We start from the raw sequence: 58,939 nt of genomic DNA, 5'->3' as shown, positions 1-58,939 counted from the left end.
GCGGGAAACTTCGCCCTCGAGCCGCCGCGTGCCCGGCCCCGCCCCCGCCCCCGCCTCGGCCCCGCCGCCATTGGGGGGCGGCCGCGCCGGGCCGTGAGGGGCGGCGGGCGTGAGGGGGTGCGGCCTGCGCTCTGTCCTACTGTATGTGCTTTTATTTGGCTTTATGTGTCGTTTTCGCTATTTTATATATCTTTTTCTTCATTTTTATACATCTTTTTGTTTTTATACATCTTTATTTATATATTTTATACATATTTTTCATGGTTTTCTTTATATCTTTATTTTTACATATCTTTATCTTTTTATACATCTTTATATGTTTTTCTTCATATATCTTTATTTTTATGTATCTTTTTATTCCTTTACATATCTTCTTTAAATATCTTTCTTTACGTATCTCTTTCTTTCTTGTTAAATAACTTTTTTCTGTATCTGTTTCCTTTCCAGCCATCACTCCGCAGAAGGCCAGTGTGTTTCTGGGCAGCATCCAGCCCCGCTGTCCCGGAGCCCCCACTGGAAAAGGGCCCAGGCTGCTTTCTGACAGCTAGGACTCCGGACAAAGGCCCCTGGAGTTCCTCCCTCCTCCTCGCCAGGCATCAAGCCACCAGTTGGTAATACCCATGGAATCCTCGGACCAGTCCTAATTGCTGAGGAAATCTGATTTCCCCAAGTGGAATACCACGAGACACAGTTCAATGTCATAGAATCTCACCACTCTGATGTGAGACTACTTTGAATGACAGCGAGCCAAGAATAGCTAAATTCATCACCCGATGAATTCATCATCCAATGAATTTAAGAACCCTCATGGCAGGCAGCTCTGTTCAATAGTAGGTCACCAAGGCTTTCCTCCATGAAACTGCATCAAAAGCTCTAAATTCTTTCAAAATCTATTAAAGAGGTATTTTATTTTTTTAACCTGCAAAGTCTGTCTGGTATGGGAATAAGGTGGATCAGGGTGAAACTTTCAAACTGAGCCTGGTGCTGTCCTCCCACTGACAGCACATCCTCATTCCCCTGAGGCTGGTGCAGAGGCAACACTAAGGACAGAGATTGCTCTTCAGGCCCATAATTGATGCGGTGTCACCAAGTGCCAAGTCTGGGGAGGGACCCTTCAAAGATTAAGCATGCCATACCACTGCAGGCAAAAGCCAGAGCATCCTGAACACACATTTCTGTATGTGCAGTCATCTCCTGAGAAATTCGCTGAGAAGGAAGTGTTCCAGAGGTCTTCGGTTTGAGAAATGTATGGAGAATTTGAGATAGAACAGACGTTCCTCCTCAATTTACATGTCCCATGTAAACAGACAGATTTAGATCAGAACAGTCCCAAGAAGGTCAGGATTCAACCTGGTTACTGCCTCTAAACTAAGGTCCTACAGCACAAAGTGATATTCTATGGCCGTACGTTTTGTTTATGCAGTTGTGTCCCTCCAATAATCAGCACAGCATTTAAACTGAGTGCTGTGGTCTTCACTATTTTTAAAGCTGGTAATCACAAATACTTCAAAATGATTTATAGGTACCATATTTTACCCACCATTCTCACTTTCTTATTATTATTTTTACAAATTTTTGGCATTGGAAGATACATGTACGTTGTTTTTTTTTTATTCCTGACCTTACTAGATTTCATTAGTTGAAAATCTTCTCACAGGGCAAATGCCTAATAATACCGGATATTCTAAAATAAAGTTAGCAGCTGTCCTGTATCTTATTTGCAGATGAATAAAAGAATATTTCCACTTAGCCTGTTCATAAGCGCAATAAAAGCTTTTTAAAGTCAATTAAGAGAGTCCATAAAAATTGAAGAGGAAAGGCTTTAAAAGTCCACTGATAGGTTTTCTATTAGGCTAATACTTTAAAGCTTCCTTAGCACCTTCCATCAAATGATTTCATTTTGCTTTATGAACACCTCTGGAGCTAGGTATTACATCCTTTTAATGTTTGAGGAGATCAACAGTTTAAGTACCAGACCCTTGGAAAAGTCAAGCAACGTTGTTAGACAATGTTTATAAAAGCATTTAGCCCCAGAGGAGCAAAACCTACTTACAGCAGAGGTAAGTGGAGATTCCAGAATGTTTAGGTTTCTATTTAACTTTGAGATGACTGCTGTCTATAATACAAAAATATAAAGTTGGACATAACTGAGAATACCACCGGCGGATGCAAACACAGCAAGTGTAGTCACTTTGTAGACCTCAGTGGTTTGCGTTTTTTCGTTGTCTTCTCACAGTATTCTAGCTAAAATCAAGGTGACTTTGTTTTTTCTTCACCTTCACAGGGCAAGACAGCCCAGTGCCAAGCTACCTCAGAGACCCAGAGTTCCCAGAACAGCTTCCACACGTTGGAATCATCAACTTCAGCCACAGTGTGCGGATTTTCCAGTATTACCATAACAGATGAAGATTAATCAAAATAAAACTTTTCTGAAGTATTTCAGAATCATGCTCTCAAACTTCAATCACATGCCACCATTCAAAAAGTACAAGGTTCTGCCGAGAGTGACTGAAAGAAAATTGGATAGAGGAATGCCTTAAAATCAAATGCCATTGATTGAAATACAGCAAATGGCTGCTTTCCGTTCAGAGGTGCTGAGATTTATCAAGTGCTGCTATGTCCAAGATGCTTCTTAAGACTGCATACATCACTGTTATATCTGAACACTTTAAAGTAGTGCACTGAACTAGGTGACTAACATCTGCTCATTCTTCCTGTCATCAAAACACAGAATTGTGTTGGTGTTCTTGCTGTACATGACAAGAAGTGGTTGAAGAAACACTTACTGCAATTAAAACAGAAGGTAGTGAGATTCCAGACAATTATGACTGTTCCAGTTTGTTACACGGCCTTATACTTGCCCCTGAGCGCTTACCAAATGACCAAAACACCAAAGACACAAGCCCCTGCTTTCTCACGTTCATCCCCTCAAAGCCCAGTCCAGGCTGTTAAGTGCCTTGGAGGTACAGACTGAGACCTGCAATTTAACTCTTTTTTTTTTTTTTTTATAAGTTTGTGAGATGGTGAAGATTGCATACACACAAAAGAGAGAGAGATAACTGAAGCTAGATAACTGACCATGGAGATAGGATGGCATCTCCAAGAAAAAAAAAAAAAAAAAAAAAAAAACAAAAAGGACAGAAGAAAATACTTTTTCTAAATGCTGCTGCGTGGGACCATCGCAAATGAGTAACAAGGTTCTCTAAAGCCATCAAATGCAACGACCAATAGCAAATATACAACTTCAGAGAAACTATGTTTTTCAAAATGTTTTGATCTCACTATCAGCCTGTTATCTGCCCTGCCTGAGATTAGATTCAGTTGCTTGCTCTTCATCCATAAATTAATCCCATCTAAGCATTGGGTCATCTCGATAGCTGAAGTTACACGAAATAGGCAACTGACTAAAGTAAAGCTGATTATTCAAAAAGAAACAAAAAGGGTAATAATAATAAAAAATCTGCCAGTAGTTCAAAAGCTAGATTACATAAATTTTTGCTCATCTCAAAAATGCAGGAAATTATTTTCCTTGAATTCTGCAAGATCAAGTGTGCCACTGATTAAAACTTTGTCTGCTGAAGTGGAAGAGCAGAACACTGATGAGTTTGATTGTCCTGCAAGCAAGATATTTTCAATGAGACTGTTAACAAAATGAAGCCACTATGATAATTTAATTCCTAGTTCAGGCCTTCCAGCAGCTTTTCGACATGAGTAATCTTCATCAGCTCAATACCCCCAAAATTATAAATAACAACCAAGTGAATACGTGCCATTCAGATGGAGGCAGGCATGAACTTCTGAGGCAGGTCATAACTTGCGATAGTCTTTTACCATCAATTAATGATGTAAATATAGCCCTATCTGATCATAATTTCCCCCAAATAGCATTCCTGCAATTAGTTACTGTATGAAGTATCTAATGCTATGTAGTAACTGGATGAAGTAACTGATGAAAAGGGAAAAAAATCCTAGAATAATCCAGATTAGCAGGAATCAAGATGGTTGGTCTGTCACGAGTCCCTGCCTCTAATGTAAGTATCTTTACATCTCGGAAAAAGCCCATGGATATTCTTCCTGTTCCTGGATACGTTCCAGTCACTAGCAAAATATTGAGTGATATAAATAGAGTAGATTCACCACTATTCCACAGAACCATAGAATAACCTGAGTGGTACCGATGCCATCTAAGAATTAATGTATTGAAAGGAATGATGAGATGTCTTGTCTTCACTCAGATAATGAAGAAGATAAGAGGCTTCGTTGTCCTTTATTCAAAGCCTATTGATAAAGCAGGAGCACCCCAGCATCCCAAAGTGCATTACAGACATTGAGAACAACATTGGGCTGTTTGGCACTGTGCACGGTGTGGTGTGGGGAGGAATGTGGAGGAGGGAAGACGACAGGCTCCCAGTCGCACACTGTACAACGCAGGGAAATTTCATTTAACTGTCTTTTGCACAGTCCCAGGAAAAGCTTTGATCAATCCAGAATTCCATTTTTACACAAGAAATACCACAAAGAGGCAGCAAACCCTCAGAAATAATTGATAGATGTTTCAAAGGGATTTGACAGATCATTAACTTTGGATTTCATTGGTGACATCATTCTGCTTGACCCAATTAATAAAAACAAAGCTCACTAAGAGAAAACCTACCCTAAGCCAGGTAGGCATTTTGTTCCAGGCACTGTATTTCAGCTTGCTAGCACATCCTTTCTGTTGCACAGCACCCAAAATCAAGGGAAAGCGTCATTGTTTTTCCTTAGAGCAGACTAAAGAGAATGCAATGAAAGGCAATTAGAATTTTTCTGCAAATTTTTATTTTATCAAAGTTTAGGAAGCTGGAAGAACAAAGATTTGCTTCCTACTTTGTTGCTAATTTAGGAAGTCGTGTTCTGAGCTTAGACATCCCAGCATTGATAAAGTTGGTTTTTATTATCAGATTTTTTGTTGTTGTTGTTCGAGACTGATAACTATGTGATTGAGTTTACAAAACCTCACTGTACCTAATGAGAGATCTAAACATTCATTTCATATCAAGCCAGTAGGCTACAGACCGCTGGCTTCTTAAGCTTTACTTCCAAAAAACGTCTTCCTTGCAAGAAATTATTGTGTAAGGAACAATGTGATTATGAAGAGGATTATGAAGTAAGCTGTTACCATTTCATATAATTAAATAATTTCCTACTCTCTTTTCTTTCCATAATTCTCCTCCAGAAACAAACAGGATTTCTCTAGGCTGCAGAAAATCCCAGCTCTACCAGCATGTCACCATTTAACCTAGTGGGTGACCACGCCAGAGGACGCAGAGAGCTGACGTTTGAACGGAGCTCGTGGATTTACAAGCAGTGAGTCCAACAAGGAGCTTTAGAGAAAAACCATGTAATACCCTGTCCTGATCTAACATCTGTAATGAAATACATTTTCTAATGTTCTTGTTTTCATTCCTTTTATAGATTTTTCTTTAACAGTAGTTTGCTTATAAGAAGCTGTTTTTGTCCATAAACTTACTGAAAATGAAGATACTGTTTTCAACAACCAGGGTATATATTTTGAGCCATAAGGCTAGAATTTTAAATTCTTGCCAATTTTTATCTGCTCTTAAATGATTCCTAAAGCAGCAGTAATTTAAGTTTACTTCCATTATATTGCATAACCCAATAGTTCATTGGAACAAAGCTGTCAATATCCTTCTGGAGAGCTAGCTGCTCCGAGAAACATCTAGTGAATCTCACTGCTTTTAACCTTCTGCCACTGTACATGTAAGCCTTTCACAAAAGGTTCAGAGTGCATTAATATATATATATATTTTAAAGTACTATCCCTGTCACAATAAAGGGCTTATCAGTTACCTGCTATTCAACATGCAAAATGAAATAACCTCAGATATACCATTCTGACGTTTGAAAGGTTTAGTTTGTAAATCCTTAAAATCAGACATGAATTTTGATTGTAAAAAGTAGCATCTCTATGAAGCTGAGAAGGCTGATATTTTTGAGGATAAAATTGGTTTTTAATACAAGCAGAAGCAGTTTCACCACACGGCTGAATATTTAAAGAGACAAAGCAGTCAGGAAATAGGTCCACCAGCAGCCCTCCACTCCGTGAAGCCTGGCAAGTGCTCGATGCTTTAAGTGTTTATTGTTTATGCTGCTGGAAGCAATGAGGCTGGGAACATTAATGTGTTATGCTTACAAAATAAACACTGAAATCAAATAGAAGGCAAGAGCCTACTCGAGCTAAAAGAGTAAGACCAACCGCAAAATAAAAAAATTAAAAAAAAATGTTTAGAGCCACAGGAAATATTTATTATCAAGAAGAATTTGTGTTATGTTTTATGTTTCTGTACAACATAACTACTGCATAGCTTTCATAGCTGGAAAAAGCTTGAGGAGTCACTCAGAGACAAGATGCACACAAAGGAAAGTGACTTTATCATCTGTCCAACGCTGGTTTTGAGAAACTGCCATATCTTAGTTGAAACTGCAAAATTAGAACACCTCAAATCATCAGAAGTAAGCTCTCACTGCTGCTATAGGAATGTTATTTTACGTCTGTTAGCATACGTAGCTTAATCCCATGATACTGGAAGCTGGCATCTCCTTGATGCCAACCACTTACCTCAAATGCATCAGTGCAAATTAGAGGCCATCCAAACTTGTCATTTGTCAAAGGAAAACTGAAAAGGGGAAAATGCTCTCATATAATGGTTAATCCTGCTTTAAAGCTGCTCACCTCAGGATCAAAAATATCTGAAGTTTGAATTACAAGGGACTAACACCCAGCTTTGTATTAGAACAGTTCCAGGATGCATATCAAACAAGAATGCCACCAGTGTAAGATGTACGAGGAGAAAAATACAGCAGGTTGACCAAGTCGATCATTTTCCCTCTGTGCTTCACATAAATCTTGTCACATACATGGTCCCCAAATTAAACGATTTTAAAAGTTCAACAGAGTACTGATACAAGGTCATACTTCTAATAGTAAAAGATGCTTATTATTAAGCCTCTGGCGGTTTTAAAGCCAAAATAAATGGCTATTCCTAATAAATTACAGTAAGTGAATAAATGTGTGCAGTTAAGAATGTAACTCTCTGCTTCCTAATATCATGGTGTGGTGTGGCTTTTTATTGCTAAATTGTCAGAAAATGAGGGAAATTATAGCAATCTGATTACAAATCAGTAATTATAGCTTGGCTGGATGGTAGGAAAACTACTTGCCCTTTAACTCTTGTTAAAGTATCATCTTAAATGACATACTGAAAGCTAACTTCAGCATTTTTGCTTCAACCTGCAATTCGTATGACAAATATTGAGCAGTTTCCAACAGGCAGTTTTCAATACCTATTGTGTAGCTTGGCAGAGGGAAGACAACACACCACAAACCAAGGCAGCGTTGGTTTCACAAGCCTTCATCCAAAAAGGGAGAAAGCCATCAGAAATTGTGGTATTGCCCTGCCCCTCTCAGCTGACCGGACTGTAACAGCACCCTCCCACACAAATTGGCCGATGCCAGCAGCCTGTTAACTTTGGTAGATGGATCCACGTACAAGTGCATGCATTTGTACAACTGCAAATGGGACCTTTTTGCGTGTATTTTGTGTTTGTATGTGCCTATCTCTCAAAAGATCAGTTTGTTGTGTGGTTGTTTTTTAACATGAAGACATCGTGAAGCGTGAGCTTCCCATTTATTCCCATCTCTGACCAAAAAAAATATATCTAGAAAATCCCTATGAATATAGATGAAGTATAACTGGTCACTTCCATACATCTCTGTAACACTAAGAGACATACCTAAACACAGCGTTACGTACTGAGCCACCAGTAGCTACTTTTGTACCTAGCAAACCTAAACATACTACCTCACATCAGTATTAGCCCTTCACAGCTTTGAGGTATTGTATTAAGATGGAAGACTCTCCTCTTTTCAGAATATATACTTTCACTTAGTACTGTTTTCCTATCTAATCCATTACATCATTTCGGAAGTCCTGCAATATAGTTCAATTTATACAATCCATGCATTTCCAAAAAAAAAAAAAGAAAAAAAAAAGACCACAATTCCCCTGGCAAATCAAATAAAGTCAGTGTAAATAAAGTGTTGCTTTTCCTTTCAGATTGTTCCAAAGCGGATAACCTATTAATCCTAACGGAGCAATTCTTCAGTGCTGTGAAACATGCTGCCACCCTAGCTAGTGCTTTCAGTACTCTGAAGCAAATTACAAGGAATTCATAAGGCAAGAAACACAGCAGAACAGCAAGCAGCTGAAGTTGGTCAGGTGCATCTGGTATTAAAACAGATGTTATTCCGAATCCCTCACTCCATCAGGCAGCAGAAAGAGCCACATCACAGAGCATTTTCACTGTCATCCACCAACACTTCCTAGAACAGACCTGGCCCGTTCCAAGGAAAAGACGGTGAACAGTTTCTGAGTGCTACCGTTAGCTTAAAAGGGAAAAAAAATAGAATTATTTTAATCAACTCTTGGCATTTCACAAAAAATGCATGGAAGCCTTAATTTATATCTAACATTGGCAAACTCGTCTGTTTTGTTATTTCCAACTATTTTCCTGTTTACTGCAATCTGCAGTACAAGCAGACAAAATCAAAGCTATGATGAGTATGACTGTGGTCTCTTTTAATTGTTCAACAAAACACATGGTGACTCTCATATGCTCATAGATGAAGCAATCCCATTAATGGATATCCTTAGCCTCCTCTTGTGCCTCTGGGCAACTCTTTTGGACAGTTTTTCTATCAGAAAAATGGGCGTGAGATTTTTTTTTAAGCTTTCAAAATGCTTATGAAAAAACAGGAGTATGCTCAAAACCAAGTAATTCTGCATGCAGATGTTGCACCCCTAAGAGAACTGTACCTGAGAGTTCCTGATACTTCTTCCCTGGAGGATCTAGGAAGCGTCTGACAAGTCACGCCCTCCCTGCCATTGCTCCTTCACAGGAGGTGCATTACTTCAGTTGTTCCCTTCCCACACACTCTATGGCTCTAATACTAACTGGAGTGAAGTTTGCAGTAACTCAGCGGTGCCCACAGATTTAAGCAGGTCTCTCACTGCCCTAACCCCTTAAATACCCTCAGGTGTCAGGGATCATCTGTGTAGTAAAACCGGGTTGCACACCTGCACCAGGACACACTGAGCCCAGGGCCACGCCTCAGCAGGTGGTTGGAGCTGTCAGCGAAGGAGCAGCTCACCATGTCAGTCCTTCACTAAGAGAAGCGTTTTCCAGGGAATCGTGACAACATACACAAGTGTCATGCAAGCACCACATCCACTAGATTCCTGAGATGCTTCAGCTTCAGCATCTCCTCACACTGCCAGCCCCCAGCAGTCCCCCAAGAGCCAAGCTGCTGCCCATAGCGCGCATTCCCACCACCACGAGGACAGAGAGGACTCAGCCTCTCCTGTCCCTGCTGACAGCTGCACAACCCAACCCAAGAGCCTTCCAATTAGGCCAGTGACACCGCGCACCCTGTGCCTGTAGGTGGCCTGCACAGGTGTCACTGACTTAATTGGAGGATGGCAGGGGGGCACAGCTGTCAGAGGGCACCGATCTGGCCCGCAGCATTTGCATTCCTGGTAGTCAAAATGCACAGGAGAGAGATCCCAGCTTGGCTGTCATTGCCCACGCTGAGTCTGTGGGTATGACAACTATAAAAATAAAAGAACAGAACAGGCCAAAGTCCCTCCACTGTCAAGTTCCACTCACAGCCATAGCCATCTGCTCCCCAGTTCCCCAGTACCCAAGCAACTGCGATTCACGCCAGCTGGTTCTGGGGTCCTCATGGGATTTCATGCTGGGAATTGGCTGTGTTCGTGGGCCTTGCCATGCCTTGGAAAAGTTGCACAGAAGGTGGCTCTACACCATTTAGCTGAAGGCTGTGCATAAATACTAGACATCCTTATGCAGGGAACAGCCACTGTTCAGCATTCTGTTTCCCTCACAAGAAAGAGGACAAGCAAATGATCATGAAACCCCATATACTGAACTCTTATATATGAACCCCATATACTGAAGACTTATCCTAGAGCAGAATTTTGTAAAACAAATTCATAGTATTGATTTTTAAACTATGTTTAAACTTCTAAGGGTTTAAGTAGTTCAGCATACCTGTTTTTTAAATAAGAACTCAAAACTTGAGCTCAACATTTTAGGAAGGCTCCCACCTACCTCCTCCTTCCTACTGAAAATTATTTCATGGAGCAGGAGAGCCCATGAAGGGGAACAGGCCCATCTCACAGCATCTCTGGTGGGGGAGATCCCGCTCTCTCTCACTGCGGAAGTCCCACTGTGTGTTATAAATTCATTTGTTTTCATCTTCCAACAATTCCCTTCACAATACCGTTTTCATTGCTAAAAAAAACTTCAAAAACTTCTCCACTCTCCACCACATAAATTGCATTTCAAGAAAAAGAATCTTACTAAAGTTTCCACATGAAACTTTCCCATCTTAAAAATGCTGTCATGCTGTATTTCACTAAAAATCACTACTAAATGACAGGAGTGAGATTTAATTTGACCTACAGTGTGGCTTATGGTATTATTTGTGTCAATCAAACTGCATCTGAACACTGCCCAGCAGGGCGAGTTGAACTGGCCGCAGACACTTCCCTCTACAGGACATATTCCTATGGTTCTGCCCAGGAAACATCCAGGATTATGTCTGAAGAAAGCATCCTCCAAAGAAGTCTGTGTGCCATTTCATATATATATATATTTTTTAAATTTCCCTACATAACTTGAAGAATGCTAATCCCTTGCAAGTTTCTATGTATTACATTGATGTCACCATAACCCTGCTGCTGAAGCATCTGTGCTTTTTAACGTTAAACTACTGTCATGTCAATACGACACCAGTTTAACAGGAGACTACACAGTTTCTCACATCTTCATCAAAGCAATCAACATACTGACACATACTGTGGCACAAAATTAGTATAAATAGACTTTATTGAAGTCAGTACCTTTGTACTGAAGCCGAAGATTGTGTCTACATAAGCACAAGTTGTAACATTTCACAACTTCTAAAAGGAATGTCAACAATTACAACGATCATGCATACCATGGTCGATAATCACATTTTTAGAAGCATTTTCAACCATTTCTAAAGAAATGCTTATAACATTGTTATATATAGAACTACTTTCAATAAACTGCAAAACATTGATCAGCTTTTCCAGTATGAGCTACAGTGTCAACACAAAAGGGAGGCATAAATGTTTAATTTATGAAATCAGAATGGAATATTTACTGTAAAGAAAAATTAAAAAGCTTTCAAATAAAAGGCCATTATTGAACCAAAGTGAAGAGCACAACTTGAACTTTGAATCCATTCATCTTTTAAAGCTGTCCTCTGAATAACTTCAGTTCAAAGCATAAATTCAGTACTGTGAGTATTCCTTGGACTGAAGTTTGGCAATGATGCGATCCAACTGTCTCTTTGCTTCACACTGTGGAAAATTGCTCATGTCATAATATTGAGGGGCAATTTTCACCAGCCTGCCAAAAGAGGAAAAGTTTGTTACTAATACTCCAACTTCAGGATGCATCCTATACAAACTCTACTACTGAGTGAAACAAAGATTATCCTTTGTTTTTAGCCCGTCTTGCATGTCAGAGGCTAGTGAACGTTTAAGCACATGCACACACGTTTAGATTTCAGTTTAAATTTCATTCTGTGTCCATGTCCACAGCAAAAGAGCACACACTTAAGTCTAATGAGATTTTCCTGTTCAGCCATGTCCCTTCCAGACCACGCTGCTGCTTCAGTACACGCTGTACCAGCCCATGCAGTCAAGACCTGTTAATGCCAACGTCCAGAAGTCACAGAAGCCCACCTCAGTATCAGTTTGTGCAAGACTAACAGTTCATTCTCAGATCTTTTAACCTTAAAATCTCTACCAAGAAAGGGGATGGGATTCTGCTTTGGGTTTTACAGTGCTCATTCAGAAACATTTCTGAGGAAGGATTCACACCTGTATTCTCCATTAAAACACTAAGCAAGATGTCCTATAGGGTGCATTTTCTGACTTACAAATCTTAAACTCTTTCAGTGCAAATTTCAACAATGGCTGAAAAGCCTCCCATATCTGTAGATCTTAAGAGAGGCACCTCTTAACTCTTAACAAGTGGATGCTAGGACATATTCCTAGACCTAGTACCGCTAAGTAGCTCCCCCCAACGGACTTACTAAAGAAACAGTTTTGAAGTCAAAGGTCTCTCTCTCTCTCTCTCCACACTGCACACAGAGCCTGAGCATCTGAGTTTTGCACACAGGTTCTCCAAACAGGAATATGTATCCCCAAAGAAAACCTTTAGTCATCCAAAAATTCACAAGCCCATACTGTCATCATTCCCCAAACTGTTTTAATACTGGATTCATGAGAAGTGAAAGGAATATCCACAAGTTTAAGGAAAAAGCAGCTTTGCAGTAGGTCTTTTCTGCTTACCACTCCGGCTTGATGTCTGTACATGTCCGGATGTAGTTCTTTGTTGTAAGGACAAACTCATTATAAAGCACCCATTCTGGCTTATGATCAAGGACAGTGGAAGGATGCAGCTGCACCACTTGGTTGTCTTTCACTGTTAGGTAATGCCCTGTTCGTTCCAAGTGCGCCACCTAGGTAAAAAGAGAGCCATTCGTTATTACAGGTGAGCTTCAGGGATTTCAAGCTGGCTGGTTTTAGTGTTTCATCCAAAATGTTATCCCAACTTTCAAACCTCGTCTATACTTGGTACATGACTTCACCACTTCAAACACTTTTTTTTTAAAATAGAGTCAAGATGCCAGATGTTTTTGCTCACTGCCCTAAGTGCATACACTAATACCCGATTCAAGCAGCATACAAAAACAGTTATCACCCGAAGAGAATCATTATTACAACAGCAGCAATGAAAATAACAGAAGTGTTGGGAGTATTTATTGGACAGGTTTGTTAACATCAAACAAAGTCAGCTGTGGTCTAGTACAGACAACTCCTTTAAGCACTTAGTTGTGCTAGCTGCTGTACTGTGGGACCAGTAAGCCGCAGTGTTATCCTCTGAAGTTTTTATTAATGCAGTGTTTCAGTTGTAATTTTACTGATGCAAGTATTATTCTGCAAATCCTCTCAACACAGTGAGCCTGAAAAAAAGAGGTATCAGTCCAGACAGAAAGGGAAGCTTAGCATGTCAGAAATGAGTCTTGTTCCAGCATGAGCTTCAGAGATGAAAAACATAGGTTCAGCAACACACTCCTGCTGTGACCTTGGTAAAAAAAAAAAAAAAAATCAATTAACCTCTCTCTGACCAAGCTTTTCACTCTGTGAAGTATAATGCCTACCGCACCAAGATGGTCTGATACCTAGCTCATTAAGATTTGGAAAAGCAGTCAGATACCCTCAGAAGGATGTTCTCTGTAAGAGCAGTTAATCTAACGGCACAGGTAACTAAAATTAACCTTTTGGTACTGGGAATTCCACATGACCCCAGTAGTTACTTCATCACATATAGATACAAAAAAATGTAAAAAGATTAAGCAGGACAACAACTAAAAAGAGATGTCTGAAGTACTACTTTTTAAATCAGATCATTAACTGCCTTCTGTAATATATACTGTGTTCTTCATTGTTTTCTTAATTCCTACATATTTCACTTTTTTGACCTCCTCAAAGGTAGATTCCACTTATTAGGTTAAAATCCAAGGATTTCTAAAACCAATAGCTACCTCAAACTTGACATCAGGACATCACCTTTGTAACAAATTATTTACTTTAAACAGCATGCCTCTCTGGTGTGTCGTAGCATTCCTACCTAGGATGCATTTTAGTAATGGAAAAAATATTCCTCTAAGCTGCAGATCTTTTCCCCCAAGACTTTGGACATTACACTGCTACTTTATTTTCAACTCTGGAGAGCCAACAGAACCTCTTTTAAGTGGGGATTAACAGCACACTGTCCGTAACAACTCAGGCTTCATTTCATGCAATTCAATCCAACATTTGCAAAATTAAATAGCCGTGTAGCTGCGAAACAGAGCAGACTAGTAACTCATCTGTCTCACACCTGGCACACTAATAGCACACATGTTGGTGCTGGATTATGCGTGTTCTGTTGGTGTTTTTTTTCTTTTGAAAAATCAATTTCATTTTTCAGCTCAGAACTAAAGCATATATATACAAAAATATTTGAGTGTTTTAGATGCTTTTCCCCAAAAAAGGACAGCACAATCCATTTTAGGTTTTCCTAGAAACTGTGTACTGTTAAGTGTAAAGGTAAACTGTATTGGTTTAGCACGTCAACCTCACTCAGATGTATTAACATCAGTGAAGTCACAGCATCTAGTTTTTCCAAATGCATACTACCTCTTCCTTTTTTGCATCATTTATATCTATAGAAGAATGTATTTCGTACTTTGTGCAATTCTAAAGCAAAAAGCTTCTGACATAACTAATTAAGCATACCAATAAAAAGAGCTGCAGAACAATATAGTTAGTTCTCAATTTCTAGAGTACAAAAAAGACTAGAGTAACTCCACAATTAGGAAAAAAATCGTAACACTGCTATCAAGGATAAGTCACCTATAAGTGGTTACATACAATTGTGATTTATGGCAAGCCTACTGTATTTATTCTACTATTAAGCATGCTTGTTAGCAGACAAACTGATAAAGAATTTTGGGCACCATAACAAAGCATGCACAGTGAAGCCAACTAGGGCTCCACCAGCGACGATACAACTACCAGCTACTGTGTTTCCCTGCTCACCCCTGGACCAAGCTGTTTGAGCACAGATGACATAATTCTGCTTCTTTTCTGAAGGTGCAAGCAGCTTGCCAGATTACCGTGTTGAAAGAATTGAAAATAGGCTCTGGCAAGCACCAAGGCTGACATAAGGGAGCAAACAAGGACACGTGGGACAGCATACAAACTTAGACACCTTTGCACCCGTGGCTTGCAAGCAATTTCAGTGCCCGTAAAAATACAGCGTAGTCACTCCCTTAGGCCAAAAAGGGAGGTCTCACTCCCACCTCTCCTCCTTCTGCTTGTAGATACATAACCCCATCCCTCCCTGATACAAGGCTCTGTTGCTTGTTCGACCCTTCAAGTCGATGTAACACATTGATCTGAGAGAGAATTCTGTCTTCTATTTTATTTAGTTAAGTTAAATCAAATGACACGGAGTTCTGATGGTAAGGCCAGCACAGGAGACAAGCCTGGGAGCTGGGAGTTGGAAAGGATGGAAAAAAGAGGCAGAGGTGAATTTTATCCTAAATGAATACAGGGAGCAGAGGACAAAGGACCAGTCAACACCATGCTGACACATGATCTTGGCTAGCTAATTACAGGAAATAAGACTGCATCTTTAAAAATAAAAAAAACAAAGTTCATATCTTTAGGACACCTAAAACAAGTTACTCTACTGCAAAGAAGTACATTGACATTTGCTTGGTTTAAGAGCAAGACAAGAAAATTTCCTCTGGATCTCTCCCTCTGGACTTCGAATGGCAGACTGGCTATGAAGATTAAACAATTAACCAAGAAAAGATTCTTGCTAATGGATGCTAAGACATAAAGGTACAGAGGGAACATGACAAACAAGCTCTGAAATCAAGACACTTTTCCAATTCAGTTTCCACAGAAGCCTGTTTTGCTGGTTGGGCAGATGACCCCCAGAGGTCCCATCCAACCTCAATCATTCTGTGATTCAATGATGTTTTTTCAGAGAACATAAAAGCTTCCACAGAAACCAGAGAATCATACTGAGTATGTCTATCAAATAAAGGTCATTTTTCAACAACTAATGGAGCACACTTGAACCCTGAGATTCCTGTGGAACGTATCACATATTAGTATAAAACACCTGAATTAAGCTACCTGAACAAAGCATGAGGCTACAAAGGGAGGTAAGAGTTATTAACACTACTGACTATGCAACATATGGAGCTACATGCAGAGTCAGAGAATGGTTTGGGTTGGAACAGACCTTAAAGATCACCTAATTCCACCCCCTGCCCCAGGCAGGGACACCTCCCACCAGACCAGGTTGCCCAAAGCCCCATCCAGCCTAGCCGCGAGCATCTCCAGGGATGGGGCATCCACAGCTTCTCTGGGCAACCTGCACCAGTGCCTCTCAACCCTCATAGTAAACTATTTCTTCCTTATATCTAACCTCAATCTACCCTCTTTTAGTTTAAAGCCATTACCCCTTGTCATATCACTGCAGTCCCTGACTCCCCAGCTTTCCACAGGCCTCCCTTAAGTACTGGAAGGCTGCTACCAGGTCTCCCTAGAAATATAAGCATGCCCTAAAAGGATCATAAGGACTCAAACCAACCCATGCATCTCTTCCTGTAGCAGGCTCCTCTGCAGACTGAGGAAAATCCACCTGTTGATAATTTAGGGACAATTATAACACTTCTATCAACACAGCCACCATAAACAAAAAAGGTTTTAGTTCAAGTTAACCAAACTGTGACAGCCTTGAAGCTGGTGTTGGAGAAGGACTAGGTCTCCCTTCCACCCATAAACTTTTAAGTGCATTTACGTTACTATCCATCACATCACAGAAGCTAGAGGGTTCAACCAGGTACCTTCTGTTAGATGTGTCAAACACTCTAAAGCCAAATACACTACAAGAACAGAAGTAGGAAACTCCTCCTTTACTAGATTTAAGGCTACTAATTTTGGTAGGCTAGTCTTGATGGTTTAGAAGAATGATTGTTCCTGGTCTTTCTTGAAGAAAAGAATGCTACTATACACTGAAGGAGCAATGGCTGTTGCCACGTCATGCAACAGTGTTTCTGAAGCTATTAAAAAGTTTTATTCTGCATTCCTTAAGAGAGACAAGAATATCATTAAACACACTGGGGACCATTTTCATGCTGTAATTTTATTACCTTTCTATTACTGTAGGAATCTGATTATGTGAAGTCTTCAAAACATATAAAGTAGTGCCAAGAAGGAGATTTTAATTACCAGCCCTGTCATCTGACATCTAACTTCTTGGACAGCACAGGTCCTATCTTGCAGGCCTGCGCTGTCAGACAGCAGCCACAGGTCTTGATTAGTTACAGGTATCCCTACAGTACGGATACAAGCAGAATTTTATGACTGCTTTTAGGACAGCGGGCAATTAAAGCAGAAAATAATGCAGCCAAAACCATTTCAAAACAACGGCTGCTACTGTTTTCCCACTTCAGACTATTTTTAAACTCAGGAGCTTGAGGAATGAAGTTACCCAGCACGTGCTGCCTACAGGCCTTGCTACTCTGCCCGCACAGCCTACCCGCTGTAGGTGCGCACGCTCTGCAGATGCGCAGACTTGGAATTCAATGCATGTTCTGTACCAAGCGGGTAAAGACTGATGCGTGTATTTCGTTACTCAGGTTTTCTGAGCAGAAGCCCTCAAATGCCAGAGCCTGGATAGCCACAAAAGGAAAGCACAATGGGCATACAAACTCCTGTACTTCAGCTACAGATAAATAACATCTCTTTTGAGCATTTATGAACAATTTTCTACTGAAGGTTACTCAAAGCAACACGGAATTCATGAGAGAAAGTTCAGAGACGAGGTCAGGTATCACACTGTCATGGAGGTTAAAGAGCAAAAACTCAAAATAGAATGGTCTCAAATGCATCAAAGGAGAAGGGAAGCAGCTGAAATGGCTTCGACTCCAAATGCCCTCAACAGGTTTGCCTTGAAGATGACAAAGTTATGTACTGTTTACACCAAAATATAGATAATATCTTATTTATATTCCATAATATGATATGGAATAAATTTGCAAAGCAAGTTACATGGAGAAAAAGACCCTAGAGGGAGGGTGAGAGAGAGGGGAAAACTGGAGCAGACCCTTCTTGCCCCTAGCAAGAGGCCACAGATGAAACAACAGCCAAGCGGTGGGCCTACTGGGAAAGTGAAGCCTCTGCCAGGGTATCACAGATGAACCAGATCCCTCTCAGAGCATGAGATTAAGCAGTCTGGCTATTAAGGAATTTAATTCCTACTCAGTTGGATGATTTAGCTTACCACAAAGCTGGTGGTAAGCCAGCTAGCACCGATCACACTGAGGCACTGCACTACTGATTCCATGATGCTAGCACTCAGTGACACCACGTTACGTCGAAGTACGTGACATAACTGACATAACATCAGAACAAAAACTACCTGTGCTAGCAACTACCCCCAGCCACAAAAGTAAAGCTTCCTTTACAGGAAGAATTTCACACTGACTGACAAAAAAATGACAGCGCAGCAATTTCCAAGGGCATAACATCTTAACAGGTCCAACCAAACAACTGTAGTCTACCCAAGCAGAAGCACAACTGCAAAAATCAGATTTGCCTCAGCCAGCTGGGGCCCAACAGGGACAGTCAGGCAGAACTGTTCTTCCTCTGGCAAACATTCACAGAATAAATGTGTAGGTGGGAATGCATGCCACAGTGTCCCCAGTGAAAGATGAGGAGAATGTGCCACAAAAACATGGACTGAGCAGTGACCAGCTTGCTTGTCTGAAGGGTTACATCTATGCTGTCTTCAAAATCATTTTAGTATCTTAATTAAGCTTCAATCTCCTGTTTACATTATAGTGAAATGCACTTGTGGACATTTTCTGAAAGCCAGCAAACGTGTTCATGCTACAGATTAGCTGGCTTCTTAAACCTGGGGACAAAACTGCTTCCGGGGGGTTGAGCGCACACGTTAATCATCAGTAGTGCCCAAGCCCGTGTCCCGGTCAGGATGTGGCACGGCAAATGAGTGCCTGTCCAGCTGCTTACCATACAAAGCTGAACATCACTGACCGTCGGTTGTATTGTCAACCTGTAAGCTCTTGTGCTCAATGAGCAACTCTGATGAAAAATTTTCAATGCCATGGGCACTGCTCAGCCTCTTGAGTATAAGAAGATTGCGTTCTCCAGAAGCGAGAGCACAGAGATGGTGCTCTCTGGGCTCTAGCAAAAACATTGCTGGAATGCATCATAATGCGTAGAAAACACTGTCACAGTGGTCCACAGTCAGGTAGGAACAGGTCTCAGTCCCACTCCCACCATAATATCTGTATTGCTGAGCCCGCAAGAGCCAGAATGGTAACTCCACTAGCTCCAGAGATGAATACTGAATTTACACAGCACATTGGGACTATGCCTTAGAAGTCTGAATTCCAGCTCAAGAGGCAGACTTGGCATGAAATGCAAAACATCCAGGTGGTAACAGTAGAGACTGGCTGCCATCTCCCTGCCGGGGTTGGATGGCAGCTGAGTTTCAAACAATTTGCAAACAACATATTAGCAAGATTCAGCTGGCACCCATGTGCCAGCACCCCAAAAATGAAGTACGAATAGGGAAGAGTACACAAAACTAAAACACTCCCTTCTGTATGGATTATATCCAGTGTTTATATACTAGCAGACTTCCCAGATTGCTATCAGTTTATAAACAATTTAACAACAACTTATTCTGCACTTTAAATAAAGTACTTCAAGATATTTTATGTTGTTACTTCCTTGGCTATTTAGAAGTTAACGGTCAAGTTCTGACTGGTCACACCAGAGACATTATTTTGAAACTAGTAAGACTGTCTACAGCTACTCCAGCAAGACTTGAGTAAGCACTTCACTTCTTGAGTAACAGCCAACCTGTCAAAGACTACGCGATAACACAGCGAGCCATATACAATTTAACTCAATACATCAATCAAGTTTTGGTAAGAGATGCAGCCATACTAACATTAAAACCCACATAAGCACTCAGTCTTTTCCCTACAAAAATGCATACGTACCTGCATGAAATACCCGGTAACTAATGCCTTTCTTATATTGATGTAATAATCTCGGCTGGTGAAGTCTGTGCTTCTGCGAGGCAAATTAAATCTATCCATGATTCGTGACAGCTGTTGGCGTACATTGTCTGCAGACATCAGGGACCTGTAGTTAATGAAGTTGTCATAACACCACTGAACCGACTCATGATCTGCAACATTAAAAAACATGAATTAAAAAAATTAGTATTTTATCCAATTAGGACAAGTAAATAAAACAACAACTAACCAATTGATCAGTCAGATGAACCAGAAAAAAAATGTTTTACAAATAACAGCTCTTGGCCTATTCAGTGGATATCCTGCATTAGATAATTTGCCCAAATAGTTTTGTATTCAGAAAGCATGTAGTCTAAACAAAAGAAAACTACTCCCTCCCAACATAAAACATAGATAATCACCAATGTTTTGGCAAAATACTACAATTAATTTTGCAAATTGCACCTGTCCTGAAACTAGAAAAAATATTTTATATTGCAGGTTTTTGAAGATAAAAGTGAACATAAACATTTCAGTCCTTGTTTTTAACTGTCACATGCAATGAATATAAAAGATGACTGTACATAATTGTATTTGAGAAACCAAACCCTCCTTAAATTAAGACATTGAGTAACTGTTTAAGACCTATATAAACATACTAATCTAATACTGAGCATGATGCATCTCACAACAGTTTACGTAAATGTGACAGGTAAAACAGAGTAGAAGTAACAGAACTCTACGTTCCATGCTCCAAGATGCTGCTTCCACTACTAATAACACTAGTAAGAAATCTGTTAAGACAGCAAGCCTAAGCTATAAGTACAAAAACTGTACATTTAACACTGAGAAACCCAGTTCTCCCTACCTACTCTGCTACTTCAAGTGATGCTCTATATTTCAACAGGACAACAAAAACAGGCATAACAAGATTTAAAATCACTTGTAATGACAAGATTTGCATTTCTGCAAGCCAATTTATGAAGTTCATACAATTAGAGGGTATAAATAGGAGGGTTACATAACTTCAGGAAAGTTTGTTGTTTTCACACTCAATTGTAAATTTATTCTGTAAGATAAAGTATGAATGCTGACCCTCTTGACACACTAGAATCAGAACTAAGTACCATAGCATGTCACTTCCTGTTATGCTTGAACTGTGTGCTTTAAGATGACCCATAACTGTTTTATACTGTTTTAGATAAACAGTATCCGTATTTCATCTTCTGATACAGAATACCAGAAGACTAACTTTATAGTGAAACAAAGATTATTCCATAAATATTTCCATTGCCAAAGACAGCAGAACAATAGGTCTCTAAACCGAAGAGTCAGAGGTCAACTTTTTTTAAAAAAGAGGTGCGACTAGTACTTATTGCAGAAATAAACCGATTTGTGTTCTATTTGTCTAGTTAACAGTTCCTCCTTTTCTTCTAAAAATACTGATACCTAAATTCAGTACATTTGAAAATGTGTGTCTATACACACAAATAAGTATTCACAGAACTGAGTATGTATTTAATATAAGCAAAGTGACTTCATAGGAATCTCAGTTGGTAGAAGAGGAAAGAAATACTGTGCAAATTCTACCAATGAGTTCCAAACAGGGCTATCTACCTTGAAAATTGACACCACTTACTCTTCATTAAGATACATATTCAGGTAGCAGATGAAAGTTTACAAACAAGGACTTCAAAAGGTAAACCTATTCTGCAAGAAGATACCAACACTACCATGTCGGCTCAATTCTAATCAAGACATAACTGACTGGCACTGAGAGAAGGCCTCCAGTTCAGTTCAAGCAGTCTTCAAGTTTTGTCTTAAACTTTCGTGTTAAACCACCAAGTTTACTTTGACAAAATGCACTCAAGTGTAAAATGGATTTCCACACAAACGTTACACAATACAGTTTGGACATATGAACTTATGAACAAAATTTTACACTGATTTTAAAGACTAGCAACTATTTTCCTGCCTATTTTAAGCCTTAAAAAAATATTCTAATTTCCAACAGATTAAAAACAAGATGTGTTAAACTAATTTACTGTATTTGGATCTGTTTTAACTCCCCTAAAAAAAGAAAAGATCAACCGATTTTCTGCTCAACAATTCTTTATGCCATGCAAAATTAAAGTTTAAACCATATTTTAAGTTAGACAAGTCTGTTCAACATTTTTATATACAGCTAATATTAATCGGAGCAGACAAACATGTATTTCCTGTATCCCAAGCAAAGGCCTTGATTGTTCAGCTAAAATTGTCCACATTTTGGTTCCACAGATTTTTGGACAAAGACAAGCAGATGTCTAAGTCATAATTTTTGATTACAAGTTTCTTGGTGCCCTTTTTTTTTTTTTTTTTTTAATTTTGAGTACTTCTGTCTGGACTTCAATTTTGCAGATATCCTTGATTTTGGACTGCCAGATGACAACAGGAATGTTTCAGCACAAAATTCCTGCGTCAGAGCCGCAACAGAAAGGCACATTAAGTATTTACTCAGGGTAAAAGCCTGTTGCTTTTTTCATTTATTTACAGGAAAAGCAACTGGAGCATCCACTGTAATCTGGCTGGTAGTTAAGAGTAATCTTCTGACTTACAACCATGGTAAACCACACTGATTTTTTCTCCCTAAAACACGTGCCACTTTAGTCAGAATGCCCAGTTTCACCTGTTCATTCTTTTTCAGCCTGCTAAAATATACTTGTAGCTATGCTACAGAGGACTATACATTTCCCCTAGATACACAAATAACAAATTTACTGCGTGGCTCTACATTTTCATGATGCATTACCCCTTTGATTCTCAATCCATTCCAAAGTCTTAATCTGGAATATCCAGATGTACTAAAAAATAGGACTAAAAGTGGCTTTCCCTCCAGGAACATATCCTCCCCCAAATCCAAGGTATTTTCCATGCTGCTCTCCCTGAAAAGTTACTAAACAATTATGCAGATTTTTCTATAATTAGTATCACATAACAAACATCCAATATTTCTTAATTCCAGGAAAGCTTCCTTCCTTCTGTCCAAGGTTATCCAACATTGATATAAGAGCCTGGCTTGTCTCCAGACTCAACAGTTCATTACGTGATCTTTTGGCTAGCTTCCTTCTCCCCTCCCAAAGAAATGAGCACATAAATAACTTTTATATACTTAAAAAATAATAAAAAATAAAGATTACAATAGAATGACACAAAAAAGTGCCCAAGCCTATCAATTGTCCTTGTAACTCAGGAATGGAAGCTGCCTACACAAAGAATTACTTGTAATTTTGCTAAAACGGGAGCATACTTACTTTGTTTGAAAGCATGGTAGACATTCAGCAACGTCAAATGATCTCCATCTATGTGGGCAAACCTCATCTTGGCTTCATCTGCTGCTTTCTTTGCTTCCGTGGGGCGAACAAAACACTGTGGGACTAAACAAGGTTGGTATGGGCCCAACACAAACGCCCATATCGATGAGTCACGCATTCACAGATAGAGGAACAAGGCCTAGCTAGGTCAGTTCACAGAGCATAGGGCAGGGCAGGATGGCCTCCAACTGCATCTTGGACTGTTTACTACCTTGATTTGGTACATCAACACCTAACCACATCTGTAAGACAAGAGGGTTTCAAAGCTACAGAGTACCTGATTATTTCATTAGAACTATATGTAGGCATCAAAGTATCTATTCTGAAGGCCATCAAGATTGCCTATGTATACTGGAATGCTCAGCAGATCTTGGTTCAAGACCCAGTGCTGATAGCTCTACCAGGAACTAGTTATTATGCAACAGAGTAATTGCAAGTTCACTTTCTCAGAAAGCTTCTATGGACAGAGTGCAGAAGGTAGTTCTGAAACTATACTGCACTAGAATCATCTAAGCAAGCATTAGCTTTATTACAAGTCTGCTACTAAACAGAACACACCAGTAAGCCAAGTCATCTTCCCCAGATGGTATTGTTATCAGCACTGGTATACAGAAACATATGCGAATGAAGGTATTAAGAAGTCTAAAGGTTGTGATGGTAGCGGTAGTGGTGGAAGGTTAAACCGTCCTTTGGCACTACTTGAAATAAAAATCATTATGTGATGAGCTTGGTCTGTCATTACGTTCTCTCACAAAAGTCTGACTCAGGCTTATTCTGACTTGAATCAAAAACTGGGTTTTAACATTCCCCTTCCAAGTACAGGCTACTAAAGACCACAAACTAAGTTGGCTACAATAATATTTGCTGTCTGACAGTGTTCTTATAGGTTTGTAATTTTTTACGTGAATTTGCAAGACACTGAAAGCAGTTAATAGATCTTCACTTTGCAGAGATCTACAGGAGAAAAATATCAGCTTAGATTTAGATAGCCCATACTGCAGATGCAATTTAACAGCTTAGATTTCAATACAATTAATGCTAAGTAAGCATTAATTCTGTAGCCATTAATTCTGTAGCTATGTTACAAAACCTTTATTTTTTCCCAGCTGCCTGAAACTATAGTAGCCTGCTTATAACTGAACCCCAATCTTACCCAAACTTTGCATCTCATCTGTCCCTAACAGACGAGGGCCTTTTGTGAGGTGTTTTGTTTCTATCTTTAATTCCCATAAAATACCCTCAAACACTACACTTCAGAAGTATGCTTGACTACTAGATGGAATTTCAGAAAAAGTACACACTGCAATAGTGATTCACATGGTAACAAATCAGAAAGACTAATGCAGTAAAGAAAATGGAAATGCAGGTGCAAAATAAATACCCTGTTATTGTGTGACATGTATTTAAAGGCAGAAATAGACTATTTTAGTTTCAGACTAATAAAAACTAAAGTCAGTAGTAGAATAATTTGGAATATCTCACTTTTGACTAATTTACAGCACTTTCTCTATGAAGATGTTATGTATGTGAAATCCCACAGCAAGAGATCACAGTTCTTCTGAAATATCTTTTAAATTAAGTACAGCCTTTTAATTTGCTGATTTCTTCGATACTATTCTCTGCTCTTTTCTGGTATCACGTTTTCATTTTAGTCCAAACTATTAATACATGGATTGCTATCCAGAGCCAGACAGTCTTTGTGTATACTTAATGCACCATAATTGCACCATGTCTACCATGTGTCATACTGATAGTTAAAAAAAGCACTTTGGAAAACAGTTTACAAATACTAGGCATACTTTGTTTTAAGAGCAGAAGTTAATACCCAGAGAGTAACCAACTAAAAAACAATTTGGCTTGAAAAGTTATTTAGAAATACATTAATCGTAGCTAAAACAAGAAAAATATAATGGGTTGGGAAAAAATAGAACAAGGAGTAAGACAAATCACCAGCTGAATACCACAGACAAGAACTTACTGTTCTTTAGTAGGTATTTCTGGGGTGGGTAGAGAGAAGTTAGGGGAAACAGACAGGCACCAACCTACCACCACCGCCGCAATTAAGCCTACTAATTAATTAAAAAAAGTAAGATTCTGCCCTGCCCATCTGCTCTGAGTCTGAACAATCATAACTCTGCAACAAACATTTTAGCTTGTTCTTAAAAACTTTCATATAAATATACTGTAAGACTTAACCAAAACAACAGATTTAAACTTAGCTGAACTGTGATTTTTTTCTAACCATCCAAGTTAAGCATGTAACCAGTAGTACATCTGCACTGTGAAGAGCCTTGTAAAATAACACTCTAAAGACACAACAGTAATTACAAATAAGAACATCCCCACTTCCACAAGGACTAAATCTTGCTGCTTGTCCTAGAGAGACCAGCTGTAAAATGAAGTCAGTTTTACATAAGTTAAGGAATGAAATACAAGGCTTGCTTGACAACATTTTTCCCATTGAGATCTCTCTCAACAAGCAGCTATTACGACACAGTGGTATTCGCATAATGCAGCAAAGTACAGCTGTGCACAAAAGTTAGCTCTTCTAAATAAATATCCTTCCCCAAAACTTGCTTTCTTCACTTTAGAAGTAATGACTACTCTTTCAGTCATTAATTTAAAGTGTGAAAGCTAAAATGTACCACAGCATGTATGAGTTAGCATTTTAAACATAACTTGGGCTATAATCCTTAAGAAAATACCAGGACATGTCAAAGTGCAGAATAATGCGCAACATGAAATATATTTCACTGCCTTAAAAACAATGGTTGAGCTGACATTCTTCATCCTGACTATGAGCCTAAGAACAAAATTTCTGTTCCACTAGACTGAATTTTTTTTCCTGTATCAACTCAAATATATACACTTTAAAGTTAGATTGAAATTGCTTGACCATTTATGCATGTTATTTTCTTAACATTAATAATTTTTAGCTGCAGGTCTACACACAAACCTCTAGTGATTGACTGTATCCCCATCGGCCAGTTTAAAAAACCTGGTTTTATTAAAAATATATTCAGATGGCTTATATTTTTGTTGAGGAAAACTCAAATTCTCCCCAAACTGAAGAACTGCACTTTGTTTAATATCTCTTCCCCTGTTATTACCTGACAACATGGCAGTAATAGATAGGACCTCATTAGAGCAGTTGTAGTCACAACTTGCAATAACCATTTTAGCCAGCTGTGGGTCCAGCGGAAATTCAGCCATCATGGATCCCAATTCAGTCAAGTCTCCATCATCATTTAAAGCAGCCAGATAATTCAAAAGCTCTAAGGCTCTCATCAGAGTTTCAGGAGCTGAAAGAAATATTTAGGTAGACACATTAATCAAACTGCTATTAATAAGCAAAAATGAGAACACAGACTATTTTGTTTTTCGTTTTTCATTCTTCATTCAACCGGCTTCCAAACACGAAATTGTTACCAAATTTGGTTATATACATCCAGATATGAATCAATCACCTATTTAAAAGAGCTATTAACTGAATCAAAGGCTCTGAATATTTGAGGAGTACTGCTTTTCAAAATTCAGACAGCAGTGGTATTGTGAAATATTCAGTAACATAGTAATATTTTCCTCCCAATGCACTGACACCTTCTTCCCTGTTCAATTCAAAATAGATTGGGTACAGTCCTAAAATTTCAACCAGGTGCTTTAGATACCTATGGCCTTTCATAAACCTGAACCTTTAAGAATGTTCTCTTACTCCTACATTCCTTACAGCAAGGGTATATTACAGCCACAAAGAAAAATAACAGAATCAAAACACCTTCCTGCTAAGCTATCATACACACTGCATAGCACGAACAAAGAATGCAGAACTATAAAGCTATGAAATGCTTACATCTGCATTGTAGGTGATAAAAAAATCTACTATCTTGGGCATATTTATCTATGTCTGACCTGTGTTTTTAATTTGCAATATAACAGAGCTATTTTAAAGTATTTACAAACATTTAACACTGTTAGAAGAGAGATCCACATTAACTTTTTAGACTGAGCCAAAAAGATGTATTCAGCTTTAAAAATGCTAGCCAAGTTTATTTACATGCAGTTAACTGATGCACAATTAGAAAGTGTAATCAAGGTGATGAGTAAGAATTCCTTCAGTAATAGGTTTTTCTATTATTTTTTTTTACATAATTTTGTCAAATCCATTAAAAGCTCTTCAAACTGTAATACTAAAATACTTTGGTATGACAGTACTAAAAGAAACAAAACTTTATGAATTACAATAAGAAACACTGGCAAAAATATTTCATGTTATTTATAAAATACTCAGCAAAATTAATAACTGCAGAAGTTAAAATTAACACCTGCAGTATAAAAAGTAGAATATGAAATAGATACCTGGAGGATCCATAAAATCGAAATGCACCAAGTCATCTATACCAAGCTTCTTGAGCTGCAATACTACAGATCCTAAGTTAGACCTCAAAATTTCAGGGTATGTATTGTCCTGTGCAGAGGAAAAAGAAAATTCAAGTTGTCTAGTTTAAAATACTTTGAAGAACAAGCATTCACATTCTGATTTTGCTTGGTAACATAGTAATTGACTACCTGGATCAATCACATGGTCTTATAGATGCACTCTAAAAAGAGGTAACCTTACCTGCATTTCAGTTTTGTAAGCCTTCTCTGTATAAAGCCTGAAGCACTTGCCTGGTCTAGTACGACCAGCACGGCCAGCTCTCTGCTGAGCTGAAGCTTTACTAATCGCAGTCACCAAGAGAGACTCCACTCTGATACGAGGATTGTACACCTATTTGAAAGTGGAATTGGAGCAGGAAAAGAAGAATGAACATCACTCATGGATAAGACTTATCTCAAAAATAAAGATGGCTTTAAACTTGTTTTTAAATGCAGCTTCTGACTAGGAAATTGTAAGTTGTATGCATCTGAGAGGAGAAAAATTGGCTACAAAAGCCTTTGGATCAGTGACAGAAAGCTTCAAATACAACTGCCTAAAAACAGCATTTACATTTTATTCATTTGTTAACATCTTCTCCTGCCAGGCTCCCCAGTCTCCTTAAATGTGTGTGTATTTTTAGATAAGATTTTTGTGGCAGAACTAATGTGTCCAATTTGTTCTATAGAGTGCTAAACACACTCTTGATGCTCAAATAATTCCATGCAAAAACAAGTTGTCTTGATACAATTATAAGGTTGAATAACCATGTTCTAAAGGTCAGAAAAATCTAACATTAAGGCTTGAATGCGATTGTAAAAAAAAAAATCACACTGGTGACAAAGCAAGACTATACTTCAAGGGCACATGTGGACCGTCACAGTACACAATACGCTGGAATTTACTGTAAGACTCCCAGTGCAGTTATATATAAATAACAGCCCTGCCAAGTCATTAGAGCTTAAGGAACAGGAGATACTGTTAAAAAAAAGTAATCAAGTTTCAGTTGAAGACCTTCTGTAGTCCATGTTTTAACCTGCTGATATGAATGGATATAAGCCATATACAAAAACATTAGTCCTTATTAGAGAATCACTTCCAGTAGAATTACTTGTGAAAATAATTCAAATTAATGGTGATTGCAACTTGTGCATGAAGATGCACTGACTGTACTCACATTCTGCTGTCTCTCTCATTTTGCAAAAGTTTAAAAAGCTGATAATGTGCATGAGTGTTAAAGGAAAAGCCCAAGAAACCAAGTTATGAAGACAGTTACCAGTGAAAAAAAATCAATTAAGTTTAAGAGACTTCAATTTTAATCTTTAATTAGTTCTTGCTTCCCATTCAGGCAAGCTACTTCAGTTCCTCTGCACCTCCTTTAATGCTTCAAGAAAGGTGTAGTGACTTAAGATCTTTAGGGCTGCGACAGCACCTGATGAGTACTGACAAAACACAATACTAGCCTAGGTATTATTTCGCTCTTCTAAGTGCTGAAGTTTTCCACATAAACGTGACTTAAAATCAAGAGGTGACTTCTAGCACCAGTTTCATTTACTTTCAAATAGCCTTCATATATTTCTTATTTTTAATTTAGCATTCTCAAGCATGGACACATTACAAAATGAAAAGTGAATTCTATATTCCAGGCCTAACTCTAAAAATCCTCATGTTTCAATTTTTAAGACTGCTGTTTTTCTGTACTATGCTGTTTTGGACTGTTCCAGCTAAATTTACAGATAAAGTACAAACCTACCATAAAGTTTTTAAAAAAACATCAAGATTTCAATTGCAAAACACTCATCGCTGTTTACAAACAGAAGAATTACCCAAGCAAACCAGACTCCAGTATCTTTCCTACTTTAAAGACAGCACAACTGACATAGTATTTACCTTTTGTTTTGCAAAGCCAGGATCAATCACAAACACCACACCATCTATTGTTAATGATGTCTCAGCAATGTTGGTGGATACAACAACCTGTCGAAAAATGACATAGTAAATAACTAATTTGTTGTGAAGATATGCAACTAAAGCCCTGATTGTCTCTGCATCACAATTTTTCAGCAAGTAACTAGCAGAGCTGTGCTCCAGAACTTTTACAGGAAGATCTGAAGTCAACTAGATGAACTTCTATTGGTATCAATGCAGTTTTTGTCCACTATATTTATGTTGTGTCTTCATTAAAAATATGAAAAAAGTTATTTTTAATAAAAAGACACAGAAGAGCAAATATTTTACTTTTAAGATTGCTGTTCAAAATTCTATTCCTTACTCCAGTACAAAATGATAAATTGCATTGAATCTAACATCTGTTAGCTTTTTGAGTTTTGTTTTTTTAAGCTCAAAGATGGCAAACTGGTTAAATAATGCTGTATCAAAGGTTACATAACCATACTTGAGTCAAATCTACACGCAGGTGCCCCTCCCCAGTTAAGCACTGAGTAAAAGCATCATCTGTTTTACATCCCAGATATTAACAACAGTAAAAAGCAGACCTACGCCTCTTATTTTACACACACAGGAGCCCAGTATGTTCTTTTACTTGGTCCAGAATAAAGTGGTTATCAATACAGTCCACCTAAAATCTTCAAAAAATGTTTAATTTCAACTTTAAATTATCATAGCCAGATATCTTTGCACATTTTGAAGGTTAAGCTTTCAAGCTGCTGCAACATCTCTGGAGCTTGTCTCATGCAAAAGTTAAAACAAAGGCATATCTGAGTTCTGAGGCCTGATTCATTGCCATTTAAATGTTTATGTCCAGAGATGCAGTTAGCAGTCTATAGATACTACTAGTTCTCATTCCAACAGTGACCACATTAAATCACATTAGAACGAAACGTAAGCAGCTGCTTTAAAAAAAAAGAGACATACCCAGACCAGTTCAGGACTTCATTAAAACCACTTACCTTTTAGTTCTTAATACTAGTGAAGAACGAACGCCCTGTTGTCAGCTTAATAATTAGAACTTGAGACCCCTAACAATTTCTTCAGAATTACAATGAAGTCAGTGACTGGAATAGATTGATATTCCCAATGATTTCTCTTCTTCCTGGCTGATCACTTTGCCAGTCAGGTAGTACTTAATAGTCATCTCTTCTTAACTAGACTTAGTGTCTAAGCCTGCCCAGATGCCACTATGTAATGAAGGCAATACTTAGGTGGAAAAAAAATTAAAGCAATTTAGAATTAATATGGTGTTCCACCCTGAAATTATATGCTATTTGCAACTCTCAAAAACCCACACCTTTCGCTGACAGGTAATCTGCATAGTAGCCAAAGACAAAAACCACAAAAATCAATGCAATTAAGTGCTGGCAGCACTATATACGGTCACGAAAGTTTCGCAAGACATTAAATATGTAAATTAAACTATCATTCCTATGTTAAAAAGCTAGTCAACCCACATTCAACTTGCTGTTACAGACTGTACTTTAGATAAGGTCTCAGCTTTTTTTGGACCTACTAAAGCATGAAGCATCCATACCCAGAAGCTTCAAATACCTGTTACATAGTTGCATCAAAAGGCTTTGGTCCTGGTTTTAATCACCAATTTCTCTTAGGACACTTCAATACTGACAACTCAATACTGTTAGTGCACTTAGCCCACAAAGGCCCAATTTCACTTGTACTTGAATTTACTTAGCTTGTACTCAGAGTAATACAGAAGGGTAGAGGAAAAAAAACAGAACAGGATTTACCGTGTTATGGCTATGTATACCTCGTTTGTCAATGTCGCGTTGCTTAAAAACAAATGCATACTATATCATAAGAAACCTAAAGAAAAACTTTAAGTTCTTCCACACCTCTAAACCTTAAATTGAAATTACAAAGTTTCTCAGAAATCAGATGAATAAAATTAGCACTAAATTATGTAAAATAATTGTACCCAATTAGCTTTAACTGCAACTTTGCAGTTTTATCTGCAATATCGCAGTTACAGAAATATTTCTGGTAAAAAGGTTTCTAAATATTACATTAATGGTTTGATAAAAAGAGTTTTTAAAGATTAAACAAATTAGTTTGTATATTAAAAGTCTACATCTTATATATAAACTCTCTATATTGCCCTTGTATTAATTAGTAACTCTCAAGACTCCTGAAGCAAATAAAACAGACTAGAAATTCCATTCTGCTACTGGAAACTGTTCTGTTTACACCATAACGGACAAGACTAAAATGCAATGATATAGCCAGTTTGCATTAAGAGAGGAGTCAAATAGAAAACTCGATGTACATGTGATACCAACCACGTCTCAGATGCATCACTGAAGACAGTAGTTAGTCTCAATGCTCCTTCTCTTTTCCTCCCATCTCCCAGTTTTAAAGGCATACATTAATCGTAATAGAATAAAAACACTATCCAGGATTTCATAATGAAAATACCATTAAAAATCCCTTTAAAAACACACTGATTTTAGTTTCTCCCTACAAAGAACATGGTCATGATCAGTAGTTACTGCATTTTGGCTCTCAGATGCAATAGTGAAGCACTCAAAATGCTTACCAACACAAAATTTTAACTATTAAATTTTACAGGCAATTAAGCAGTGGTTTATTAACTTTTGAAACCTAACAAATAATGCATAAGACACTGTTCTCCTGAGTTTAACACTGAGTTGGTTATACTTGACTAAGCAACTGGCATCACTTTCTGTATGACAGACCCTCAAGATCATCACATCCCTAGAAGCTGGCAACTCTTACAGTTAAGAAGGAAAACTCTTCAAAACGTGAAGCAAATGTAATTTGCGCTCAAAACACTCTGGAAAGATTAATTTTTTTATTTTTATGATAAAAAAGAAGACATGACTCATCTGATTGATAAACAGTACAGTAATAACGCTTTGATGTTCAGTTGCTATGTTTGCACAATCATGTAACCATACAAAGGGAACAGGCTAGCTGCATAACAACTAATAGTAAAGGACTGTAGTCTACGTCAAGTCTGAATTACAAAACTGAGTTAAAACCACTAGGAGTCCAGTATGTGAAAATGCACAAAAGAACTTTAGAATACGGCCAATGAGAAAGGTGAGAGAGTGTTTTCAGCAGGCAGTGTATATGGCAACAATAGGGTAGAAAAGGAGAGCAGAAAGGGGCCTCTGAGTCAACATCGTCTTTCTCTATAGGGTACATGAAATATTGATTCACCATAACTAGAAAAAACATTTTTATCTACAATCTTAAGCTTTCTAGTAAATGCTAAGCACTAACAGTTTATTACAAAGGGACAAAAAAAGCTCTTAAGTCATCAAGATGTATCAGTAGTATTTGTTGACACCAAGAGTATTGCAAGATGATATGCAGCTTCCAAGATCTACCTTTTTTTTTTTTTTCCACAAAGTTGAAGCACAGGAGCTAAGCAAGCACTTCCTTGTTTTATGATTATAGCCTTTGAAACAATTCAGACATCCTTCTAGCCCTCCTTCCTTGGCCATTCTATAAGCCAGGCTCACCTCCTACAGGGGGCTGTGCGAAAGCCAACATTCTGTTGGCTTCTGTTGGTAAGAGACCCAGCACATGTGGTCCTGCTTTATGTATCCTGACCACTAATTGAAACTAGAGCAACTACACTTTACAACACATACAGGTAACATTTTTCACTTGCTGCCAGATTTCTGATAAAGATTAAAAAAATGAAACATGAAAGCAAAAACATTTCAGTCAAACAAATACACTTCAGAGTAGGGTTAAAAACACACACAGTGACTTCACAGGTCTGAATGTTGCTCTCATCTTTTTTGCCCACAGGTGATCTCTCCAGCCTGGCAATTTTTCTTGTAGTAAAATAGTTGCTATAGTGAGAATGTCTTCTTAAACACTGGTAGAGTTCAACATAATGAAAGCTACCCAGTGCATCTGTTATCCTCTTATCAAGAAAAACAAACTGCCTATTTAGAAGTGCGGTTTTAAACAAATGAAAGTTAAATGAAATACACAGCTATCACTTGTTCATCGCTGAAAAGCGATTTCATTCATTCAAGACATTTGCTAATACAATCTCGTTGCAGCATTAGTTTCATGATTTCAGATCATATGCTTTCTGCAATCAGCTTTAATAGGAAGGAGAAGATCATTTCACTAAACTTACTAAGTAATTTGTTCTTCCAGAACACTACGAGTTTGCCACTAGTATTCAGCATATATTGTACTGCCCAAAAGTCAAATAATCAACGAGCAAACCCTGCCTAGAGCAGATAGTACAATTCAGCTTTGATCTTCAAATTCTAACTTGGTGAATGCTACAGTTTCACATAGCATTAGGTTACCTTGAAGAAGCTCTACTAACACTCCTTCCAAATGTTCAGTTTTCAAGAAATATCCATACAGTTTCTACTGTGGTTTATACAAGTACTCAGGAACTGGACTGGTAATGTTACAAGAACATTCACTAATGTCATTCCTCAAGGTATTTTTGTTGGTTTCTCAGTCCTTTTTGCCTGATAAAAGAACCCCAATTCCTTGCTTAATGCTTCAGAAAACATGAACTTAAATACTTGCTTTAACTTACGCCTTGTCATAAGCCTGAAGAAACAGAGAAAAGAATTGTCTAATAACAACCCTTGAAGGAGGTGGTCGGTTTTGCCTCCAAGAGGAACATGTCTCAGAAAAATTTAAGAATAGTTTATCAGGGGAAAAAAAATCCTGTCCTTCCATGTAAATCACATGGTTGTCAAATTCAGTGTTATATTTCTCATAAGAATCTTACATGAATGCCAGCCACATTCAGTTAAATCATGTTGTTACCAGAACATTCTGGCATTATAGATGGAAGTCAGAATTTTGAATTACACTAAGAAACACACAATTATCTAAAAATTTAAATGAGATAGAGCCCTGAATTATCAAGGCTTCATTAAAAAAGCTTCCAGTTGTTGTTACACTTAAAGTAGCCGAAACTTATTTAATCACCCACACAACTGTGAGTAGCTTGTTACTGAAGAACATACCAAAATAACATACTATTTACCTTTCTTCCTATTGCTCCATTTTGTTTTTTTGGTGGAGGAGGCTCAAAAATCCTTTGCTGTTGCTGCGGAGGAAGGGTGGAATACAATGGAATGATTTTGATGTCACCCACTTCAGGACCTAAATCATCAATTTCACGTTTTATCCTCTTGCAGGCTTCATCAATCTCCTGCAAAACAAGCATACTTGTTTTAAAACTCCATGAGAAAGTTAGCCTTTTATTTTAAGCAATTAATGACAATTATACAGAAGAACAATTACAACAATTTCAGTTTTCAAAAAAATCCAAGGTATTTGCTGAATTCCCAATCAAATTTCCACAATGCACCACGATACCTCAGCTTCTATACTCTAATGAGCAGCCTAATTTGCATTCAACATCCTTTTTCTTTTAGTCATGTTTCCTAATTAATTCTCTACAAATTGTACTAAAATTGAAATCTCTCACCCTGGAATATTAAACTGCACTCATGACCTTTTCAATTTTCACAATCTAGAAGAAATTGATGTGCAAGATATTTAAAATAAGCCAATTAAGCTTTAATGTCACGTATCAGTAATGCAATTATATGGAAGATTTGCTTCATTGTACCTAATGAGAACAAACACCTTTACAGTATAAACATGGATGCTCAAAATCAAACCTCCTAATCCAGTTTCAGATTTTACTTTAAAATTAACTGAAATCCCACTTAAACTCCAGAGCAGTCAGTGAAGTACTCTGGAAATGGTACAGACTTCACAGTTTTTACCTTCATAAAGTACAGTATTGCTAGGCTATTTTCTGACAAGCTCACCACACAAGAGAGCTCCCAATCGGTTACATCTCAGTTTCATTTTAATGCTCCCATTTAAGCCAGTGAGGTGACCTATACTTACAATGAGATCTACTGAAAACTGAAGGGTACAGAAATTTAGCTCAACTATTAATGCAATTTCTTAATTTCAACTTAAAAGTTAGAGTCTCTGCTGGTATACCTCAGGTGCTCTCATGAACACTGCTAGTCTGGGTGGACCACCAACAGCAGAACTAAGTCATAGTGACAAGAAGATAACAGTAAGCAAAAGAAAATGGCTACAACACATTCCAAGAAAAGAGGCCGGCCTTCCCTTGCCACCCATAATTCACCAGACAAGTTACAGTGATGCTTAAGACACTCACACAAACATCTAACTTCAGTTAATATTAAGGCTCTGTAAAATTACTGCTTTAAAGTCTCATTAGGGAAGCAAAAGCAGCTTCCATTTTAGAAGTCCTAAAATGCAGGTACTATCTAGAACAAATCTTGACAGATTTGGGGATTAACTTTAATTTGTTTTAAAAGAGACTTCTCACTTTTCAGCATAACTACATAGAGTGTTTTAAATAATCACAGACAGTATAATGTTCAGTACTGACCAGCATATATAATTAATGTAAGCAGAGCAAAATAACAGTTACAAGGTCTACCTCTTTGATGTCAAAGTGTCCTTTAATAGTAAGCCTAATGACAGAAGGCATTATCTTGCCAATTTGAATGAACTGCAGACATTTACAGAAACCTTTTAAACAAAGGTGCACTTTGCCAACAAATCCAATATACTTTTCATAACATAAGAGGCACACAAGAAACTGAGCTGGAATGCCCCCTACTGGTTTATTAGCAAAGAATGAATTTCTTTATAAAAATGTCAATATGGATGGTTCTGCTGATAAACCCTTTCTGAAAGTTCATTAATAGCCTCCCAGTGAGAAGGAAAAAACCCTAATGTACTGGACATATCATACGTAGTAGTTTAGTAAAATTAATAACTTCATAATGAAAAAGGCAACATGTCAAAGTAGCTGACTATGCAGCCACACACCCACTCTCTCAAATTTGCACCTTCTCAGAGGTTTGACAAGCTGACACTTGGACACCTGATAAAAATTAAATATAGAAGTAAACTATGTCTTTCAAAAACACCTAAGTCAAATGCTAAAACAAAAAGCCTAGCACAGACATGAGCTCCTGATCTGAAGGTCCCTAAACTGTTCCATGGAATCTGAGCAAACTGCACTGTGTAGCTGGTAGAGCTCTGATAATGTACAGGATGCTCAATCCTTCAGTTTTATGCTTGAGATAAAATAAAAGCAAGCAGTGACAAATGAAGGCACTGCACTCTTCCAGGTTACTGTGAACACGTAGCTATAATCTTTGAGGAGAAGTGCTGTTACCCCCTAGAATTTCCCAGTGCAGTTTCAAAATATCCCAAATCAGAATTCATTACAATACTTCAACACACCAAAGAGAAGTGCATGTAGAATCGTTGCTTCCTGCAGATTTGCAGAGATAACTGTGGACCTCTCATTAAAAACTGCTTGAAGGACACAAGTCAACAAAAGCCACTGCCACTCATTCAAAGACAACAGAAGAGAACCCTGTATTATTGAAGTGTTTAATAAAAAAGTAGTGGCAGTTTCCTTTTATTTACCCCACTGACAGATTATCTGTTTCAGCTGTATGTTCACAACCAATCTTCAGTTGTAGCATCAGAGTAGAACTCCTATTTGTCAGAAGCCTTTCCAAAAAGCTATCCCAAACTACCCAATCTGAAAGACGTATGTGTAATTAGAACAGTTTGAAAGTATTGAGGATTCATTTCAGTGTCAAGGATTTCTTTTTCCCACACAAACATTTAAGTCTCGCAACATGATGGGTATGGTTGAAGGCACAATCCTAACTTTAATCCTCTGAGGATTCAGCAAGCCTAATTCAGTAGTCTTGACTCACTTCAGTATCAAAGATTTTTTTTAAATTAATGTTTGCACATTGAGTCCATTACAAACCCCCTTGAAAAGGGATTATTCCACCCACCCACACATAAGAGATTTTTCTTCTTGGCGGGAAAGGAGGAAGGTAGAATGAACTTGCCTTACATTTTGATTATGCCCGAAAACATCCTCCAAGAGCCCTGACAACCACACTGACTACTTGAGGTACAGGATGCCAGCGTACTGACAGCACAACAGGCACAGGGACAGAGGAGCCACAATTATAGCCACGACTGCCAAGGGCACTAGCACAAAGACCTGCTTCAGAATTAATCAAAGTAGTAGGTCTACCACACAACAGGTGCAAGGCTTAGGCAATGCTAAGGTTACTGAAGTGAACTTGATCCTAGTTCCTCACAAAACTCATCTTCTTAGGAGTATTAGAATTCTGAGAACTGTTTCTCAGAATTCTGAGTAGGCGAGCCTACTGACTAAGCTAGAGTTTCCAAAAGATTCTTGCTTGATTCAATCAAAATGGATTAACAGTATACTTATATGGTGGTAAAAATTACTAAATATTTGAAAGGTCTGGTTAAGGAAGTTTAACTAAAGGAACATCCCTTTCAACTAAAAGCTAGCAGTCTGATTGTTTCCAACTCCTTACTTGTGAGCAAAGGTAATACTGGGTGCAGCACCCCTACAGGCTCTCTCCATATTATCACATTATTCTCTTGGACTCCTTAAAATTGTGACAGTTAAGCTACAGACATCCCTTCCAGGGATGGATTCCTAAACTTGCTACGAAGTTCAGGTATTATCTGTGTTCATATGGGAACTGATGCTTAGCAGTGCCTCGTTTAGATACCAGGACAGGAACATGCTCCTCAAATTCTTCGTCATTTATCTGAAGCAGCAGTGCAGGCATCTGTATTTTCACAAAGCAGTAAGTAAGGTACTTACACCTCTCAAATCTGGCAAGATTTTTACTCTATCTCAACCCGCTTTTCTGTGCAAAAGGTAGGCTGATGACTACTGCCTAAGAAAAAAACCCACGGATGCAGTAACATCTGTTCTCACTGAAGAAGTGCTTGTGTGCAGCTAGAAATGCAATGATTCAACAGATGAGAAGGAAAATACAAGTTTGCAGCCTGTTGACAAAATAAGTGCTGAATTCTTAGAACGCCAGGACTGATGTTATATTCAATTTTAACATCCAATAGATGACAAACAGCAACAACTGCTACTCACATCAAGCTGTCAAAAAATTAAAAGCAGTGTTTTCTTTTTTTCCCTTTTCTCATGGCTGATGAGTACTTCTACAAGTACATATACACACACTGGTACTATCTCACATTCACCTATGAACGGTATTAAATACTATAGTAACAATACACAAGATATGCATGCATTTTGAGAAGGGTTGTAAGTCTCGCAATATCAAAGAATAAAACAGAAGGTGCTTTCCATACACAAAGTAGGTGTATTTAATACTTCCAATTGTAGTCAAAAATCAAGTACTCAGAAGCCCTTTCAACTATTCTGTGAAATAAACACACTCAATGTCACCATGATACTTCACTGCTATGATTTCTGGACTTACCATGGCAACAGGCCTGGCTGCATTTACCTTTGTACAATGGGTATTGAATGCTGCCTGATCAGCAGCCTCTTACTCCTTTCCAACAGTTCAACTACAGAGAGCACCAGCTGCAGGTTAGTTTCTTTAATGCTCAAGATAGCCTTTTCACAGCCTGACCCCTTTTGTCTTCTTTCATCCTGTCTCCTACTGCTCAGTACTGCTTGCATCCCTCACCCATAGGAACACAGAAAAACTGCCAGCGACAAGACACCACATCATACGGTACAGCTGAATTCCTACCCCTTCCTTAAGAAAGGAAATCCCTTCCCTACCCCCCCAGCTCTCCCAACAGTAAATACAAAGCCTTCCACATTGCATAAAGGACAGCATCAGGCAGGAGGTCTCCTGAAAAAGCCTGACAAAGGTCATTTAGGAAGATATAATGAAAAGCTGGTGTTATTTAAAACTGAGAGGGTCATAACCAATACTTCTGTGGCTTAGCTTCAACAGTATCACTAAAGGGGTTAGTGATAAATTCCTAGCCCATCTGACCCTCATCCTCCTTGATTTGTTTTAGTAAACACGAACAGAAAAAAAGCAAGACTGAAAATGTGAACAAGACCTAATATTAAAGGCTTTGATTTTTTGTTTTTCTCCTAAAAAACTCATTTTTGAAAGACTAACTATCTCCTAGGCATGACTTTTAAAGATGACCCATGGCCATTTATTTTAGAAACATGTTGGTTCCTTAGGCTCTGTGTCCAAACACAGACAAGATGGAGAGACTCAAGAATGAAATAAATCATAAATCAGTACCTCCCCAGCTGCCTAAACTCTTCCTGTACATCTGCACTACTCACATGTATCATCTCACTAATATTTAACAACCTCAAGCTCCGCATCAAAAAAGTAAGGATTGGAACATATCATTAGCAACACACCTAAAAGGAGATGTATAAAATTAACCACACAAGAGACCAATTTTGCTTCTTATTATGCAAGGATGCATCCCCATCCCCCCTCCTCCCTTTATCTGCTCTTGAAAATATAGTCCTTATCACACTATTTAACCCAAATACTCAGTAGAAATTCACTTCCATTTCTTTCCCTCATGGTGTTTATACAGTAAAGAATGCATTGCACATACTGACAAGTTACTATTAGCATGAACAGAAATAGGAAAGGTTTATAGGAGCAGTTCTGTATATTATTGAGTTAGTGTATCACATCTTTAAGAAGGAAGTTTGTGCTGAGAAAGTACTCAAGATTCTTTCATAAAGTAGCTCTGCTGAAATAGCAGTTGAAAAAAAAAGAAACTCAGGAAGCCTAGCTAGAATTAACTTACCGAGTTCAATTGCCTCCTCTAAGCTAACAATCCACTCCAATAACCTGAATTTCCTTCCTTTTGTTTATATGTAGTAGCCATCCATGCTACCATAGCTGAGGCGTGAACCTTCACCACAACTACAAGGCAGACCTGCCAAACAACCACCAGGAAGCTGCCCTGAGCTGAAGGGCTTCAACTGCCAGCAAATGTTCTGGCTCAACTGCTGAACTTGTGTACAGGAACATCCACTGAAGCCTGAGCAGAGCCTGAGCAGCAGGTTAACATCTAAACTCTATTGTACTGCCTTTCAAGCAACTGTTTCTACAAAAAGATGGTGTCTAGTGATGTAATTTTAAGGACGTTTAATGGAACAATCTGAGAGCTCAGCATACAAAACAGTTGAATGATTTTTGTAAACATGGTCATTTGCAACATTATTCCGGAAACTATTTCTTCTTCAGTTGACCCTGTATCAGATGACTTACACCCACACTAAGAATCCCTTGACAAAAGCGAACCTCAAGACTGCCCCAGTTAGAATGTTCTTTTAAATAGGAGATGCAGTCTTAACTACAGCAGATCACTGGACACAGCTAGATTCAGCTTCTTGGATAAATGAGCCAGGCAGACATTACTGCTTTTTTCTCCCTGACGGAAACAAATACCAAAAAAAGGCACAAGACAATTTTATCTTGTGTAAAAAAAAGGAGGGTGGGGTAGCGGGGTGTAAACACCTTAGAGCATTCCCTCTTCTCATACAAGTTCTTATCACAGAGAGTGCACAGCCAGACACATCTGGCTCTGATGACATGAACCTCCTGGAAATATTTTGTCCTCAAGGCTGCATGAAACTTCACCTATTTCCCTCTCTTTTCATCAATTTGCCTCTCTTTCCCCAGGAACAAATACAAACTGCTACATTCTAAGATGAAGAGAAAACAGCCAAAACAAAAACAAGAAGCCTTTTAAAGCTCTCTTGTTTCAGGAGATGCTCTGAATACACATGAAAAGAAACAAAGCTTTGTAAAATACAGGGGAGGGTGAGCACCTTCCAAGGATGAAGTCAATACTTGACCATAGCTGTGAACTGCTCTGTCAACAAATCACAACTGAAATTATCTCAGCACAATTCTACGTTCATTTTAACTTGGTCTATTTGAAATACTTCATGTTGACATCATCTCAAATACATGAAAAGCAAGGGAATTCCTGCCTTTAGCACTGGCACACAATTACTGGTGTTACTTTCTCAGTTAATGCACCTCAACTCCTCAGCACATTCTATGTAAGGTTGAAACAAGACAGAGCCTGTGTTCACTGCAGCCCAGTATACTTAACTGACTCAACCTTGATCAATCTCTACCACTGAGACCAAAGAAGTCGTCAGTTTTGACTTCAATTTCCTCCTAAGAAAGTGCCTGCTACTTTCTTTCACACTTCCAGTGCTTAACCAACCCGTAAGGAAAAAACGAAAAAAAGGTATACTTCTCAAATAAATCCTCACTTATACAACATTCTGCCAAAACCTCCAACGTCCCCAAATGTGTTTTGCAACCACTTTCAACACTACCACCATTTTGCCAACATCACATTTTAAACCCTTCTAGAACACTGACACCAGAACCTCACAGCAATGTTTTCCAGTATATTTAACTATATTCAAGAACAGCGTTGATCTGCACTTCACATATCCAGATGCAGCCTGGATTCATCCTCCTACATACATGATGTATTTGGCTCTATGGAGAGAAGAGCACTGAGGTGGCAGAGAACACTTTGCATTCAGAAGTGCCTAGGTTACTAAGACATGCAGACAGATCTATAGTTTCCATATCATTATTTCTGCACACACCCCCCACCCAATTTCATCTGTAATGATTTTACACCTACTTACACCTACTCTCAGATTACTGATCTTAATGGAGTGCAAAATCTAATACTGTTCTAACAGAACTCCAGTAGACAGTAAGCCTACAGCCTCTGAGATACACAGGTGAGCCTATCTTGAGACATTTAGAGTGAACATCCACAACTAGACCACTGGCGTCTATAATCACAGCAACAGAACAAATATGATACTGCCTGTTACCTTGGATAGACACGTTGACTGAAATATAATTATATTCACTTATTTATGAACTGAATTCCCTGACAGATTTTTTTAGTTTCACTTTCTTGACAGTGAAGACAAGACATTAATGTCACTTCCATCATCAGAAGTCTCCCTGGTACACCAGGGTGACTGTGCAGTTGCAATTACAACAAACAATCTTTCTTCCTTACTTGTATCCGATGGGATCAAGTCCTGTTTCAAAATGTTTATTCCTGATCAATCCCTAAACCACAGTGCCCCCAAAAATCACAAAACAAAGGAGATAAAACGCTTCACACCTTCTCTACAGAAGCTAAACCAGACTTCAAGTTCACACTAACTGGCTAAATTCACACCAGCTCCAGGCAGAGCTGCTCCAGTGGCCCTGAACAGTTCATCCATCATATATGGATACATGGACTGGAGAGCTCTAGATAGGAAAATCAAGGATGGTGGCTTACCACTGCAACTTAAGCGGTTCAGTAAGGCAACACAGGGATATTACTACTAGATGCATTTACGCATAGGTGCCGCTACACCTATGTACATGCGTGGTTTAGTAAAGCTTTTGCGCATATTATCAACACTACATCCTGTAAATTTAACCCAAGGGAATTCTAAGGATGTTTGAACTATAGAACAGAGACCCTCTGAAGTAACACTGGGTACTAAAGGAATCTAGAGCCATAACATGAAGAGTAGTACTTGTCTGTCCAGTTGCTAACATCTGAACAAGTCTTCCCATGTTTGCCATATCAAATGAATCAGAACAATACATAGCAGCTGATACAGCAAAGACATCATTTGTAACTGAACATTAGAAGGACGAATATTTGTTCTTCTTGTAAGGTTGAAGAAGAAACCTTCATGTAAGGTTAAAGATAAAGGTTTAATTGCTTGACTTAGCATCCTGGTTAAAGACACTAAAATCTGTGAGAACAGCTGCACAACAGTGTTCTATCACCACTGGTGCCATTCACCCACTTGCAATAGTTGTTTCATTAACTCTTGTTAATGAAGTCTGAACTAAGACTTCTAACTTCAACCAAACAGGCAAGCTGCAAAGCTATAATCCTTGAACTATTTTTACCTACCTATACTTTTAACTTCTCTAAATGGAGAAGGACAAAAGTAAAAGCATATCCATCTTTAGAGGGACAGTCACTATTTCGGTTCTCTAAGGGCAGAGAATACCTGCCAGAAGACATTTTAATCAAATACCTTAAAACTTATCTAGGAGGCAACACAGATGTATCAGTATGACTGGCCAATCTACTCAAGAAGCCTGTGCACCTGCAGTATCACAAGCTGATTGTACAGTAACAGTTCCAAAGGAAGGAGAAGATAAGACTGAGTGCTTACATTCTGTAAAGACGAACTGTTCCACACCCTTTGAAAGGTATTTCTTCAAAACAAGTCAAGAGACATTCAGAGGAGCTTCAAAACAGCCTCAAGACAGTATTAAAAATAAAATTTATTTCAAGTAAAACATTTAAGATTTCCAGGACATCATTTCCTCCTGTAGTTTGGATTAAGTGCTTTTATACAACCTTCTCTGACAGGCTAACAAGCCACTACTGAATTACAACTCCCACTGTGTGGTACAAGAAGACCACAACCCAATACTCAAAGCTATTCAAAAATGTAATTTTTACTAAAGATGCTACTTATAGCGAAGTGTCAGAACAAAAAGGTTATTCTTCATTTAAGTCATACTGTATACATCCTGAAGTGCACAGAACTACATTTTCATTCAAGAACATGGATGCTACCAGGTACCCAGATGTTCTGGGTTCACCTCAGTATGAACCTGGGTTTCATACCCTAGGTTTCTCTTAGAAGTGCAAGATTAAGATGAAAGCCTTCATTTTCGAGAGGTCTTGTGCTGCAATATGCATATGCTTTACATTTCAAGTGCTTAACATATGACAGGTGGAGTACCCCACATCATTTCCAAATGGTAAACTAGAAAAGGAAACTAAACATTTCAGTCTATACAAGCTACTTAAAATAGTTTCTACATTGCAAGATGGATGAAAAAAATAAAAAGAAAATACCTCCTGTCCAGTAAGAAAGAGTAGAAGATCTCCTTCCTCTTCTTCACACATGTGAATTTGGATCACTGTTCGAATGGCAGCCTCCAGGTAATCCCTTTCTGGTTCTGGAGTATAGAATATCTCCACAGGATGGGTGCGACCCGGGATGGTTAGAAGAGGACAGTTATCAAAGTAGATCTGAAACTTGCCAGCATCTAAAGTAGCACTCATAACTATAACCTGTAGGTTTGGAAGACACAAAGCAAAGAAGTTATTCCAGAGGTTGACATGGACCTGCGAAATGTTACACATACAATGTGTAATAGCAGGAAACTAAAACTGTTGACTATGATTCAAGCATGCTTTTACCACTTGAATACAGAACCTTTGTTTCAAGGTGAAAAAAACTCTAAAGGTTATAATTACATCTTTCTAGTATTTCCTTCAATACAAGCTGCAGTAGCACCTTCCTAGAGTTATCTTCCCAATATAGTTCACCATTAACACATCAAAACAGTTGATCTACATTAACTGATCTTTATAATCAGCTAATGGTAAGCACACAGATATCCTTCTTCAGCATGACTAACTTAGAAAGGAGATGTTGCTGGGCTTCATCACTACTGACCTTCAAATCAGCTCTTTGTCTTACAACTTCTTTCAAAACTCCCATCAAAATATCAGTAGCCAGGGTTCTCTCATGAGCCTCATCAAGAATTATAACACCATAGCGCTCCAGCAAAGGATCATTCATTGCTTCACGAAGTAACATACCATCAGTCATATACCTGAATGCATACAAAAACAACTTTTAATAAGTCTGATTCAGAACCCTCTTCCACATTATTCACTAGGTTGAAGTAAGCCTTTAATCAACCAACTTTTAAAACAGATGCATTAGTAAACTATTTCCAGAGTAATAAACCCATTTAAAGTTTCAAGTATAAATTACAGTAGAATAATAAATGAAATCTAGGAGTAGGAACAAAGCTTAAAAAAAGGAGGGGGGAAACAAGATTTGGCAACATTTATGAGAAGTTTGACTATTTGCAGACTTCCAGGTCTACAATTACGGGCAGGCAAAGAAAGGGAAAAATGCAACTCAAATCCTAGAACTACCATTCCTGCAACTGTCTGTTCTCTACTTTTTTGCTTTTCCTCCTCAGTACCATTTCTTTGCACATGAACTTTATTCTCAGCTTTCAACCATTTCTATGAGCAAAAGAAAAACACTATTTAAACAGGTAAGACTCATGAAAACACGCTATACGGAATCCTTTTTAACTTATCATTCTGAGTGTCATCTGCAAGTGATGTACGAAGTCAGCCTGGCTCCACACATAAAGCATGGGAATCTAAAACAGCTGACAACTAAAACACCAGCAAACTCAAACTTCAGACTGAGTGCCCTAGAGTCTGGCACAGGTCACTTCTAAAACTTCCTGGTAGTTCTTACTAAAGCACACTAAGGAACTTCACCAGGATTATCTCAGGTAGTAAATTACCACTGACAAAAGTCAGCCAAATGCATGACATGAGGAGAAACTGAATGCTGAAGGGCTTTGAGTAGCACCTTACTCATAAAAAACACTTCTTCAGATCGCTCTCCTCTTCTTGGATAACTTGAAATCACTTCCATAGGGTCCAAAGTTTTCTTTAACAGGAATAACTCATTTCTAAATCTACTCAAGCAAGCCCCCCACCCCAGGTTTCTCTCAGCTGATGCTACAGCTCCTCTCTTCTTTACTCAGGTATTGGAGGTGTTTGTCCGTAGGTTCACTCCCCTCTTTATTACTCCTTTCAAAGCTTTCCTAACCCCCCTTTACAGCCCTATGACTGTCCCCACCCTCAAGAAGACACTGTAATGCCTCTACCAGACAGCTGCCACACTTACTTCAGAATGGTTTTTGCACTACTGCAGTCTTCAAATCGAATAGAGTAACCAACTTCCTGGCCCAGCATTACATCCATCTCATCAGCGACACGCTGCGCCACGCTCATTGCGGCCACTCTCCTAGGCTGGGTACATGCTACTCCCCTCTTTGGTCCAGGTAACGAGCGCATGTAGTCAACACACCATTGAGGGATCTGTCAAGAATAACATTCAGTTTTACATCTGGGAATTAGAAGCATGGTTAATGTGTAACTATTGTATCAAATAAAGATATTTATCATTTCACTGAGATGACAACTGTATGCAGAAAGATATCCAGAGATGAGAGCAGACAATTTAGTTGGACCCAACACCACTAAATAAAGCATGTACATAACTATCTCGGAATTATCAAGGAAGCTAATAGGTTCACAGGATCTTTGGGCATTGGTAGATCAGTACCCCAGAGGGATTTAACAGTAGCAATTGTGCTTGAAAGCAAGAGATCAAAATTAGCACTCAAAATTTTGAGATCCACAATACAGTTAGGTATTTAAAAGTCCTACAGTCAACAAATAGTACTTTGCAGCTTAAAAAAAACATTGCTTATTAACACACATTAGGAAAAAAAGGATACAGAATTTGGCTTAGCTATAAATCATGACCAAAAAAAAAGTTTTAAGTTATGTTTATTTGGTTAACTCTTGTTCTTTGGAAATCTTGTCAAACAGATAAAATCCCAACATTCTGGTTAACACTCATCTGTCAGACAGTAATTTTTTTTTTTTTTTTTTAGGAATTTGTAAACAGTAAGTATCATCCCAAGTAAGCAGCTTTTTCAGAAGAATTTCTAGGGTCACAAACTTGAACAAGATAGAATATTATTAACATTTTCTCTGTGTGATGTTTTATGAGGAGACAACTCCAGGCACTGCTAGTTTGAAATCTATAGATGCACTCCTTACTAATTGGTTTTAAGAGTATCCTAAAAAGCACACACTTACAGAAAAGTGATACTATTTATGCAATGAACCAACAGAAAACAACAGAAAGAACTGTGTGGTTTCACGTAACCTTGGAAGATTTTTCTTCTCAAATACAGTATTCCCACTGCAAAATTGGAGCAACTGAACACTAAGACTCATCCACATCAGACAAGCGTAGACTGTAATAAACAGCTCCTTTTCTTAAAATGGAGAACATACTGCCATTATAAATACAAAAATAGAAAGCAAAGACCATGAGAAAATATGACAGGAGACCAGACTTCTGAAGAACAGCTCAAATAGGAAATTCTATTCAAAATTAAAAATAAGAGCAGCTCTTAAACACTGATGACGTGAACCTGGAATCCTACCCAGTAACACATACATACTTCTCAAGCAGAGAGTAAATAAATTGTTTCCCATGTCACTAGGACAAACTCAAATGTAAGCACACAAGGTTAACCTCAAACGGCCAATCCTGACACGAACTTCAAAGCAGCATGTCAGCCAGGCCATGCTGATGGGCAGTAAAAATAACGTAGAGGCTATTTTCCAGGTAACAACAAAACCTACAGCACTAGTGTCAAATGAAGGACAGAGCCTCTGTAAACTTCAATGTGTTAATCTGATTTAGATGAACACCAGAATACTTTCAATGTCCAGCTTTAAAAGACACAAACACTAAAGGGAAGGACTATGACATACTATTTCAGTCATGATCACTGCTGGGAATACATTAAACCATTTGTATTATCTAGTTCTTAAATAACGTAACAGTTAAATTTATCTCCCCAGCACACAAAAATACCTATCAAAGCCCCAAATTTCCTAGACAAACAAGCACACACAAGCATTTTTATCAATACTGAAAGAACAAGGGCTCAGTGTCTTTTTTACACCCATGTTAACTCTCCTCTGGACTACAAGGGCAGCAGGAGATGCAGCCATACCCAAAATAATACTGCTTCTAAACTTCCCCTGCTAAGAAAACCTGTTGAAGAAGTGGCATCAGACATCCTATTCTGTGTAGCTAAGGCTCTCAGTGAAAGCAGATACTACTCTACAATTCCATCTGCAGAACAAATTTAAATTATTTCAGCAGCACCACAAATAATCTCAGATTTAAAAGGGAGCGTGTTGCAAACAAAGCAGACAAGCTCTTTCTAAAGAGATTCAACTCATCTGTTCCACAATTACAAAACTGAACTTACTCAGAGCATTTAAAGAGAACACTCAACTTAGAAGCTTAAACTTAAATTACAAAGCAAGCCATTGCAAACACTGGGGACCTGAAAATTTGTGGTAGAATTTGTGGTCTTTGCTTCCAACATACTTCTTCAGTGTATTTTAACAGATGGTATAGTTTAATGGGACTTATTCAATTTCAAGCAGGTCTTTAACAAGACTTTTCAGAAAGGTTTTATCCCCTATTGTTTTCACCGCAAAAGCCAAGCTTTCTCAAACCTGGGCGCTCTACAAGACTGAAGGGAAAACCTGCACATAAGTGGGGAAGGCACTTGACAGATGGCAGCTCACTTAAAAGATGATCCCCTTCCATAGGCTCTTTGCCATGAAACGTAAGATAATCATTTCTGGAAGGACACATTGCAAATTTCAGTGAATGCCAACTTTATACCAGGTAACAGCAAGCATAAATAGTTAATGGACACATTCAGCTTCAGTATTAGAGGTTTTTTGTTTTTTAAACAGAAGAATATTTATCTTGCTCTGATTGATGAGCATAAGGAGATGAAGATAAATAACCATTCCCCAGCTAGTTTTAAGATGGCACCTGAACACAAGAAGAGTAAGACAGCATCACATGCAAAACAAGGACCTCCCTAGCCACAAACAAGATCATTTTCAATGTTTTGGTCCTACAAAGGCACTGTCCATTTTTTCAAGATATACCTACAGCCTCAAAGAAGTAACGCATAGGAAGCAGTAAGCTGTCTCAGAAGCTTCACATGCTTTTTGTAGCTTAAAACCTGTTTTTAAGAAGCCTTAGGTTTCTTAATTCCTTCCCAAAAATTAGGTGTAAAGTAGTAACACAACTCAGTAAAAGCTTCATACCTTGGGAGCAACATGATAGAAAGCCACATTTAAGTTGTAATCTCAAATGTTAAGAACAAACCCTTAGATCTATGGATTCTAAGATCATGCAGTGAGAATTTTTTTTTTTGTGGCAGTGTTTTGTTTCTGCCTTTTTTTTAAAAAAAAAAGAATGTGAATGTTCAGAATACCATCTCTTCCAAGTAACTGTACAATCTATTTTTCTAAAGAAACCTATAAAAAGCTGGTCTCTGCCGACACGTTAAAAAAGCAGCACAGCCGTAAAGTACCTTCCAAACAAGAAGATGGTTCTCAAAATGTGCAGCAAAAAGGGTAACTTCAAATATTTCAAGCACACATATAAAAAGGTGTTTACTACACTGTCCTTTTACATTTTCCAGATTTCCAAGTTTTATTTTTGACTAAGAAATTCTCTAAATTAGTTATAATCTATTTTTATAAACAGTAAAATATCCTTCAGTTTTTCATTATGTCTAGATAAAAGGAATTTTGCAGGTTACAGAACAAAGGACTTGTTTACATCACTTTACCACACAGATTTTCAACAGCATATCAGAGGACAGATTGAAGTTTTAAGCAGAGTTGTCCAGCTATACGCACAGCGATGTGCCTTTTCTTAAATCTTCCCCATTTTACCAATCCCCACAGTTCTTAAGTACTAAGGAAGCTCAGCAGATCTGCTGTCCTTACTTTCAGTGCTGAGACAAATCGGGTCTGAATTGTATGTGACATTCCAGTTCCCATTAAGTTTCTAACTGTAGCACTACATTTCATAGAACACTACCAAGTGCTTATTTCTGTAACATTTTTCCTACTTTCAAACTGCTACCTACACAGCAAAACAGCTGTAAATTTGGAACCATCAAGTCAGTTTGTGAACTTGTACACTTCTGTCTAGCAGTTAAAAACTATCTTCTTCTACCACAAAGATAACTACCAGAGACCCTGTAAGAGATCAGGAGTAGATCATGAAAAGGGAGGATGCTTAAAGATTCGTCTCACATACTTCTGCATTCATTAAGCATATGAAAGATTCAAATTATTTCTGCCCGTGATTTGTGAGGTTTTTGCACAATTAATTTCAAGAAACCAAAGAAAGTTACAACCCCTGCACCTAATGACAGTCTCAACCTTTAAAAACTGCACCATCGCGTAACTAAGAACTCACCTGTGTTGTTTTACCAGACCCAGTCTCTCCAACCAGTACAAATGACTGATGCCTAATCAAAATATCTGTAAATCTTTCTTTATATTCCCAGACAGGAAGCTGTAGCCGTTTTTTCAGGATGTCATAGTAACGAGGTGTATGTGGAAGATTTGTGAAAGGGTTAATACTGTGTGGAATCATTGCTGGTTTCATAGGTGGTAACCCAGCAGCAATGAGCGTAGAGTTAGATGCTGCTCGCAATTCCTTTTCCTTCTCGCGTTCTCTGTCACGCTCTCTATCTCTGTCACGATCCCTGTCACGATCTTTCCGGTCATCACGGTCTCTGTCCCGGTCACGATCTTTCCTAAAATAAGTTAGAAAGCATAGCAGAAAATTAGATACTTGTATTTAAATTCCTATTTTGCATTTAAATATTCAAAGTGACTTTAGAGATCTCTACTGCAAAGAGGATATAAACCAAATACTTCAAGGAGTCCTGCAAACAATTACCTGGAAGTACAAGCATCAGAGCACAACAGCACACAGGGCACGTTGACTACTAGGTACCCTCATTGTACACAAGCACTGCCACACATCCCCTCATTATAGGCAAGACTGAAAAAAGCCATCACACGGAGAACATCATCTTCACCCTCTTCATTTAGTGACTATCAGTAACCTACTGTACATTCTAGACTCCCCACAAATCTTCCTGTCACTACTTGCTACTAGTATAGAAAAATACAAACACTAAATACACTTCTTGCCTACTTAACAAGAGAATTATGCCAACTGCAAAAAAAAAAAAGAATAAAACTTCTTCAGGGTTCAGGTATCATTTTAACATCCCACAATTACTCTGCAGGTTTTTGTTTAAAGTCTTCCATACAATTATGACTCGATCAACTTTGATATAGATTGCTGAATTTGAAATTTCCTTAACACCAGTCATTACAGTTGCATTGTCTTCTCCAGTATCGCCTCCTACTACCTACTTCAATCAACATTTGTATTCCCATTTGTTACCAAGCCTCAAACAACAGCATCTACACAGCTATAACTGCATGTGTTGTAAAAATCTGCATGTTACCTGAACAAATGTCAGAGTAACTACTTCGTTTCTTCATCATAACAAAGAGGAATACAAACTTAAAGGTATGTAGATAAGGAGAAGCCAGATATGAACACTACTTCAAGTTACAAGTTTGCTGTATTTGGTTCAATTTCCCTGAGATAAAGTAATATAAAAAGCTACAATAAGACTAGTTAAGGATCAAATAGGTCAAGGAGACATAATTTGTATTTAACCTCAAACAACCCTGAACTTCCCTATTACTTGTATCAGAACACAAATCATACTTTCTTGCAACCATTAAGCCCCCAAAATAATGATTTTGGGAATGCAATAAAAAAAACAGTATTATTTTCACTATAATTACACACTCAAAATTCAAACTCCAGCCTCAGTCTTAGTGGCAGTTTCTGATTTTGAGGATCTATGTACTTGTTTTGCACGTAATTTCCACACCCCCTACTGAACACTCCTACCCTCATCAAGAACTCATTACTTTCACCCTAAGAACTGTAACGACATGTTTTTAATGGAGATCTAAAACTTATTTGATTCAGCACTTTGAGATGAGTCCTGCTTTAACAAAAACACCCCACTACATTTGAAACTAGGACAAGCAAAAAGATGGGTGACATTTTCATCTGCAGAACTGAGGACACCCTCATCGCCTTTTTATGTAAACATGCATGTGAGCATGCATTATGTTAACAGCAACAAACAGCAAAAGGCAAAGCAACAAACTGGAAATGAACACCAGAGTGAACGCAGATATAAACATTTGTAGGAATAGTAATTAAGGGCAAACAGGACCTCCCCACTTATTTACCTGCACACATGCATGCCTTTAATTAACAGAATTTTGTTGGTGGTGTTTTTTTTTTTTTAAACTATGCAGCTGGCATTGAAATGTAACCAGTGAAGTAATAAGGAAAATCCTGCGTACAGGAAAGAAAATATGCTGTAGATCCAGAAGGAGCAGCACTTCTCACACAAGAGAAAATCTACATAGGCCATATTTGCTCCCTCAATACTTTGACGTACTATGGCTTCAGAGGTTGTCAAACCTAACTTTGAGAACAGTTCTTTAACACAGTCACACTGAAAAGAAGGGTCCCAAAATACACTGCTTATTGTGTCTGACCTAATTCACTTTTATACAGATTTTCCTGAAGCTTTGGACACTGAACTATCTAAAAATCAAGGGCCGTTTAGATCATTTGCTTGCATCTGAAACACCATAGCTTCAACATCACTTAAACATGGTCAAGTACTTTGCAAGGTAGAAATCTCCTCTTCCTTTGCAAGAACAGACAATTACAAAATTCAATAGGTTTTTATGTTCTGGTAGGGAAAAGTTACCCATTACAAACTGAAGGAACTAGGCTCCATAATGCTACGCACAGTGGTTGGTGGAAGAGTCTAGTAGCATGTGTCAGACAGGAATCAAGCTTTGAACTTGTAGTTAATGAGCTATTCACAATTAGCATTTTTAAATATATGCAGGTATTGGGATAAGCAGATGTATGGTCAGACAGTAACATCATTAATAAATCAAAACAAGGGTGTAAAAGCAATTTAAGTATGGTAAAGCAAGGGTAAAATGCGACAACCTGGTAAACAGCCTATTCATTGAAGGGAAGAACAATACACGCTACTGATGGCTTCTGTTGTTGTTTTCCCCACTTGGACAAGATACCAACGAAGAGCTAGAAAGAAAAACCCTTCAACAGCAGACTGTTCCCTAGCTGTTTACTTAAACAGTGTCAGAAGCTTCCACATAGCAGATGGAGTTTATCTCCAGGTAAGCTTCAAAGTGGCAGAAACCAGCACTCGTGCTAAAAGGAACAGGCTGATGCTGTTGCCAACCCTTCCCTTGTGTTGGCACGCAAACTTAACAGCCCTGTGAAGAGCAAGCCCTCCCCAGACCCTTCAACCATCATTAAATCCAGCCCCAATCAGTCCTCTGGCCTTCCAAACACTCTCCTGCAGCACAATAGTTGGCTTCCGTGCTGGCAGCTATTTGGCTGAGTTTACAGCATACATACAATCTCAAGAACAAGACACTTGATTAAATGAACAACAAACATGATCCAAAATGGAAAATCCTGTTAACTCCCCATCTCTGTTACTTCATTTAACTCTTAAAGCTGTTAACTCATACAGTAAAGTTAACCCATCCAATTCTATCTACATTTCAAAAGCCAAAAAGTCTACTTAGAGGTTAACCAAAAGTTGTTTCTCTGTTTTAGAATGTTTAAGATAGAAGGGGAAAACTAGATCTGAGCCTTAAGAAAGCACAATATACATAGCACGTCCTCAAATTTAATCTCCAGTGTTATTTCACAGTAGCAGTTTTTCCTAAAAACACTTCCAGTCTTCTGTTATTACTGAAATTCAGCAGCCGCATCCAGATGCCTTGCATCAACAAGGGAAAGGAGGAATGACAGCTATGCTGCCAAGTGCATTTACTGAACTATCTAAAAATGCAACTTGGCAGTTCTTCATTTGTAAGCCATCATGTTACTTTTCATCACTGCACTGAGAATACTGATCTCAAACCCAAAAGTGAACAATTAATGTAAAAGAAGCAAAATTTAATCATGTTTGTTTTGTGCATGAAGCCCATCACAACCTCCATAATCAGGAAGAGTTCGTTGGGGGTGGTCAGTTTTGTTGGAGATTTTTTTGTTTGGTTAGTTGGGTTTTTTTGTTGTTGTTTTTGTCTGATCTGCTACTTGCAGTCACTTCCTTATGGCCATATGTATAGATGCAAAAGAAACACAGCAACACTAAATTAGAGGATGAAAAACAAAACTGAAAACAGAAACAAAGGACCAGGTAAAACCACTGTTCACCACAGTAGAAGTCTAAGTATTTCCAACAGAACATCAATGATATTTTCACCACTAGTGAAGAGACATGGCAAGAGCTGATTGCAGCTGAAGCAAAAAAACTAATGCTGTTAAATGCAGATTTCCACTTTATATGTGGAGAAATAAAGAAAAGAAATTGAACAGAACAATACATCCCACTAACAGCAACTGTGATGTTACACAACACCAACTGAACTATGCTTGGAAAAAAATACCAACATAAATTGTGGTATGCATTTCACACAGCAGCATTTTAACAGAAAGTCTTCTGAACTATTTGCATTTTCCCAAGTATTTTTTTCTTTATGGATGATATTTCAAGCCCGGAAGATAACAGGTGCCATTCCTCTGCTTAAGGTTACAAGAACAATTACAAGCGTGTCGGCCTGGCATCATTGCCACATAGGGTTGCACAGGCCTCAGTTGAAAAGGAACTAAAACCCAACTTGGAAACTTGACACAACTTGTATAATGCAGATCAGCAACCCAGTCTGGATGCAAAGTACATGACTACTCTGCATTTGAAGTGGTATCTACTCAAGGAGCTAACTCAGCTTAATCCAGTTTCAAACTAACTAAATTGCATAAAGGCACTCTGCATGGAGGAAGACAAGTACATGCATGCTATTATCAAGAACCTCTCTGTATCTCAGCCTTCTATATGCTGTAAAACTTAACAATCCTTAACCAAGCAGGTTACTATGCCTTGTGCTCGCTGAACTCAGGTCTCAAGGAATATTAGAAACAACCAGACACAAACCTGCTTATAGTGACTTGTTCTTGGGCCTACTCCATTTCATGCTGCTACTGACAGAGGAAGGGGCACAAAACCAGCATCTGTGGAGGTTTTAGGTGCCTTAACAGCCAAGGATTTCTGGGTAACAAGTTTGTACCACTGTTGGGAGCTAATTACAGCTTTTACAAAATGGGAAGAATTCAGGATGGCATTAGAAACAACGCCACATGATAAAACCATACCAGAAATACAAAACCCACCAACACACAAATAAGGAACTACTGATCTGGGATTATCCACACAGATGACCATAACAGTTGTACCACAATCATTTAATACCCCATTGTGGCATAACCACTTGAAAATTTTACTAAAGTCTCTTTCACAAGCAAAAAAGCGTGCACGTGCAACTTTTTTGTATGCACACAGAAGTTATGCAAACTTCTCGCAAGTTGGGGAAAATAGAAGAGATAAATAGCTTGATCCATTTAATTAAAAAAAAATGATACTTTTCTTTCATGCAGGAAATGTATGTTCAATAATAAACATTAATTTCTGTTTAGCAGAGGACAAATTCATTGAACTAGTGGCTAGAAACTGGAGCTACACAAGCTTGCTTTTAAGAAAAACAAGTTCTACTAGAAGAGCGAAGACTGTTTGTCAATGAATGCTAACTGTTATGGTGGACTTCTAGTTCTTGCGAGTTTTGAGAAGAATAGGCATTTTTATCAAATACTCTTAATACTCCCGCCTGAACAGTGCTGTTGGACTTCAGAAATGGATTGATTCAATGAAGTCTTCCGTGCTACAACAAGAAGGATGGACTAAATAAAAATAGCGCTTTTTTTCTGTTCCTTCACTATTTAGAAATTTACCTTTGCAGTCATTGTCCCCTCAAAGAAAAGGGAAAGGAGATTGTGCAGAAAAGGCCGTAAAACAACTGTGAATAAACGGCTGGCACCAGCGCATGGCCTGTGCTCCCTCAGTTTCATTAACCTTAGTGAAAATCTGCTAGATAAAAGGAGTTCCAAAACTAACTTGTGCAAAACAAAGGGGGAAAAAAAAAAAGAAAAAAAAAAAAAAAAGAACAGCAATCCCCTAAGCCCCACCTAACGCTGCCCCTCAGCGCCAGAGCCATCCCCGCCGCGCACCGAGAGAGAGCCATTAACAAAGGAACACCGCGGCTCGGCACTCGTCACACGGGCCGACCGAGCCTCACACTGACCTCTAGGCCCGCATCTCCCACACCTTCCAAACCAGAAGAAAAAAAGCCCAACAACAACAACAAAATAGCAGGCGGCGGGGCGAGGCACACAAAGCCGCCCCCGCGGCGCCCGGCCCTCCCGGCGCCCGCTCCCTTCCCCCTCCCCACGCGGCTCTGAGGCCGTCCCCAGGCCTAGGCCCCGCGTTGCCGTCGCCCCCGGGGCCCTCCCGAGCGAGGCAGCGGCCGGGCCCACGCCGGCCCCACCCCGCCCCGGCCGCGACCCGGCGGCAATGGGCAGCGGATGGCGGCTGCAGGGATGGGGGGGGGGGGGGGGGGGGGGGGGGAACCGCCACGGGCCGCGCCGCCGCCGCTTACCCGTCGGAGCGCTTCTTGCTGGAGCTGTAATCGTCCCCAAGGTCTAGGCGGTGGCGCTTGGACATGGCGGTGGCGGCGGGATGGGCCCGGCGGGGCGCGCTCGGCTCGGCTCTCCGCTCCGCTTCCACCGGCGGCAGCGGCAGCAACGGCGGCAGCGCCGCGAGGCCAGGCGCAGCGCTAAAATGGCGGCCGGAAGGAAGCGCCGGGGCTGCGCCAGCCGCGGGAGCGCTCGGCGGAGCCCGCCCCGCCCCGCCCCGCCGCCAGCCGGGCGGAGGGGCTGCCAAAATGGCGGCGGGGGGCATGGCGCGGGGTGCCTCAGGGTAATAGGGCTGGGGGTGGTTCTGCTGCGGTCAGGCGGCCTGGATGTGTCCTACAGGGAAAGCCCGCTTCCACAGTCTGTCCTGCTCTCCTGTTAGCTGGAACAGAGGTTTCCACAGAGGGAGTTTACATCGGCATAACTATAATCAAATACCGGTTTTAGGCCATCACACACTTCCCTGGGTATATTGTCCTTGAATATGGAAAAAATGCAATTTTTCACAAGTCACCTGTAGCAGAAGAAATTATTAGAAAACCAGTGACATTCAAACTACAAGCTCTGAAAGCACATGCAGCCTTTCACTATTCAAATGTCAATGATAAGTATTCATGGTAATGTGTTTTGTGAAGGAAAAAAATGGTCTCAGAGACACAAAAACACAGGTTTTGCCTCTTTCTCCTGAAGATAGTTTTCTACTTTCTCTTGTACTTTGTCTTCCATGTCTAAGATTGCCAGTACAAGAGAAGCCGATGCTCACCATAGAAGCACCTGTAGACATGGTCACCGTTACCACAGCAAAGTTTTCTAGGGGCAAACACCACTGCACTGTCATTTAGTAACACAATTCCTGAAGTAAAACAAGACACCTGAGTTAAAAGTGCTGTTTCCTTACTATACTTAAACAGTTTCACTTGTACACTTACAGCTGTATTGCATTATTTTTCACACTTCCAGCCAACGTAACTGCCAGCAGTTACTGCCTGCTCCAGAAGGCCAGCCCTCAGAGTTGTTTCTGGTGCCCCTGAGCTGTGCTGCCCATCTCCTACCTCCCCTCAGCACCTTCCAAGAACTGGGTTAACCACCCACACAAACCACGTTTGTCCTCTCACTGAAGGCACAAATGAGCCTGGGCAGGAGAAGATGAAGTCAGACAAACGAGATGCCCCTAAACGACCACATCTTCAGGAAGCAGACTGTTCCCATGCCGGTAGAAGCATGCTTAGTGCTTGACAGGCAAACCTCTGAGTTCACGCCACCAATTCCTTCAGCCATTTCTTCTCTTGTCTAGCACTGTCTCAGCAGCTGCCTTTGCTTTCAAAAACAGTCACTTGATACTTTAGCACAACTCATATAGTCAGTCTCTGAGAGCTTCCGGAAAGGCAAGAAATACATTTCTTGATACTTTATCAACTGTTCTGTTCTCTGTTGCTCCCTCTTTCCCAGTATATTTCATGTTCCCTAAGTGCCATTGTACTGGTTAAAATTCATAAACTAGATAAGATAGAAATGAAAAGCACTTCCATACTATTACTGTATCTCTTCATCTAGGTACATTTGATGAAAAACATGTGCTCTGCAGGGCTTGTTCCCTGCTGTTCTTCCCTGCCTTTCTGCCAGAGATTACCACAACCTTTGCTTAGCTACTTGCATGAGCAGTCACTCCCTAAGCATTTTGGTCAAAGAAACTGGGTTAGCTTGGATGTTTTGAATAATACATTTTTGTTAACTCTATCTGACTGTGAGGACAAAGGAGCATTCTCACAAATGGCTCAGCTAGCACATCTGAAAATGGTCAGAAGAGATCATCTAGCAGCAGTGACCTGTTCCACAAGGACAGCCAGCTCAGCAAGTGGGTATTTGGCCATATAGCTTTGTGTTCTGGAGTTACATCAGTGTAACTACTAAAATATTCCATGAAGACAAGTTCTTAAAGTGTGTTGTTTAGTAGAAGAGCATTTCTGTTTGTCACTCATTTTAAATAATACAACAATGGCACCCTCAGCTCAACTGGCAGTCTAGACACTACAGCAATAAAAACACCCTTTTTCTGCTTAAAGTTGTCAACTGAAATAAATATTGCTGGAGAAAAGAAAAGAAAAGAAAAGAAAAGAAAAGAAAAGAAAAGAGAAGAGAAGAGAAGAGAAGAGAAGAGAAGAGAAGAGAAGAGAAGAGAAGAGAAGAGAAGAGAAGAGAAGAGAAGAGAAGAGAAGAGAAGAGAAGAGAAGAGAAGAGAAGAGAAGAGAAGAGAAGAGAAGAGA

General features: G+C 38.9%; 1 protein-coding gene across 1 annotated transcript; it reads right to left on the bottom strand.

Moving 5' to 3' along the window:
- Positions 1-10,938: 10,938 nt before the first annotated feature.
- On the bottom strand, positions 10,939-56,844 carry DHX15 (DEAH-box helicase 15). The gene is made up of 14 exons (XM_035324749.1): positions 56,642-56,844; positions 50,403-50,745; positions 46,197-46,390; positions 44,931-45,090; positions 44,324-44,542; positions 34,536-34,703; positions 29,453-29,539; positions 27,767-27,916; positions 27,505-27,613; positions 26,259-26,450; positions 23,089-23,211; positions 19,778-19,968; positions 12,468-12,637; positions 10,939-11,517 (listed from the first exon to the last, which is right to left on the bottom strand). The coding sequence occupies exons 1-14, from the start codon at positions 56,704-56,706 to the stop codon at positions 11,400-11,402; spliced, it is 2,289 nt and encodes a 762-aa protein (XP_035180640.1). The 5' UTR covers positions 56,707-56,844; the 3' UTR covers positions 10,939-11,399.
- Positions 56,845-58,939: the final 2,095 nt, after the last annotated feature.

Source organism: Oxyura jamaicensis, chromosome 4, assembly GCF_011077185.1.
Source record: "Oxyura jamaicensis isolate SHBP4307 breed ruddy duck chromosome 4, BPBGC_Ojam_1.0, whole genome shotgun sequence".
NCBI classification, from domain to species: Eukaryota; Metazoa; Chordata; class Aves; order Anseriformes; family Anatidae; genus Oxyura; species Oxyura jamaicensis.
Note: the sequence above shows the minus strand (reverse complement) of the source record. Positions and strands in the feature narration are given on the sequence as shown.

Bases quoted from the DNA above. Each gene is read 5' to 3' on its own strand.
- DHX15 (XM_035324749.1), bottom strand. From the start codon at position 56,706: ATGTCCAAGCGCCACCGCCTAGACCTTGGGGACGATTACAGCTCCAGC. The intron at 27,917-29,452 runs GTAAATACTATG...ACTTTCAAATAG, and splicing joins CTGGCTTTGCAAAACAAAAG to GTGTACAATCCTCGTATCAG. The intron at 23,212-26,258 runs GTAATAACAGGG...AACCTTGTTTAG, and splicing joins TATTACTGCCATGTTGTCAG to TCCCACAGTGTTTTGTTCGC.